General features: G+C 33.7%; 5 protein-coding genes across 7 annotated transcripts in view; 2 read left to right on the forward strand and 3 right to left on the reverse strand.

The window, feature by feature from the left end:
• LOC133781453 (putative UPF0481 protein At3g02645) overlaps positions 1–506 on the reverse strand; it is a 3,537-nt gene extending 3,031 nt beyond the window's left edge. The window contains exon 1 of one of the 3 annotated variants that reach the window (XM_062220438.1): positions 423–506. In XM_062220438.1, the coding sequence (XP_062076422.1) occupies positions 423–440 (18 nt within the window). In that variant the 5' untranslated portion in view covers positions 441–506. The remainder of the gene's footprint in view (positions 1–422) is intronic. The other 2 variants (XM_062220437.1, XM_062220436.1) reach the window with 2 other exon arrangements.
• Positions 507–21,470: 20,964 nt separating this feature from the next.
• On the forward strand, positions 21,471–24,448 carry LOC133781455 (uncharacterized). The gene is made up of 4 exons (XM_062220439.1): positions 21,471–21,518; positions 21,904–22,498; positions 22,799–23,379; positions 23,480–24,448. The coding sequence occupies exons 2-4, from the start codon at positions 21,925–21,927 to the stop codon at positions 24,200–24,202; spliced, it is 1,878 nt and encodes a 625-aa protein (XP_062076423.1). The 5' UTR covers positions 21,471–21,518; positions 21,904–21,924; the 3' UTR covers positions 24,203–24,448.
• A 9,305-nt stretch (positions 24,449–33,753) lies between these two features.
• On the forward strand, positions 33,754–34,614 carry LOC133783710 (protein SIEVE ELEMENT OCCLUSION B-like). The gene has a single exon (XM_062223358.1). The coding sequence runs from the start codon at positions 33,932–33,934 to the stop codon at positions 34,382–34,384; it is 453 nt and encodes a 150-aa protein (XP_062079342.1). The 5' UTR covers positions 33,754–33,931; the 3' UTR covers positions 34,385–34,614.
• A 2,545-nt stretch (positions 34,615–37,159) lies between these two features.
• On the reverse strand, positions 37,160–38,141 carry LOC133783666 (ferredoxin--NADP reductase, embryo isozyme, chloroplastic-like). Its single transcript, XM_062223314.1, has 2 exons — positions 37,908–38,141; positions 37,160–37,828 (listed from the first exon to the last, which is right to left on the reverse strand). Exons 1-2 carry the CDS (start codon positions 38,139–38,141, stop codon positions 37,160–37,162), a joined length of 903 nt encoding a protein of 300 aa, XP_062079298.1.
• A 4,816-nt stretch (positions 38,142–42,957) lies between these two features.
• Positions 42,958–44,264, reverse strand: LOC133783711 (large ribosomal subunit protein P2B-like). Its single transcript, XM_062223359.1, has 4 exons — positions 44,199–44,264; positions 44,008–44,096; positions 43,294–43,523; positions 42,958–43,196 (listed from the first exon to the last, which is right to left on the reverse strand). Exons 2-4 carry the CDS (start codon positions 44,093–44,095, stop codon positions 43,170–43,172), a joined length of 345 nt encoding a protein of 114 aa, XP_062079343.1. The 5' UTR covers position 44,096; positions 44,199–44,264; the 3' UTR covers positions 42,958–43,169.
• Between the last annotated feature and the right edge of the window lie 27,825 nt (positions 44,265–72,089).

Below are 72,089 nucleotides of genomic sequence, written 5' to 3' on the forward strand. Positions count from 1 at the left end.
CATCACTAAAAAGTTCGTGGTTAAAAGTATTAGTCACAAAAATTACAATTTGTTGTCACTAAATGTATTTTTAGTCACAACAAACTTTATCACTAAAAATAATAGATTACGACTAAAATTACATTAGTGACAACTTGTGATTAAGTATGATTTTTTAGTCAGAAGTAATTTTTTATTGTTACTAAAAATGACATTTAATCACACAAAATATATATTACGATAAAAAAGTTGTCACTAAAAGTTATATTTTTTTTAGTGCCTATTTATATTTACAAATCATTAATTAAATAGAAAGTAAAAAAGAAGTTCTCATTATTTTATTCTGCTTTTATACATACATATTAGTGAGCTGCTTGAAATAATATATATTATTCTAAAGCAGAAGGTTATATATATATATATATATATATTGATGTACGTACCTGGCAAAGAGTTTGCATAATCTAAAGTTGACAACCTCTGATCAGAAGTAACTCGACTCGACTCGAAGTAAGCCCAAAGACGGGAGAGATCGACTTCTGATGTTGGATTAATGAGACGATAGGATGACTGACTATAAATAGACTAACATAAGGTTGAAATAGTAATTAGACATATTTCTTTAACATCCAATCACAGTATCACACAACTAATATAAATCATTATTAGAATCAAATTTATTAGTAAAATAAAATTAAAATTTTCCCTTACATTTTTATATTAGAATTTTAGGGAATGTCCGTGAAATGATATTTGGGGATGTTTTATACTCCTCCAAAATATTAAAAAATTTAGAATTATTTACATTGCTTAGTTCAATTAATTTATTTATATGAGTATTTATTTTTTAAAATTTATATAAAAATATTTGTTTTAAACTCTGTTTTCGACTCCATAAATTATTTTAAATTTCTTAAAAATTTGAAACAGAGCCTGCACATATTATTACACTTTGTATAAACAGTACATAACAACCAACCAAGAATAATCAATTAATTATATAAAATTATTACTTTTATTAATTTCACAAAAACGGTTTATTATATTATACATGCTTTAGGACACCATGATCAGATATTTGGAGGAGTTATTAATTCTTATATTTAATGGGGTTTTGTCTCCTAGTGAATATGTGTTTTGCATGGGATAGGTAGGTGTCAATATGAATTTTAATAACTTCTCATAATAGTATCATAAATGTTGATGTTACTATAGTCTTCGTCTCTCCTGATTTTTGTCTTGTAGCGGGCCCTGCTAGTAAAATCAAATTATGTGTATATTTATATGTAGGTGTAGCTGTTTATATATAGATAAGAGATTTGTGATCCAAAATATAGCAGTACTTTATATGGCGAGTAACGTAAGTCGGCAACGGAGCAACCCAACGTCATTAATGTGTTTCATGCAAGATTTAAATAATTTATTATTAAAAAAAATTATAATCATTTGTAAAATAATGATAGAATTATATATATAAAGCATTTTAAATTTAAGTAGTAAAATAAAGCTCATTATTTTAGAGAGAAGAAATCATTTGATTGAATTAAACGAGTAGCATGCTAATCAACAAACCATAATGTATGATTTAAACAATTCTTTTGACATAAACATTTAGATCAATCTGCATACATGATTATATAGTGATTTAGATATATTATCTAGTGACTTAATTTGGATTCTTTACAGTAAACAATCACTAGTAAGAAATTCCAAACTTTGGTAAGAATGTTATCATATAACAATTCTGATATTGTTGTATCATGCCGTACTAGTACTAGCAGGAGACAACAGTTCTAATCAAACTTTCATCACATGTACAGCTCAGTATAACATCTTGTAATCAGGATGGTTAATTATATAAGTGTATGTTATAATATTAGGAAAGACTTAATTAATTTAGTATGATATGTTACTCCAGAGTTATTATATAATATTATAATTATACAATATATATATGCATAATACTCAAACATATTTGTGTATCTTTTTCAATATTGTCAATCCTTTGTGTTTTTTTCAATTATCATTATTGTAGACATTTTTAGAGATTTTGGATCATAACCCTAATTTGTTTTGCTCAAAAGATTTCAATACTCTTTAGGAGTATCTTAGTTGTATTGACATATTTTTGTTTTTTGGCGTTTCGTTACTACATTTTTTTGGGTCTTTTTAATTTTTTACGATGTTTGTAGCTAATGACTCGATTGCGAAGGGTCATTTCTGTGAAGCTTTACGTTATCAGATATGATATCTTTTGTGCCAAACTCATTTGGCATGTTAAGTTATATTTTCTGGTATTGTTAAGATTTGTCTAATCTCTCTTTTCCTAAGAGATAGAGAGCTTTGGATATTTTAATCTTTTATACTTGAGAATTAAAGATTTCTAATCAACTTCGGATTTAGTTTATTTCACTGTATTTTGGATTGTTTAGAGCATGTGCAACCAGACGGTATAACCCCATATATATGGGGTTGGTGGGCTAAAACTCCTCCAACCAGACGGGATCACTAACATCATTTAGTCGTGTGTGAACAGTGACACGGCATATATGCCGTGCACTGTTCACACGGCAATTTTTTTTTTCTTTTTCAAATATAAATATATTTATATCTTTTATATATATATATAAATATGAGTATTATTTGGGTCTATATTTTATGTTGGGTTTTTTAAATTATAAATACACATAATTTAATTTTTTAAATAAAATTTCAAATATTTCATAATTAATTTTTTATATAATTTATTTTAATTTGTGTGAAAATTCTTACTCTACACTATATGAAAATAAAATTAAAATTGAAATTGATTAAATATACAAAAGATAATTAAAATATTACAAACTTACATTCTAATATTAAAATCAAATAAAATAATATAATAATAAAAAGAATATTTTATTTTATTAAAAAATAATACAATAATAAATAATATATTTTTTAGTGTAACTTTTGGTGTTGTGGTTGGAATGTAAAAAAAATATGGTGCTAAGATTCTTTAGTTTTGGTGTTGGTGCAACACCATAATCGGGTAATGGGTTGGAGATACTCTTAGTAGAGTTTTGATATTTAGTACCTCGAGTTACTGAACATGACATGGAGTGACAGTAATATATATCATAATAATTATTAAATTAAAATATATAAAAATTAATATTAAATTACACAATGGATAGTATGAGTATTATTTATTACAACCTTACGTCACCCATACAATTACAACTTACGTCATGAACTATAATTTTCACCTACCATGCAATGTGTTGGTTGTATCTATTAAATTTTGAAAGGACATCTTTCTTCGTTTCCATTCATGCATAGGTGGGACTAGGTCTACGTTCCCCATCTTGTTTGAGTTAGAGCATCAATTAAATAACATCAGCCAAATTTTAATTAATATTTTTTTTACTCCAACAAATTAAGAAAAGGATAAAAAGTTTGGAAAATGCCAAATGCACCAATAGGGAAAACTCAGCTCAAGCTCAGAAAAGAGGCTGAGAAAGAACTATTCATTATATATTGAAAGGTCACAGTACAGGGCAATGGCAGATGGCACAAGGCCTACAAGATGGGACCACAATACAACAAATTCAAAAACAAAAAGGTTGTAACAGAATTGTCCTACACCTAGTAGTGCGTGCACCAGCACACTACCATAACAGAAGGAATTAATACTCTACTATAACAGAAAGAATTAGCAGCTTAATTACATTGTTTAATCAATTCTTAACACCACCCCTCAAGCGAAAGGGTGAAGAGATCACACCGAGCTTGTTAACTAAGAATTGAAAACGAGAGTGGGAAAGGCCTTTTGTAAGGTAGTCAGCTACTTGGTCATGAGAGGGTATGTATCTGAGATCAATCTGCTTCTGAATTACTTTATCTCGAATAAAATGAATATCCAGTTCTATATGGTTAGCCCTTGCATGATAGACTGGATTTGCAGCAAGTGAGCTTGCGCTCATGTTATCACACCACACTATGGGAGTATAAGGCAGAGGAAATTTAATTTCATTGAGCAGTGACTGAATCCAGGTGATTTCAGCAGTAACATGAGCAAGGGCTCTGTATTCCGACTCTATGCTTGACCTGGAGACAACAGGTTGCTTTTTGGAGGACCATGGGATGAGTGTTTCTCCAAGATACACACAGTATCCGCCTATGGACTTTCTATCATCAGGGCAGCAGGCCCAATCCGCGTCTGAGTAACCTACAATCCCAAGTCGATCACTTTGCTGAATGTGAATTCCATGGTGTATTGTGCCTTTCAAGTATCTCAACACTCTCTTGGCTGCACTCAAGTGAGTTGTAGTAGGAGCTTTGAGAAACTGGCTCAACTTGTTCACTGCAAAGGCTATATCTGGCCTTGTATGAGTAAGGTACTGCATAGCTCCTATGATGCTCCTATAATTTGTAGGATTTTCAAGTACAGTCCCATCATGGAGAGACAGAGGTTTTCCTCCAACCATGGGTGTTGAACAAGGTTTGATGTTCTTCAGGTCAAGCTTGTGGAGAAGATCTGTTATGTATTTTCCTTGAGACAAGTACATTCCAGTTGAGTCTCTATAAACTTCTATTCCCAAGAAGTAGTTCAGTGCCCCCAAATCTTTAAGAGAAAAAGCCTTATTCAGCCTTTGAATGAAGTTGTTAAGCTCTATAGAGTTATTTCCTGTGATGACAATGTCATCCACATAAATTAGAGCCATTATCACAAACTGTGGTGTCTTGAGAACGAAGAGAGAGGTGTCTGCCTTTGAGTTTTGGAAGTTCCATTTGACTAGAGTCTGTTTCAACTTGTCAAACCATGCACGTGGTGCCTGTTTCAGACCATAGAGGGATTTGTCAAGTTTACAAACAAAATCTGGTTTGTCTTTGTCCTCGAAGCCTTGTGGTTGTGACATGTATACTGCCTCCTCAAGTTTTCCATTTAGGAAAGCATTGTTTATGTCAAGTTGCCTTATTTCCCAGTTCCTTGAGACAACAATTGTTAGAACAATTCGAACAGTGCAAGCTTTAACCACAGGACTGAAGGTTTCTCCAAAATCAAGCCCTGGTCTTTGATGAAATCCTTTTGCCACAAGCCATGCTTTATATCTTTGAAAGCTTCCATCAGCATTATATTTGATTTTTAGCACCCACTTGTTTCCAACAACATTGTATTCTGGTGATGGTCGAACAAGTGTCTAGGTCTTATTTCTTACCAATGCTTGAAATTCATCTGTCATGGCATTATTCCAACCTGTATGTCGTAAGGCTTCCTCCATTATACTTGGTTCTTCTTCAAGTGCGTTCCACCTGGCTTTACTAAGGTAGACTTTTGGCTTAAAAACGCCTGCCTTCGATCTTGTCACCATAGGATGAGAGGGTCTTGGTTTAGATTGATCTGCTTCAATGTTGGACAAACCTGAAGGCAGTTCAGGGTTGTCTTGGGAATCCGGGACTCTGAAGTCTGAGACATCATTAGCATTGAAATCCAAATCAACAAACAAGTTTTGAGAAATATCTACCTGATCCTATGGTGATGAGCTCGGTGACACAGCTTGTGGTATTGCAAGAGTAGCTAAAGAATGGCTTGTACTTGGTGTGTTTTCTGAGGTAAGAGTATCAGTGGAGTTTGAAGGTTTTGTGGTATTGGAACTGTTTTGAAAGATTAGCAGAGGAAACCATGTGTTTGAGGTATCGAGAGGCACAGTTTGTTCTTTTTGATAAGTGTTGAGGAAGCCTGACTTGAAAGGAAATTCCTGTTCATTGAAAATTACATTCCTTGATATGTAAAGCCTTCCTGTAGAACTAAGGCACTTGTATCCCTTATGAGACTCATTGTATCCAAGGTTAACACACTTGGTTGAGTGAAATTGAAACTTATGGCTTTGATATGGTCTTAGACATGGATAACATGCTACACCAAAAAAATTTAAGAATTCATAATCTGGTGTCTTTCCAAACAGAGTTTCGAGAGGTGTTTTTCCACCTAGAACAGGTGTTGGAAGCCGATTAATGAGGTACACAGAAGTTTGGAAAGCATCCACCCAATACTTGAGTGGCATGGCAGCTTGAGCTAGAAGTGTGAGTCCCATTTCTACAATGTGTCTGTGCATTCTTTCTGCACGACCATTTTGTGCAGAGGTATGGGGACAAGGATGATTAAAATCTATGCCATTTTCATTAACTAACTGAGTAAAGGATTGATATTCACCTCCCCAGTCAGTTCTAAGGCTTTTAATTTTCCTTTGAAATTGATTTTCCACAAGTGTTTTGAACTGTATGAAGCCAGACAATGCATCTGCTTTAGTTTTTTGAGGATAAATCCATGTGTACCTGCTGTGGTCATCAATGAAATGAATGTAAAATCTGAAGTTTATATTTGACATAACAGGGGAAGGATCCCAAATGTCTGTATGGATCAAATCAAGAGGAGCTTTAGCTCTGCTGTCAGAAATTTTAAAGGGCAATGAGTGAGATTTTCCATATTGACAAGCTTCACAAAATTGTTGTTGTTCATTCACAGAAAGTTTTACATGAGCAATGTTTAACACTTGATTTAAAACCTTAGATGATGGGTGACCAAGCTTCCTATGCCATACATCTTTTAGGGAAATACAAGATTGAACATGAAAAGAGGTGCTAGACTCGACTACAGCAGTAAAAGGTAAACTAGACAAATAAAAGGGCTCATGACTTGACTGTGAGTGACTTGATGAAGCTGAAAACACACTGGGATTTTTGCTGGAAGCTGTGAGACTCTTGTTGCAAGTTGTAGTTGGACATTGAAGTTGGTACAAGCCATCCTTAAGCTTCCCCTGCAGTACTACCTGCTTTGTCGCCATGTCCTTCACAAAACAAAAATCAGAAAGAATTCCACAAAACTTTATTGTCAGATGTCAATTTGGATATGCTAATTAAATTCTTAGTGATTTGAGGAACATGTAGCGGGTCTTTTAAAATCAATGACTTCCCAGTTTCAGATTTCAAGCTTCCAGTTCCAACATTTGAAATAATCAACTGATGACCATTACCAACAATTAGTTTTTCATTACCTTCATAGCTATTTTTCTGAGCCATGTTGTCAGCATCTGCAGTGATGTGGTTGCTTGCTCCACTATCCGCATACCATCTGTCATGATCTACAACTTCTGGTGTAGCTACATAAGCTGCTGGATCCTTCTTCTCTTGACCTCCTCCATTGTTTGGTGGACTTCCCATGAAGCTTTCATCATACCTATTGTAGCAATAGGCAGCTGAATGGCCATATTTCCCACAGACTTGGCAAGTTGGCCTTGAGTTCCTACCACCACCCCTGCCTCGACCACGACTGTTGTTTCCTCCACGACTATTATGAGTGTAGCCTCTTCCTCCATGGCCTGAAGAGTAATTAGACCTGTTAGGATTGTAGCCTCTGCCTCCACTGTGAGCGTTGCTGATGTTAGGATTCTGCTTGTTAGCAAGGTTTGCAGAAGGTGGTGTGGAACTTGGAGGATTTAGAGCCTTTGATCCTGGGTGCAGATTGCTAAACCTCTCAAGTTTAGCATCAAAATTGAGAAGGCACTACTACAAAATACCCTTTATGGGACACTTTTTTAGGACTCGCACATAAATGCAAGTCCTTAAAAATATTTCTGGAGTTTTTAGGACACTGTAGAGTCCAAGAACTTTACTTAGCTAATTGTTTAGTAGTATTATAGTATGTTTAGTGTTATCTTTGTTACTATGGATTTTTGGTTCAGACCGGGAATTATTTGGACACTCATAGTAATACTTATAGATTTTCTAAGTTTAATCTATAGTTTAAGAATATTAAGTATAACCTAAGGTTTGATTAATGTGACTGATATTAAGGATTATATTTATTATATTATAAGGTTTAGACATCAACCAATAGGATTTTAAGCACATGTTATGAATGGTGATTAAGGATTAAGTATTTTTGAGGATTAAATATAATAAGGAGTAAAGTTTGAATGTTATAAGGTCAGCCAGCAGCTTTGAGTACGTTGAGGGCTTAGTCAAGGCTGTTTACTCCATTCAAACTTAGCTAAAAATGTGTAATTTCGTGTTTAAATATTCAGCGTGTGCCGATATATCGCAGCTATAGGGGCGATATATCGCAGCACGTAAATACGGAAAACATGAAACGATGCACGGTCGCCTCGGGCATACTGGCCCAGGTGATATATCGCCTACAGGGGGCGATATATCGCCTCCTCCAGTATGTTTTCAAATGTTTTTGAATTCATTTCCTTTCAGCCATTCAAACTCCTTCAACAGTCCAGCATCTTTTGAACGAGTCTTCAGCCTCTGCTGAACGATTATTCAAATGATTTTCACCTAAAAAGCCATTATCTTTATTCAAGTAAAATCAAGATATTTTTATTCCCAAACTCTATAAATAGGACCTAGTACCCATCCATTATTCACCATTTGCTCTAAGTTCAGAAGCTGCTAGTGTTAAGTGAGTGTGAGAGTGTAAACAACTGGTTTGGGGAAAAACTATAAGCTTAAACATCATAAGCTTATCAAACACTTTGGGAAGTGAGTTCTATAGTATTTCGGTGGAGGTTAGATTGATCTTGCAAATCTTTGAGGTAACCAAAACTCTAGTTCCTTTCTGTATTATGTTTCCTTTCTCTTGGTCTTCTACTCAATTTCCTAACCTCATTCTTATTTTGGTTAGGGAGTCCAAGTTCTTAAACACTTAAGTTGTGGTAAGCATATTCTCTTTTAATGGTTTAGTCTTCCTATTCTCTTTCATTTCATCTCCTTTCTTTAGACTCACTCTTGTTCATTATGGTTTTAGGAGTGTTCCAAAAAGTCCCAACTCAGTCCATTTTATCCCGGTAACTTTGGTAAGGAAAATAGGCTAGAATCTATATGTTTCTGTTTATGTTATCATATGTGTTATGTTATGATATGTTATGAATGTGTTATGAATTTGTTATGCATGTGTTTGTTGTAGGCTTGGGCTTATGCCCTATTTGACTAACAAGACCCCAAAAAGATTGTGGGCATATGCCTATTTAGCTGGTAGGACCCCACTAATCTCATGGGCATAAGCTTGTTTAGTCTATGGGACCCCAAGTAATAATGGCCATTATAATAAGTGTATTATGTGTTATGATATGTCTTTACGTTATTATGAAATTATGTTTATGTTTATGACTATGTGTTAGATTTTTCCTTGCTGGGCATTAGGCTCATTCCTTTCTGTTTATGTGCAGGAAATAAGCTTTAGAGGTGGAAAGATTCGTGACGCTTGGAGGATGTGTATCGATGGTGAATGGAGTCAAGGGGCCGAGCGTTATTCGATTCGAGGATGTAGTCTCATTTTATATTCTTTTTATGGTTTTACATGTATTTTCCGCATTATTATGTAATGTCTTTTATTTTTAATCATGTTTTGTTTTTAAAAGACAATGGGATCCCATAATCCTTCTTAGTATTCTGTTTATTTGTAAATAACTCTTATTTTGCAAGTTACTCAATAAATTATGGTATTTTCGTAAAAATGTAAGATTTATGTATAGTTTCGTTAATGGTCCAAATAGTCTAGAGTAGTGGGTCGTTACAGTTGGTATCAGAGAAAACGGTTCCTTCGCATGAAGTTCTCCTCGATACACATGCTCAAAGCTCCGAATCGGACCGCCAAGTAAGTGTTTAAGTTACAAGTTACAAGTTACTTTGTCTATGTGTATAGCTAACAACTTTAGTGTTTATGTTTCAGTTAAAAATGAATGGAGCTTTAACCTACCAAGATATCCGAGCCATTAAGGCCTTAAAAAGAATAAGGGAGCCAAGAAACACCGTAGGAGCCCTAGAAAGGATTACTCGAAGGTTGCTTTTGTTTCACCAAGCGATAGGTGGCCTTCAAGAGGCTAAACAAATAATGCTAAGATCAACCGAGCAATATGTATTAGTAATTAGGTTGTTTAAGGATTTTCATTCTGTAATAGCAGCCTTAGAAGAAATATGGGAAGAAATGCGTGAGGAGGATGAATTGCCTTTAGCAATGAGATATTATTTCCTATTAGTTAGGTTTACCGCGAAATCTGAGTTTCAATTCACCAATGAGCAAAAGAATAGGATTCTCACCAACCTACCTATAGGACGTTTCGATGCTCATGATAATGATGACTATGAGGCAATAGATGATGATATGCTAGATGACGGATTGGATGTAGAAGATCCCGATTTTTAGATTAGTAGTTTTTATTTGTTTTATTTACTTTTATGTTATGATTGTAATAAGTGAAATTGTTTTCCAAATGAATAAACATGCTATTTGAATATCATGTGTGAGTTTGATTCTATTTTCGCAATCATAATAAATACTAAATAAAATGAATAATGACTAAGTTCGGTGAGGGTGGATGCAAATCAATGAACCTGGTTTCCTTATTGAGAGTTAGGGGGCCTTAGTAGTGGGAACGATTTTACTGATCCCAGCCCTCCCTCAATATGGTTAACTTTGGAACAAAGATAAGTTTCGAGCCTGAGAATTAAGTCATATAGGATGATTAGAAACACACTTAGAAAATAAAGATGACTTGTTTTTCTAAGTATAGAAACCCGCTCTAATAATAAATAAAGACCTATATAATTTTTCATAAGAAGTCATAATAAATAGGTCCGAGTTATGTTTGCTTTAGAATAAGTTTTTGCCTTAGAGCCTATTAGGAAAAGTTCTAACATGTTTCTTTCAACTGTTAGAACTCTGCTACGATGTCTCTCCGAAGATCCGCACGCACCAACGGAAACGCCTCCAACGATGTTCCAGCGACCAATGCGGTCCCTACCGTTCGCCGAAGGAGAGTACGTGTTACTGCTCGCCGCAACACACCGGCACAGCCAGCTGACAACACTGTAGAGATTGCCAGACTGCGACAGCAAGTCGAAGAACTTCTGCAACAACAACGCCAACAGGCTCAATCTCAGCCTCAGCCTCCGCCACAGCCACAGCCACAGCCGCAGCCAATGGCCCCAGCACCCCAACAAGTTGGTCCGTATGGGGGATGGCCTATGACGAACTACGCTCCTTATCCTGTACAGCACATGGAGCCAGTGTACGAAAGGTTCCGCAAGCAGCACGCTCCGAACTTCGAAGGGACTACGGACCCCTTTGAAGCAGAAGAATGGCTAAGGAATGTGGAGCCGATCCTAGCCCACATGAACCTCAATAATGCTGACCGCATATCCTGCGTCTCATCTTTACTCAAGAAAGATGCCAGGATATGGTGGGATTTGGTCCAGCAATCCCACGATGCTGCCACTATGACGTGGACCCGATTTGTGGAGCTCTTCCACAAGAAGTACTACAATTCAGCGGTACTTGCTACGAGAGTTGAGGAGTTCACCAATCTGAAGCAAGGGAATTTAACAGTGGCGGAATATGCTCGTCAGTTTGACCGCTTAGCCAAGTTCGCGGCAGAGTTAGTTCCAACCGATTACCTGAGGGTGAACAAATTCATGAGAGGACTCCGACCAAAGATCGAGATGGGGGTGAAACTAGCAAACCCGGGAAACACTTCATATGCCGACGTTCTTGAGACGGCAATTGAAGTAGAAAGGTTGCAGGCCAACGTGAGCAAAGAAGAAACTAGCAAGCCTGAACCCAGACAGCAGAGCCAACCTCAGGCCAGTCGGAACAACAATCAGCCTAGCAATAGCGGCAACAATCAGTCCAACAACAACGGTAACGGACAGAAGAGAAGGCATCCTGACAACAAGCAAGCCGACAACAATAAAAGGGCACGACCAAATAATGGGGGAAATAGGTCGGGCTACGTGGAATACCCGCCATGTGCCAAATGTCAGAAGAAGCATCCCGGAGAATGTCGTGCCAACACCAAGGAGTGTTTCAATTGTGGTCAAGAGGGGCATCGCAAGAAAGATTGTCCTCAGCAAAAGCCGGAAGGAAAGAAGGATGAAAAGATGGTTCCTGCTCGGGTTTTTGCTTTAACCCAAGGAGAGGCGGATGCTAGCAACAAGGTGGTCACAGGTCAGGTTTCCATCCTCGATAATTTATGTCATGTATTATTTGATTCGGGTGCCACTCATTCGTATATTTCGTTAGGAATGATAGATAAACTAGACAAACCTTGCTGCTGAGTTAACTGGTATTCCTGATTTTCAATGGCCTGATAGTAAGGGCGACATTCCTGCTACTGCCCTCACATCATTTTATAGACTTCTCTTTCGGGTTGCTCTCACCAATTGGTTGCCTAATACTCACAAGTCTACTGTTGGTTCTTCACTGGCTCGTTTTATGTTTGCTGTTGGCACTGGAGTTTCTATTGACTTGTCTACACTTATATTTGATCGAATTTATAGTGAGGCTGTTGCTCGTGACACTAGGTCATTTTTACCATTTCCTTGTCTGCTTCATCGTCTGGCTCTGTCTATTTCTCCTGAGTTTACTACTCAAGAAGTCTTTTTATCTATTCCTAACATTGACAAAAATCTTCATAGTCTTAAAGTTCCTCAGGTTTTACCTTCACCTGACCCAGCCTCTGAAAATGTGTTGCCTGGTTTTCCAACCTCTGGATGGCGATTTATGCTGTTTGATTATCTGCATCAGTTTCGTGCAAGTTTTAATGATTTTGTGGCTACTTACAAAAAGGATAGGCAGCGCTCGTTGCAATTTGAGAGGAGAGTTTTGGCTCAGTTGGCTCAGATTCATGCTTCATCTTAGGGGAGTGTCTTGCTCCTGGCTCATCTGTGCAGGGGGAGTCTCTAGATAGGCCTTTGTCTCAGTGACAGTAACTGCAATTATGATCACTGAGGGGGAGATGTCTAATGTTTTTATGTTTAGTTTTTATGGTTAGACTTTTGGGTACTGTTGGTTTTAAGATTTTGAAAGTTATGGTTGTGTTTGAAATGTTGGTTGTGGAATCTTTGTTTTGGCTACTTTTCTTGTGTTTGATTTACTGACTCTGTTTCTGCACTGATCATAATTTTTGTCAAAGGGGGAGATTGTTAATGTTAGTATTTAGTTCTTGCTTTTTGTTGTAAAAAATTATGCATCTTGTTATGTCTAGGTTACTATCTGTCTTATCTCAATATTATGAAGGGTTAACATTGTTCTGACAGGTTAGTTGTTAGTTAAAATAACAATGATCTTTTACAGCTGGCAGTCCACACGTGACAGGCTGTTGTCACTTGGTCTGTCCTTTCTATTTATAAAACATTGTGCAAAACAGAATGAACTAACTCTGTGAGAAATACCGTAGATCTTGTTTCTTGGACTTATCCTTGTGATGCAGGGACTAACAAGAGGTTGAAGAAGAAGCTGGTGATCTATTTGGGGATTTTGAAGAGGAGAAGCAAAAGCTTGGTACAGACATCAACTGAAGGGATTTCAGTCAAGTCTTTGAAGGGAGTTTAAAGAATGTACTCTGTCAAAGTTTTGCTCTAGATTTTGTTTGATTACTGATTGTCGTATGTAGATTGATTGGATTGTGCATTCAATCTATATTTTGTACTTTTGTTTGTAGGGTTATTTTGTAAACTTTGTTTGAATAATTTCAGATCTATAATAAATCTTCTTGAAGCATTATAATTGATTCATGTTCGTTTAATGCTTATGTTCATTGTGTGTAAGGTTCTTTGATTCCAATAAGAAATTTGAAATAGTCATTACAGTAGCAAATCCACTTTCAAATTGGTATCAGAGCAATGTTAACCCTTCATAATATTGAGATAAGACAGATCGTAACCTAGACATAACAAGATGCATAATTTTTTACAACAAAAAGCAAGAACTAAAAACTAACATTAATAGGTTCCAAATCAAATACATAAATAGGGTTCAAATGATAGGACTATGACACTAAATAGAATTAGGCTAAATCACATTGGCTCCATCACTAATTCACATTCCACATTCGCATCACAGGGTTCCTGGAATGGGAGAGACACAGGGGATGAGCTTATAAAGCCTAGTAGGAAAACAACTAATACCATATGACCCAAGAAGTTTATTAAAACCCCTGCATGGCTAGTTTTGAAAACAAAACATACATCATCATGTATAAACCAAAAATAGAAAGAACTCAAATAATCATAAGAGCATAGCTACAAGTGTACATCACACCATCCACTAGATCCCTAGTTCCCGTTACCCACCATAGAAAAACTGACATCCTAAACTGGGTAGCCGGACCTGATAACCACTACAAGGGGGGAGGCTCAGAACACTTCCTGTATACAGATACTAGGTCTTTACACCTACAGATGAGTGGACACCTGATCTACCTATGATGACACAAAGACTAGATCGTGAAACAACAAAATGCACATATTATGATCATTAAGGTTCTCATCAGTATAACCACATGCAGGTAACTAGAATAACAAAAGAACATATTCCATTTATTTTAGAAAATTGGACAGCATAACGGCTGCATGTGAATAAAACCAAAAAATCATAACTTGTATATAGATAAGTATACAAAAATATATTTGGCACTCAATGCCCTCAGAACAGATAAGAAATCATGCAGATTAGGTTTTCAATTATTCAAATCTATTACATATAAAACAAGTCCAAGAACCAAGTTGAGTCCCTACCTTTTTAAAATTGTCATCCTCTGTCCAAAGAGATGCTCTTGAGTTTAACGATGATCCTAGTGTGATTAATCCAATTAAAATATCACATTTTTCTACGTGCATCAAATGAGAGAACGATTATCATCATTGCATTCCTCATTCAAAATCGTGTCCAACGACATATAATATGACTATATTTAAAATTTCAATTTTCATAACCTCACCCAAGCGGTGTAAAGTGGTAGTTGGTGGTGGCAGTGAGCGGTGTACCGGAAACGTCAATAAATATATGCATGACATATATCGAAACGATCCTCTCGATGAGTACATCACGAAAGTATAGCTTCTTCGCCCAAATGACCTCCAGTGTCGCCGAAAAATGCTTCCAAATAGGCGGAGATACTCAAAATCGTGCTTGAGAAAAACGGCGAGTTGACCGGAATGACTTTGTGGACGATGTTCCTCTCGCGACGCTGATTCCAACGGTGCCAACCACTCATCAAGTGGTGGTCGGAGTTGGCTGGAAAATACGTTCAAAGTTTCGACAGCAAAACTTCGGAGCTTCCCTCCAGGTGCGTCTTAACTCCGATGACCACCAAATTTTGGGGTTGTTGTCGTCGTTGGTCAGGGGATCTGCAGAGGTGTCGCGTGTCAGAAAATGGTGGCCAGCGGTGGTTGGTCTGGTGCTCTTGCCGTGGCTTGCCGAGAGAAGAAAAAGAAAGAAAAAAAAAGAAGGAAATGAGAAGAAAGAGAAGAGAACGCCGGGGAGAGAGAGAAGAGAAAAAAAAAAATAGGGTCTTTTGACCCTTGACTCGGCGGGTCCCACCTTATTTTTTAAAAAAAAATACTATTTTATTAATAAAAAAAATATCACTCTTTACAGATATAGTTCAAGTTTTATTTTTTTTGGGTACCTATATTCCTAGGTCTCGGTATGTATACTATTTTTGTTAATTTTTGTGGCCCAACTTTTGTTAGTTGTATGATATTACCCCTAACTTTTGACAGTATTATTTTGTCCCCTAAATGACAAAGTAGGTATTATTTTACCCCTAATTTTTTATACAATATTTTTTTTGGCCCCTAAATGGAAAAATTAGTGTTCCCGGACCCCCTAAGTTTAACACCATTTACAATTATTGGTTACTAAATAATATAATGGTCTTTTACATGATTTATTAAACAAGTATTTTTTTATACCTAAATAATATGTATATATTTTGTCAAAAAAAAAAAACAACTATGTATATATACAAAATTTATGATAAACTTATTACAAAAGAGAAAATATTTTTAATATATATTTTAAAAAAATTATATATGAAAAAAATAACATAAGTTAATATATAATAATATTTTAGGGCATGTTTGGAAGTAACTGTATAATTACTAGGCCGTGTAATTGCTAGGGTAGTAATTATATATCGTAGTAATTAATTATAGTGTTATTTAAAATACAAGGTGTATTTGAATATCAAGTGGTAATTACTTATGAATTCATAATCTCATGTTTAGCAAAATAGTTAGTAACTGTGTAGTAAAATAATATTATGTAATAAATACTATTTAAAATTGATAGTATTTAAGTAATTACACCAAATTCTCATAGCACCAAATTATCATGGGGGCTATGAGAATTGGAGAGTGTAATTAGGACCCCTCATTTACCTCCAATTACCTCATTTACCTTGTTGTTGCCAGGACATTACTTGGATTTTACTGATATACCTCAACAATTTAAGGAACAAGTCGTACAAAAGATGAAGGTAAAAAATTAGAACAAGTCTTATGGTCTAAATTTTTTATTATAATCATTTACAAACTAAACTAACGTGTTATTTTTTTAATGTAGCATTTTTATGATGTTGATAGTCATCCGCAATCCAAGAGAGTTATCAAAACTATCTACCCAAAGATGCGCAAAAGATATTCTGAGAGAAAGTACATCAGGCATACTCACTTCAAAAAATATTACTTTAAGCCGGAAGATTTGGAGAGTATTCTCATTGCCCCACTTGACCATTGCACCAAGGAGAGTTGGAAATATATTGTTAAGTTGTTTTTTAGCCGAAAATTTATTATGCGATCCAACCAAAAAAAGAAAAACAGAAAAAGAAATGAAGTATACATCGATGTAAGGCACAAAATTATTGGCAGCTAAGCGTCACTAATTTGTAAGTAAAAATATTAATTTAATTTAACAAAATTATACGTTCTAACATACTATCTCTACATTTGTATAGGCGAACCCTGACGAATATTTTATTGATACTTGGAAAGATAGCCAGTTGAGAAAATCGACAAAAGTTTTTGTCAACAACGCAACTCGAGAAACTTTTGTGTTATTATTTTCATTAAACTATGTTACTATTGTGTTTCTAGCACTTTTTATGAACATGAAAAAATGGCGGAAGAGCTTGAGAGGGCACGACATCAAAGCCAGTCTCAAGGACCAACAGAGGGATCTGAAACTGGATCTGCTGCTGATTCCTCATCGATTGATCAGTACGAGATTATGAGTAAAGTACTTGGGGAGAGGTCTGACTTTGAAAGAGGAGTGGGTTACAGCAAAGGGAAAGGGAAAAAATCAGCTTCCAACTCCACAAGTCAAAGTCAGTCACAAGCCCAACTTGCTCATACGCCTTAAGAAGACATGGCTACTATGGCGAGATGATGAAGTCAATGCGTGAAGAGATCCAGATGTTGAGATCTCAACAAGGTCCATCTGGTAATCCTCAGCATACTTGTTCTGAAACTGAGTTGCGGTTTGACAACCTTCTGCAATGGTATTTACCATCACAAACTGAAGGTGGTATATCTTCTCAAAATCCACCTCCTTGGTTGATGCCACAACAATAACAACATTTTCATCCACTTCAATAAAATTTTCCTAACATGTATGAAGGTACATCACAACAATTTCAGTACATGTATGGACGCTCCTATTTATTGCCCTGACGTCCCTGTAGGATCTCAGACGTCACATCCTAGTCATCGTGACTTTGAGGATTCATCGCAGCAGCAACAACCGCAGCAGAGATATGATCAATTATTTGAGAGTTCGTCCCAGTAGCAGAGGTATGGTCAGTTTGAGACTTTATTGCATCAGTCTCCCTCGGCACGATCACATACTCGACAATTTGGATCATCTTTGCAGCAGTCTCCACAAGCTTATTATCCTTCACCACCAGCACCACAGTTTGCTTCACCACCATTGTCGCGCCCTAACATTGGTGATCAAAATATTGACCTGAATGTTATTGAATATTTTGGCCCGATCCAAACAATAATAATTAATTTATGTTTTTTTAATTAAATTAAGATAATTGATATTTTATTATGTTTATTTTATGATTATTTTGTATGTAATTAAATTAAGACAATTGATATTTTTATTTTGTTAATTTTATGATTAGTTTATATGTAATTTTGTTTGATGAATATTAATTGTGTTATTAATAATTTATTTTAATTTATGTTAGATTTTATTATCTTTAAATAAGTATTATATGTATATTTATTATTAAATAAAATCAAACGAATTATTATATTTTAATATTATTAATTTATTATGCCCGAATTAAAAGGGGCGAGACCTGTTGGTATTAAATGAGTCAAGCGAGGTTGACATTCTTTTACTCCGGCGGAGTCCCGCCCCTATTAATTAGTCGGTATTAATAGAATATTGTGGGGTGTCAGTCCGTCGGTAATAACCCTAATCACCGACCGATTATTACAGGCGGACTATTACCGATGGACCCTCGCCGGTAATATAAATTATCGATCGAATCCGCTATTATTATCAGTGGAAGCCTCTGCCGGTAATACATAGTTCTTTTGTAGTGGTACCTACTTGTCTCCATTTAGATGAGGATTCCCCATCCTATTAGAGGCGGAGCTATCGCAGAGCCCCGTTCCTATGGAAAAAAAATTGCATCCCTAATCTAGAGATTAGAAATCACAATGAAAAAAAATTGAGATAAGAAGAAAAGGAAGAGAAAGAAAAAGAAATATATTCGACTAAATAACATAATGAGTTGTCAATGTTAAAAAGCAGATTTGGTATTTGTTAGCGAATTTTCAAATTTTATAGTAAATTTTAATCATTTATTTATCAAATGAATATTTCCGTCTAATCACACAACTCATTAATAAAAAATGTACTTTTGGCCAGTGTAATAAATCAAACCGGACATATAGCATTATTACACAACAAAAGATTGACTCATGCATCTGTGTATCTTTTTGTCTTTTCTCTATATTTATTTGCATAATTATTAAGTTTTCATCGTTTTTAGAGTACTCACACTACTTTAAATATTTTAATTTAAAGTTTGAATATTTGTATTAGATGAAGCAAACTATCATTTTCTTTAAAATTTTGAAGAAAGATAGACATAAACACTTGTATCGGACTTCTTTAAGATCTCTAATATGCAAACTTTCTCTTTTTTTTTTTCTTTCTCGTTTATAATTATTAAGGCTATATTAAATTATAATCAAGCTATCAAATTTAATTTCCCAATTACTAAATCCTTACTTAGTTACGGGGTGCATAAAAAACATAAGAAATATTAAAATATGTGGTCAAACAGATCATGAGGGTTGATTATTTTTTCATAGTGTTTTGTCTCGATATGAATGTGTTCTGCATGGATGAGGTGACCATTCGTTAGTTGGGCATTATTAACTAGTAACATGTTAAAAGTAACATTTAAAATGTATATAATTATTCGTTAAAAACACTTTTATTGATTTCCTCTTAAATTAAAATCAGAAGTTAAAAACACTTTTATTGATTTTCAAAAATTTGTGGAAAGAAAATTTGATACTAAAATTAAAACACTTCAGTCAGATTAGAAGTCTTGCTCCTTTCTTCAACTCTTTGGGAATTTATTTTCAACACCTATGTCCTCACACTCACCCTTAAAATGGCAAATAAAAGAAAGAACCGTCATAGTGTTGAAATGAGACTGACACTTCTCACTCAAGTTTCTATTCATTTGCATTGGTGGGAAGCTTTTAACACAACCACCTTTCTCATCAATCATCTATCTACGCCAACACTTAATCACAAATCACCCTTAGAAACACTTTTCTCTGTCAAACCATCATTATATACGTATAATATATAGTCATAAAATGTAATAAAAAATTACTTTTCAGTCAAAGATAATATATTTTTTGTATAACTAAAAGCTAGTCACATAAAATTTAAGTTCATATTAATATCAACAAGTGTCCGTAACTCATTTTAGTGAGGGAGGTTGATTCTTAGTGTGTGGCTCGCGTGGAATAGAAAAGACCTCAACTAAATTCATGAGTCCCCAACATTTTTGAATTCAACGATCGATAGATACGGCTTAAGACCTAACAGTAACATTTTTTCTTTAAATTAGTTAAAAGTAACATTTGAATGATATAATTATATTTTAGAGTAAATGGTGGGAAAATATCCAATATCTGCGACTTTTGTGTGTGATATATTCTGTATTTGTGCGTCTTAGAATGAGAGTAGAAACATCATTTTCTAGACTTTATGGAAAGTTAAAAATGTGTATCGATGCCAAAATATATCACAAATTTCGGATCTTAATTTTTGAAAATCAATTAATCATACTTATTATAGTAATATCAGTTACTCAATATAATTTTTTGAAAATTCAATAAGAATTAATCACACAATATTATAATAATTTTAGCTTTGACCAAAGTGATAATTTATTAAAAATCAATAATAATTAATTACGCAATATTATGATAATCTCATACTATAATGTGTTTTGCATGGGATAGCTTTGTCAACATGATTGGATAATAAAGAAAGATGTCTTTTCAATTTTTAAATAAATTCTCATTATAGTATCATAAATATAGACGTTGATTTAGTTGGCACTAAATTTATAGTCTTCGTCTCTCCTAATTTCTTTCAATGTTAAATAAGTCTATGACCTATCTATTTATTGCATTAAAATAAAATTATGTGTGTATATATTTCTTCAATATAAAAAGTGTGTAAATAATGAAATTTTTTTCTTTTAATGGTTTGCTTGGTTAATATTAACGGAATATTTTAAATTCAATATAAAAAGTGTGTAAATAAATATGTATTAATTATATTAATTTAAATTCAAATGTTATAAAATATTATTATTATAATACTATACAATATAAGAGAAAATATTTAATAATTATATTAATATAAATTGAAATGTTATAAAATATTATTATTATAATAATATTTAATACAAAACTAAATATTTAATACTTATATTAATATAAATTTAAATATTATAAAATATCATTATAATAATATATAGTACATAATATTAATTTAAAAAAAATTATCATTTTAAATCATATTATATATATTTTTAAAATAACTATAAACAATGTTTTTCTTTAATTTTTATTAATTCAAAATTTCAGGATTTTTTTAGACAAATAGATTTCTACTTCGGTTTCTACTGAACTTACTTGGAACGATTTCAGTTGTCGGCCATAACCAAAGTCTTTCCATCTTAATATAAACCGAAGTAGATGGCGTTTTCATAGTGAAGGTTCTTGGTACGCCATTCTGGTCTAGTTTCATGTATCTTAAAAACAAGAAGTGATGGAATGGAGTAAACTGGTCATGACGCACTTTTTATTATACGATAATAATGATCCACTGTGTAATAATGTGATTGGGTTGAGTAGGATGTAATACCAATTTAAAATAAATATTTGTCAGTGTAATAAATGTATGAGTTGATTTTTCTAATCAATGTGGTAGCTAGCAGTGATCGGTAGCCAGCTAACTTGAAAATGAGTGCTCAAATAAGGTCCCTCAAAAAAAAAAAAAAAAAAGAGTACACTTTGGTCACCACAAAAAAGAACTTGTATTAAAAAATAATATTTAGTAATTGATATATATATATATATATCTCACTTTGCAGATGTGTACTCACTCTCCATCGATCTTCTCTTCGATAACTTTGGAGTGTTTTCATATAAAGGTTAGGGAGTTGGCTTATCAGCTTACTTTATCATTTATTCATTATTCAATAATATTATTTCATGAGCAGATGACTTTTGATTTGTTTTGACTATCCTATATTATGTAGTTTGTAATGACTGTTTTACACTATATATTTTCAATTGCACACATTGATATCTAAGTTGTTTTTAGCTTACCTAAACCAATTTGTTGTCTTTGTTCATGAGAGAAGGCCAAAGAGGAAATTGTAAATGAATTGGCTGGTCATGAACAGAATTGTTTTATCAACCATTTTAATTGTCGTCCCGTTGGATTTATACATATATATATATATTTATATAGATAACCGTTATACTTGCTTTTTTGTTGAAGATTAATTATGGGTAATTCTTTGGCTAATGAAGATTTAAATAAAAGAACACTACATGGCGTCCATTTCTACAGAAGTTAATAAATGTAGTCTTGATCATGAGCTGTGCATCTTTAAGCTTCACGATGCGGTAAAGTCCGGACATAAAGGCAACATAGTCGAGCTCTTAAAAGAAAATGAATGTTTAAATGCGGTTGAGAGCAACAAAAATGGTGATACGCCCCTGCATGTTGCTGCAAGGTTAGGGCATTTAGAGGTGGTTAAATTCCTTCTTAATGAGGTGGTTGATTTTGAAGCAGGAAACAGTTCCGATCTACTAGCAAAGACAAATAAGAAGGAAAGTACGGCGTTGCATGAAGCTGTGACGATGAATAAGTTGGAAATTGTTAAGCTTTTAATTGACAAAGATTCAAATTTAGTTTATTCGAATAATAAAGATGGAGAATCGCCATTGTTCTTGGCTATCGATAGAGAACTTGATGATATTGCTATTTTCATTTTAAGTAAAGTTCATTATGTCCATGGACAAGGATTATCTCAGAATAGAAGTTGGTCAGGAAGGAATGGTTTGAATGTTATGCATGCAGTTGTAATCCGTAACAATGGTCGAATAACACAGAAAATCAAAGGTACATCTTGTTTGTTTTTCAGTTGTTTAAGTTTATATATATATAGTTGTTCTGTTGTATGATATCTAATTGTTATTTAGTTTTTGTTAAATATATTTTGATTTTTTTTTAAAAAAACTTGTTATTATGCAATTAGTTGACTTCTACGAAAATCTTTTTTTTGAATACATCAGGTATTATTTTTGAAAAAAAAAATCAATGACAGTAAAAAAGTTAAAAACATAAAAAAAATATATATATATATATTTTTGAATACATCAGGTATTATGTTTTAAACATATATAAATATTTTATTTTCAGGAAAGCCAGATATAGATATAGATACGGATGTGATGGAGGCGGTTTTTCAAAAATATGGTGATGATATTTTACAAGAAAAAGATAAGCATGGATGGACTCCTCTTCACTATGCGGTACACTTGAACGAGATAAGTTTGGTGTATAGATTTATGTCGCCAGGCGGCTCACCCCTTTGTTGTATCCAAGACAATGAAGGCATGTCCCCTCTTCACATTTCGGCCAGGAACGGTTCTTTTCGAGCAGCATGTGCATTAACCACAAATCGTTTAGGAATACATAGTCGCAAGATGTTCCAATTATTGGACAACAACGACCGAACTGTTCTACATGTTACGGCGGAGAGTAAAAACACTTTATTTTTTGCATCGAATATATTATTTTGGGATGAATGTCAGGATGTTATAAATTGGAAAGACAAAGATGGAAATACTTGCTTACATCTTGCCATCTTAAGTCGAAATTATGCGATGGTAACAATACTTTTATACTTTGATAAGGTTTACGGTGGAGTACTAGACAAATACGCTGTTAATAATAAGGGGATGACGGCCAATGATATTTTGTATGATAACTACGACCCCGTAAGATTTATATCTTCTACTTATTATCCAACGATTACATATCCTTCCTTTTCAAAGTATAAGAGACTAAGTATAGTTTAATATATATACATTCTTGCAGATCTTGGGTCAGTCTATATTATTGTTAATGAAAGTGTTCAGTTTCTGTTCACGGAGCTTGGAAAGTGTACATCCAAAAGAATCATCCAACGAGACACTTACACGCGAGCTTAAACAAGACAATGGTGAGAACAAATTACTCCCCAGCAAGGACATAGCACAAGAATCATCCAACGAGACACTTACACGCGAGCTTAAACAAGACAATGGTGAGAACAAATTACTCCCCAAGGACATAGCACAAGAATCATCCACACAGATACTTGCGTTTGAGCTTAAACTAGGCAATGACATAGCGAACGTCAACTTACTTGTGGCGACAATCGTGGCAAGCATCACATTCGCTGCCGGTGTCCAAATTCCAGGTGGATACAACGATGCTGGCATGGCCATCTTAAAAGACAATGCGTCGTTCAAACTGTTCATGGTCTTTAACTCACTGGCTTTCGGTTTCTCAGCTGCCTCAATCTTCTTCAACTTTAAATTGGCGCTATATCAAAAGCGGTTCTGTCGACCAACCTTCTCGGTCATGGCCATTAATCTAAATGTCGCGTCTATTGCTTCAACGGTATTGGCTTATGCGATGTCTACAAAATCCACATTGTTGGATACCAAGACTTCTCCCTGGGTAATTGCGTCCTCTGCCTTCGTGATACCTGTGGCCTACTTTATTATACATTTGTATTTTTACTTTTTACGTCTTCTAATAACGGGAAGGAAGTAAGAGGTAGACTAGGGCGTCCGTGTATTACCATTATCCCTATTACCACATATTAAGTACTACTACTATCAAGATTAAAAGCTTTGATCTTCTTATTCAAAACAGTTACTTTGATTTATATTTATGCATATAAGGTAAATGTTGATTTATACCTATTTCCAATAAAGTTGGCAGTGCTGACAATGTTTTGTTCTAGAGCATTACCAATGAAATTTGTTCTTGGCATCAAATGGGCTTGGTCTTCTTTCTTCTCCATATATGACAAATAAAATTAAAAAAAAAAATGTTTGATTGACCAATTAGCCATTGTGCTTGTCACAGTAAGCAAACCAATAAAATATAATAAATTTCTTTTCATAGAAAGCTTTTTAATTTGTGTATTTGGTATATCACCTTCTAGAAAAATACATACAGAAGGTGTAAAACACCTCTAAAATTCATTCATTAGAAATAAAAACATTGGATTGATGATATATGAATTATGGGTTTCGAACATTGATGATGAAGACCTTTCGAAAAGGTAAATGCATGGGACCTAATTACTTAAAACTATCATACTTGAATTACACCTCATGTCATGTGGTGTTGTGATAAGAATGCTTTTGTTGGCATCCTTCTTTGTTTAGGTTAAGGGTTCGAATCCCATCACAAACCTTCTTAAGCCTAGCTCCAGCAATGTTGTTGATGCTCTAGACTAGCCGTGGAGATCTATTTTTAGGGATGAGAACGCACGTTTTTTGATTACCCAATCAAATGAATATAAGATACGATCTATTTTTTTTAATTATCATTATTGTAGATTTTTTTTAGAGATTTTGAATCATAACCCTAATTTGTTTGGATTAGAAAATTTCAATACTCTTTAGGAGTATCTTAAATGTATTGACATTTTTTTTTTTTTTGGGGGTTTCCTTGGTACTTAATTTTTATCTGGGTCTTTTTAATTTTGTATGATATTTGTAGCTAAAGACTCGAGTGAGAAGGATCATTTCTATGAGACTTTTTACGTTAATCGATATGATATCTCTTGTGCCAAACTCATTTGGCTTGTTAAGTTATATTTTTTGGTATTGTTAAGATTGTCTAATGTCTCTTTCCCTAAAAGATACAGGGCTTTGGATATTTTTAATGTTTTAAACTTGAGAATTAAAGATTTCTAATCGACTTCGGATTTAGTTTATTTCACTGTATTTTGGAATTTTTTAGTAGAATTTTGATATTTAGTACTTTAAGTTACTCAATGAAGTAACACATTAATAATAATATTTCATAATAATTATTAAATTAAAATATGTAAAAACTAATATTAAATTACATCATCGGTGATATTTCAATTGCAACCTTACGTCACCCATACAACTTACAACTTACGTCATGGACTATAATTTTGACCTACCTATTAAATTTTGTCCTTTCAAAGCATTCTTATCTAGAAAAAGAAGGTATGTGTTGGTTGTATCTATTAAATTTTGAAAGGACAAACCCCATGCATAGTTGGGACTAGGTCTACGTTCCCATCTTGTTTGAATTAAAGCATCAAGTACATACCATCAGCCAAATTTTAATTAATATATTTTTTACTCCAACAAATTAAGAGTTAAGGATAAAAGAATAATTACAAAACTTTATTGTTATTATTAATTAAGAATGGTAAAATAAAAATGCGCATGAGAAACAGTTTTATAATTATCATCTCCATATTTATAGGTTTATTATATATTAACTATACTCTCTTAATTAGCACTTAATAATAATAGTTTTTAATTTTAACTTTTAACTCAATATAAGAACAAAATATAAATATTTAAAAATGTATCATTAGAATTAAAATTTCAATTTTATACTTCTAAAAATTAAAGTACCAAAAAAGTTCACTAAAAAATATAAGCTAAATAATATAAAAATAATATGCTTAAAAAATACATCTTTTTTTTGGTAAATCAGTAAGATTATATTGCACCACAAACAAATACAAAACAGAGAACAATCTAACAACAATTAATTACAATCTCTCAGAAGAGATTCCACCCAATTCTGATCTACCCTATTGAACTTACTGAAATTTATATTAAAAAGCCTCTCACACACACTATGAATAATATTCCTAACAATTACATCAATTGGAATACTAATCTGGTTCCACAAAACAGAATTTCTACTGTGCCAAATATGGTAAACCAAAGCTGAAATTATGCTGATAAAAATCTTCCTTCTGCCTTGAGAAATTTTTTTTTTCCCAATCCACTTCAGCAGGTACTTGAGATTATTCCCCTGATAAGCTATATTACACCACTGCAGAATCTCAACCAGAATTTTAGAACTAACACAACAAGAGAAAAACAGGTGCGAGTGGCACTCTACAGCATTCCCACATAGCAAACAAGCAAGACTGTGAAGAGGATTATATCTCTGAATTCTATCAAGAGTCGGTAATCTGTCAAGGAGAGCTAGCCAAATAATAACTCTATGTTTGGGATAAGAAAATCTGTCCCAAATCATAGCAAACTGCCACCTGCCAGCAACTATATTCAATTTAGACACTAGAGACGCTATAGTAAAATTGAACCTGTGAAACTCTTGGTGAGAAAACACAGATTTGAGTTTATCTTTCACTTGTACTATCCGTTTCCAATACCAGCTAGCATCTATCGGCGCTACATGATTCCACCAATCTCCTTGTTTAATGTAGATTGTGTTCACCCATTTAACCCATAAGTTGTCCTTCTTAGAGGAAATATCTCAAACATGTTTACCCATGGCACAAAAATTCCATAAGGCAATATCTCTAAACCCCAATCCTCCCTCTGATTTAGACCGGCAGATAACAGACCAAGAAACATGGCCCGGATTACAACTCCAATCAACCCCTTTCCACAAATAAGCTCTACAAACTTGTATAATTCTTTGCAAAACTGAACGAGGAAGAATCACTAATTGAGACCAGTAGGAGTTTATAGAAAGAAGAACTGAATTTATTAACACAATTCTACCAGCATAAGACAAATTCCTACTGCTCCAAATTCTAATCCTACTAACCATCTTATCCACCAAACTCACACAGTCAGCTTTAGAGATCCTTTTAGCACAAATCTTCATGCCTAGATACTGAAAAGGCAAGCTACATTTCTGAAAACCAGATAAAGCCACAAGTCTATCTATAGTATTCGAATTCATACCTGCCCCATAGACCGCGGATTTACTGATATTCGCTTTAAGACCAGAGGAATTAGAAAACAATTTAAAACCTTTCAACAATAAATGAGCAGAAATGTAATCTCCTTTACAGAATAAAAGAAGATCATCCGCAAAACAAAGATGAGTGGGCTTTAAACTTTGGCATCTAGGATGAAATTTAAACTCAGCCTCCTTAGCCACCTTGCTTAAGATTCTAGTCAAATACTCCATACCAATCACAAAAAGAAGAGGCGAGATTGGATCACCTTGACGTAAACCTCTTTTAGCTTGAAGAAAACCATGATGAGCACCATTAATGGAGAAAGAAAACCGAGTAGTAGTAACACACTCCATAATAAGATTGGTAAATTTTTTTGGAAACTTTAAGGCTTCAAGCATTTCTTTTAGAAAATCCCAATCAAGAGTATCATACGCTTTTTGAAGATCTATCTTGAACAAACAAGCTGACTTAGCACTCTTCCTGTCATAACCCCTAACCATGTCTTGACAAATCATAATATTATGAGCAATACGCCTTCCTTTAATAAACCCACTTTGATTTTCAGATATGATATCAGGGAGCACTTCTCTTAATCTCTTACAAATCATTTTAGAAGCAATTTTATAGACCACATTGCAGCAAGCAATTGGTCTATAATCACTCACTGAATTCGGACAGACCAATTTTGGAACCAAAGTAACAGTGGAGACATTAATCTGTTTCAGCAGACGACCAGAATTCAAAAAAGAGAGAATAGCTTTAGTCAGCTCAGCCCCTGTCACATCCCAAGTATCCTTAAAAAAACCACTGCTAAACCCATCTGGTCCTGGAGCTTTATCATCCGAAATAGAATTCAGAGCCTCTTTAACTTCTTCTACAGTATAATCACGCACCAACCAGTGAGCCTGAGACTGAGATATCAAAGTTCCTTCCTGCACCAATCTCTTGTGAACTATGGTTCTATTAGGAGTAGAGGTTCCCAAAAGAGATTTATAAAAATCTAGAAAAGCAGATATAACCCCCTCCTGAGTATCAATCCATCTACCATCCTGGTCTTGAATAGAATATATTGTATTGTGCTGCCTTCTCTTCTTCAGACTAGCATGAAACAATTTAGTATTCTCATCTCCACTTTTGAGCCAAGCAATCTTAGCTTTTTGACTAAGAAAACTCATGTAATTCTTGTGTGCTTCTCTATACACCTGCCGAGCCTTTTTTTCTTCCTCAATAAGCTGGAAATTGCCAGGATTACTTTGCAATTTCTGTTGAATCTGAATTAAATTATTATAGCTATCATGATCTTGAATCTCTACATTACCTCTGCCATGTCTATTCAATTCTTTTAATCCCATTTTGAGATGCTTCAGCTGAGAGACTAAACAGTACATAGGAGAACCTTCTATTTTGACCAACCAAGATTTCTTCACAATATCAGTAAAACCAATCAGATTTTTCCAAAAGTTAAAATATCTGAAAGGCTTTTTGATATTCTGCATAAGAGGATATATGGAGAGAAGACCAGGAGAATGATCAAACTCATCTTCAGGGAGAAAAGTCACCTCAGCTGTACTATATTTATCCCTCCACTGTCTGTTAGCTAAAAATCTATCTAAAAATCTATCTATTGTCTACTTGCTCAGTTGTCGGTAAGAGGAAGTCCTCCACTATGGGAATCATCTCGTCAACTTCATCATCATCAACTACCTCATCAACAACATCTAGTTCCGTTTCCCCATGATAAATCCACCTCTCATAACCTTGATAAAATCCCCAATCGAATACATGTGCTTCGACAACAGATAAAATTTCAAGCCTGTTATTTATGCATCTGACACACGGACACCTAATTCTTCCATCAGAATCCTTATATTCCGAGGCCATCCTCAAAAAAGATTGTAGACCATTCCAATATTCTTGACAAGCACGATTTCTCAATGTTGTCCAAGTCTTGTCAATCGCCATCTAGAGTGTTACAAGAGTCTGTGAGTTTTAGTAATGTGAATAGGAATGGATAACAAAAAAATTTGTTATCATTTTTTAAATCTTATGCAATATTATAATATCTTATGTTATTTTATGATGTTTTATTATATAATTTTATTCACATTAAAAAAAATTCATTTCATTATTTTATTGTTAATACTTTAAACTTATCATTTCTGTGCCGATATCCCTGTAATCGATGGTTGTAGTCAACAACCATCAATCACAAGCATACCGGGACAGAAAAAATAAATTATTATAAGATATGTAGTAATTTTTAATTAATCATTATTAATTGTAAAAAAAATTATTAAATAAAATTTTTAATTTCTATATTAAAATAATTTAATAATAGTGAATATTATTAATTAGATAACATTAACTATTAAATTATATAATTAATAATATTAACTATTTAATTAATCATTATTAATTTTTAAGATTTGTATTAAATTAAATTAAATTATTCAATTAGATAATGTTATTTAATAAAGAATTAAATTAAATTATTTAATTAAATAATGTTGAATCAAACTTTTATTAATTAAAAAATTAAAAAATAAATTATTATAAGATATGTAGTAATTTTTAATTAATCATTATTAATTGTAAAAAAAATTATTAAATAAATTTTTTAATTTCTATATTAAAATAATTTAATAATAGTGAATATTATTAATTAGATAACATTAACTATTAAATTATATAATTAATAATATTAACTATTTAATTAATCATTATTAATTTTTAAGATTTGTATTAAATTAAATTAAATTATTCAATTAGATAATGTTATTTAATAAAGAATTAAATTAAATTATTTAATTAAATAATGTTGAATCAAACTTTTATTAATTAAAAAATTAAAAAATAAATTATTATAAGATATGTAGTAATTTTTAATTAATCATTATTAATTGTAAAAAAAATTATTAAATAAATTTTTTAATTTCTATATTAAAATAATTTAATAATAGTGAATATTATTAATTAGATAACATTAACTATTAAATTATATAATTAATAATATTAACTATTTAATTAATCATTATTAATTTTTAAGATTTGTATTAAATTAAATTAAATTATTCAATTAGATAATGTTATTTAATAAATAATTAAATTAAATTATTTAATTAAATAATGTTGAATCAAACTTTTATTAATTAAAAAATTAAAAAATAAATTATTATAAGATATGTAGTAATTTTTAATTAATCATTATTAATTGTAAAAAAATTTATTAAATAAATTTTTTAATTTCTATATTAAAATAATTTAATAATAGTGAATATTATTAATTAGATAACATTAACTATTAAATTATATAATTAATAATATTAACTATTTAATTATTCATTATTAATTTTTAAGATTTGTATTAAATTAAATTAAATTATTCAATTAGATAATGTTATTTAATAAATAATTAAATTAAATTATTTAATTAAATAATGTTGAATCAAACTTTTATTAATTAAAAAATTAAAAAATAAATTATTATAAGATATGTAGTAATTTTTAATTAATCATTATTAATTGTAAAAAAATTTATTAAATAAATTTTTTAATTTCTATATTAAAATAATTTAATAATAGTGAATATTATTAATTAGATAACATTAACTATTAAATTATATAATTAATAATATTAACTATTTAATTAATCATTATTAATTTTTAAGATTTGTATTAAATTAAATTAAATTAAATTATTCAATTAGATAATGTTATTTAATAAATAATTAAATTAAATTATTTAATTAAATAATGTTGAATCAAACTTTTATTAATTAATTAATTAAAAAATAAATTATTATAAGATATGTAGTAATTTTTAATTAATCATTATTAATTGTAAAAAAATTTATTAAATAAATTTTTTAATTTCTATATTAAAATAATTTAATAATAGTGAATATTATTAATTAGATAACATTAACTATTAAATTATATAATTAATAATATTAACTATTTAATTAATCATTATTAATTTTTAAGATTTGTATTAAATTAAATTAAATTAAATTATTCAATTAGATAATGTTATTCAATAAAAAATTAAATTAAATTATTTAATTAAATAATGTTGAATCAAAATTTTATTATTTAATTAATTAAACTAAGAAAAAAACTACTAGAAAGACAGCAATTAAACTAAAAAACATAAAAGATTCTTATTTTTTTAATCCCTATATATGAAAAAGTTCAAAGAAATCACCCAATATATATATATTATATATATGAATCAATATATATATATATATGAAAGTTACCTGGATCTTCAAGATCTTTGCCCCTAAATACTTTAAATACCAATGAAAGCCAGATGCAAGTTCAACTCCAGTAGTCCCTTTGACTCTGAAAAAAACGTGAGATAAAGCCTTAAATCAGGGTGCATACTCACTGTATAGCAGATAGTCTATTGTGACAAAATGTTACATAAAAAATTTAAATTGAATTTTTGATACTCACTGTATAGCAGATAATCTATTGAAAATTTGATTACTTCTCCTAGAGACGAAGCATTCGAGAGAAATCTATAAAACCCATTTCAGAATCAGATTAATTACATAAACTACTGCTGACATACTCTTTATGACATTTCCTCAATTAACAAGCAGTGTCGCGTTCACATACAAATGTTGCCTACAAAGACATCAAAAAGCAGAGAGATTTCTAAGAAGGTAGAACTGGTTTGTACTAACTTGTTCTTGCAGTCACCCCTCGACAAAATAAACCGTTCTCCAAGTTTCTAGAAGACTTCCAGCACCTAACACTTCAAAGATCGATTCAAAAACTGTGAGAGAAGGCTAAAAACATGAACTGGGAATTGTCATCATGCATGCTCTAGTTATATTTTTACTTATAAGTTTTTTTTTTTTTTTTTCATTTGTAAAATCTGTTATATAATTTATATCTTTTTGCAGGGAAAGGTGATTTTGTGACTTGCTCCGCACACAAAAACTCTGAGCGAGAATCGCCCTTGAGCCAGCTCTTAAGAGGGTATGCAAATTAAACTATATAAATACTTTATTAACATAATATACCATTTAATTTTCTTTATTTGTCCAAAATGCTAAAATAAGATTAATCTGTACTCTAGAGTCTAAAGTGTGTTATTTACGCACATATATGTATATAAATAATAATAATAATAATAATAATAAGGTTTTGAATTATTGGGTACTGTGGGTTCAGGTGAAATGGGTACGAATGCTATACACGGACTTCTCAGAATTTGCCCGAGACCAAGAACGATTAATCAAAATCAACGACAGGAAAGACAAGAACTGTGAAGAAAGATATCATGCATGATGACAATAACATCAGGTAAACTACGTAGACAAAAATTAGAAAACCAAATCAATCCATAAAACAAACAGAATGATAACAGCAATTAAAGATTGTACCTTGGATACAATCTTGAAGACAAAACTTGCGAGAGAAAACCAGCGAGAGATCTGTGAGGGAGTTTTCGGACGGACGAAGAAGAAGAAGAAGAAGAAGAAGAAGAAGAAGGCTGAAAAAAGGCTCTATATACCATTATTACCGGCGGGTTTCCGCCGGTATTAAAACATCACCGGCGGGTCTCCGCCGGTAATACCACAATGCCGGCGGATCCCGCCGCATTTAATCCGCCGGTAATGCACTATTACCGGCGGGCCCGCCGCTATTAACCGCCGGTAATGTAATATTACCGGCGGGACCCGCCGGTAATATTACCAGTGGAACCCGCCGGTAATAATTTTGAAACCGTTCCCGGGCATTGTATTAGCGGCGGAGAATCCGCCTCTAATAACAGGAAAGTCCGCCGCTAATAAAAAAATTAATTTTTTATTTTGATTTTTCCATTATTAGCGGCGGAGCCAGTACTCCGCCGCTAATATATTGAACATTACCGGCGGACTTAGTCCGCCGGTAATATTTCCGCCTCTAAAAATTCTTTTTGTTGTAGTGTAAAGAAACACAACCGATACACAATAGTGTGGATTCCCATTGTAGAGTCATGGAATGAGACACAAAAGAAAAATTTTGAGTGTCAAAGGTCAAAGATGCCATGGTACATCTTGAATTTCTTTAAACCGATTGCAGGGCTAAAATACATCAGGGAACATTGGGAATTTACTGGCGAGGGGTTGGTTGTGGCGTTAAACGATGGGAAGTTGATAAACCGCAAAAAACTCGATTTGATCCGCGGTGATCCAAAATTCTTTGAAATTGATGTTCCCATAATAAGAGAATTTAGATGGATTGATAGATTGTTCAGAAATTTGGACGGTTCTATTTGCACCTGGGTAATATATAACTCTTCTTACACTGCATGATCAAATTTACTTATAATGTTTCAAAAAAAAAAAATTGGTGATAAGATATTAGATTGTTAATGATATTTACTGACTTCACTGGTACAGCTCAAGGGGAACAAGTATATTTTCTTCTACGGAGGAAAAGAGGAATGGACCAAACAGTTCAAAGAGAAATCAGAGGCCATCATTAAAGATCACAAGATTAATATCGAGTTGTTTTGTGTGGAGAAGAAGACAATCGAAAGCAAGGACAAAGGTCTCTCCATGCTTAAGAAATTCTGGTCTAATGTAGAGAGCTTGCTCGGCTCAAGAACTTCCGTGGAAGTTGATCAAAAGGCTCCCGAAAAAGATGACTACTTTGGGGCTAAAGATATCGCAAAATTGTTGTCGTTCAACTACAAAGATGGCTGGGTGTTGTTTAGCAAAGGACCCTCGTTGGTGACCATTGGCTATATTCCGACGATGTGTAAAGTGTTGGAAGAGTTTGGAAAGTGGAAGGAGAATATTCAGAAGAATGGGTTCGAGAAGAGTTTGAAGGACTATTATGAGACACTTTCGGGGACTACTGAACCCACTTGCTGCCACTTTTATATCCCCACTCACGAGGGAAAGAACCTTGAAATCCAATGCCCAGACCCAGGCTGCTCTCGCACCTTGGAGATGTTCACCAGTTACAAGTGCTGCCATGTGGATCCTCCTTTGAATGCATTTCACTAATATGTTATGTATGTTTGTACTAATATATCTAATGTACGTACTTCTGAGTCGTAATAAGATTAAATAAAGGGCTAACTTATGTATAAAGATTGCTTACGTATATGGTAAGTAATCTGCTAGCTCATGTCCTCAGAATTAGTACGTATTTCGGTCGTGGAAGCGTGTGTGTTTTGTGTATGTCCAATAATGGCATTTTTTTTACGTTAGTAATAATTTGATGCCTCATCTACTCGTAAATCTTTGTGTTATGAATGATGTATTTTTGGTACAATCAGATTTGCCGTGAATACTGTGTTAAAGTTTAGCAAATGTTACTAAAAGTACGTGTTTGGAAAGCCACCTCTTCGTATGAAATTTGATGTAATTCAGAGTAATTCCTCAATATACGGTAATTATGTAATTTGAGATAATTGAGGGGTCTCAATTGCACTCTCCTATTTTTATAGCCCCATAAGAATTGAGTGTAATTAAACTGTGTAATTGCTAATTATAACTATCAATTTTAAATAATATTTATTACATAATATTAATTTTATGTGTAATTTCTAAATGTTTTGCGAAACATGCCAATAGAATTTCATAAGTAATTACCACTTAACATCCGAATACACATTGTATTTTAAAATAGAATGTATTTACTCGAATATGTAAATACTACCCTAGTAATTACACGGCCTAGTAATTACACAGTTGTTTCCAAATATGCCATAATTAAAAACACCATACCAAAAGCAAGGATGATTTCATTTTTCTGGAAAAATAACTAGGATGATTTTAAACGAAAAAGGAATGATATAATAAATATTCATACAAACATATATCTTACCAATTAAATAAATGCATGAATTTTATTTTTGTAAAATTATGTTTCGAGTCATTCATAATATTGAATCTCTAAAACAAAAGTCACTAGTCTCATTATGTCAAGAGACCTTAACAAATGAATCAAAATATCTAATGAACAAAAAAAAAGAGTTCATATTTACTTAGGATTTAGATTAATCTACAAATGATAATCTATTATGATATGAATTAAATCTTTACAACATGATAATTAAATTGCATCGGTCTTGCCATATATAAACACTCTATTATATACAACACATTTACCAAGATGTCTATCCATATCAGTCATCTGAATCTAGATTATGCGCATCTCATATGCTTAGTAAACTGTACTAACAACAATTTATTAAAGATTTCTTACTTTAATACGTTGTTGATAAATTTATTCATTATATATGATTTTAATTCTCTCGTACTTATACATGATCCTATTCTCATCAATGAATATGAGATTTTATGGTATTTATACAAACTATTCAAACAATAATTATAACATTCAAATATAATAAAATTGTACTTTTATTTAAATAATTAAAATGTCTTTTCACATGCTTTTAGGGAATAAATCCTAATACTTGAAAACCTTAAAAACATGCACTACAAGAAATTTGGCATTTACCTACCAATTTTTTACCTACATATATTTATTGGTAGCTAAAGAATTCTTTTACCTACGATTATATTTTCGTAGCGACTATTGGTAGGGAATTCCTTAAGAAAACGGGTGGAGCTATAAAATTTATTATTATCTACCATTAGTATTGGTAGGTATTAGATTTGCCTACGATTATTTTTGGAGGGAAATTTGTTAATGATTCCTGCTTATTTTTCCCTCACTTTTTTACATAATTATAAAAAAGAAGGTGATATGGCTGAAAAAAAAGGTGATGTGGCTGCTGACATTTGATGAATATGGTGACATGTCAAGTGACGGATACATGTGGGCATATTACTACGTGACACGTAAGTTAAGATTAACAACTTTAAAAGATTGAAACAAAACTTCAAACAGTTTGAGAACTAACAGATGGGAAAAACAAGAACAAAAATAGAAAGATTAAGGAACAAACACACCAGTTTATCCTGGTTCGGTCCCAATGAATTGACCTACTTCCAGCTACTCCCCTGAGTTGTTATTATCATTAATCAAATGATTATAGTATATGAACAAGTGTAGTGCACCTCCTAGAATATTACAGAAGAAAAAACACCCCAAAACTCTGCTTGAGTTTAGTCCAAGAACACTGATCTTGGTTTCAGATTTTCCAATCTCTCTCTCACTTTACAATTCTCTCAACACTCACTTTTTTTCTCTCATTCAATTTGAATTGTTTTTTCTCTTTACACGCTGTAATTTTACAAGTGAACACAAGACCTTTATAGGTATATAATTGAAAAGAAAAGACTAAACTTGCCTTGGTGCACTAAGTGTCATAATAGAGATTTTAACTGTTTTAACAACTCTAACTGTCAATTTGTTGAGAGCTGATTTCTAAGGATTATATTTCACAATCCTCTCTAAGGTGCTCTTGTACTATACCCATTTGGTGAGACCCAAACTTTTCTTTGGTGTATCCATCTTTATAGATGATGACTATATGTATTTTTTATTCAAGATTGTAACCTTGATATTGTTGCAAGCCTCTAGTAATATTAGAGAAGAATATCGTAATCTCATTCTTGGATTTTGGTGACTGTGGATGATTTAAGCGGATTACGATTCCTGTAGTTTTTCCTACATTGGATTTCCACGTAAAAATCTTGGTGTCTCACTTTTACCATTGTTTATGATTTATGTTGCTTGTTGTGCATTGATATACGTATTCATATTGATAATTGTGGTGTTTGAGTATATTATAGTTATTTAGAGTATGCTACAAATTTTCAGAAAATTCTGAATAATTTTCATATGCATAAATTATGCAAATGTCAATAATAATATACATGTGCGCGCCACTGGTTCTTCCTTACTAGTTCATCTTTTATTCCGGTCCACTTATCCTGATCTTCTGGAGAATCGACAAAACCTCTGAAGACGGAATCAACCTCATCCACCATGCCCTGAGGCCCAACCAGATATATATAAGCTCCATCATGGACAACCTTTTGAAACACATATGTAAAATCAGCTTTTCCATCCAAAAGGTCGTTGAAGTATTTGTAGGCGAAATTGCGTGGGTAATCCTCCTTGTATTGCTTGAATTCGTCGTAATATTGTCGACAATTGGGATCGTTCTTGGCCCCATAGAACAGCAACACATTGCCAGAAAATTTGAACGAAGAAATATCTTCTTTAAAAAAACGACGAAGATGGGCTCTGAAGGGAGCAATGGCAGCCCCAGATTTAGCCACAAATATGTGAGTGGCAGTAGGACTATAATCTCCCAAAAGTGTGGCCTCGAAGGTGGGACCAACAAGTTGAAGATGGTCTCCAGGACTTGCTTCCAGGCATAAATACTTCAAGGTCTTGTCAATTATGTCAAGAGGCACGACTATGGTAGCTGTTTTGCCATTAAAGTCATCTCCATACCTAGAGGAAGCAACAAAGATATTCCTAAGCTCTTTGACACACCCTGGTACAGAGGGATCATCGGGATTCTGCATGCACAAATAATAATAGTTATGTCACATAGTTAATATTGTTTGAATTACTTAGTATATATAATAAGATACGTACGGGGCGCATAACACCGAAGGCTTGTCCCTCCCAGTAAGACAGCTTGCCACAATGAGCAAATACGATTTCGTAAATCGTATCATCACATTGAAGACATGAATAAATCTTCCTAATAGAAAGTATGGTGGCAGTATAAGGTTTCTCACACGTGTATAAATTTGTGGGACAGATGGCATCTTCCAGCTCTATAGGACCAACTGGAACCCTTCGAACATCAGAAACGATATGAGTCATAGCGGAGCTAGCTAGATGGAAAGAAAGCAACAACAAAAGATATGTATATATATTTAGCTAGTGAGCTGAGATGAGAAATGTTTGGTCCTCCAAAAAGGGATTTATATATATATAGTTTATCCCACTTGCATGCATGCATGTAACACGTTTATGCTTTTTTTCTTTGATTTGTTCACACCATACATATATACACTCGTTTTCAAACTATTAGATGGCTACCGTAGCCAGATCTTAGAGGACATGATATCGAACTAAGGACATCTTATTAAGCTCGCCCAATCATGTTATAACGAATTGATCGATCAAGAGATTAATACAACCCTGTTTTCTAAGTGTAAAAGGAAGACTAATACAACGTTTACTCTCTCCTTAAACCCATCCATACTAGAATATATATTATTCGAGAGCAAGTGTTGATCAAGTCTCGTATTAAATCCGACACCACATAAAATGCACCACTAGACATAATTGCTAAGAGGCATTAGTGATGTCGAACACCACAAGGAGGTGACATACTTTTATTGTCGAAATTCAATATCGGGTCTCACATAATGTAATTTAATAATTATTATGGAGTATCGATAATCAATTTAAAAGTAACACCTCTTGTATTTTGGACACCTTAATATATCAAATAACAACATTTATTTGACTAAGGTTATTTACTAGACCTTATATATTTATGAGAGGTTGAAATCTGGCTTAAATTATTCAAATTTTGAAATAAAGACATCTTTGTTCACACAATCACATTTCACATTATCACACCTCAGTGACTCATCGCCAAATGAGAATTAAAACAAATAATTCTAAATCCCAACTTTGTGTCTTATTCAATGCTTGTTAATAATTAATATAGCACTGCTACGTCCCCAAAAAGTGTTAAGTTACACATAAAAATACAAAAAAAAAAAAAAAAAGTTAAATAATTCAAATGCATCGAAATTAAAAATTACCATTCAAGATCAGTTTTCTTCCAAAATTTTATTTCTTAGTCATGACAAGTAAAATTATTAAAAATAAACAAAAATATGTAGAAGAAAACCATTTAATCGCAAAAAATAAAAGAACAAGATTGATCTAATGTAACAGATCACCAAAGGGGTTGAGGGGTTCGGGAATAAAAAATAAACAGGTTCAAATATGTTATTCTAACTCATATAACATCTATTTAGATAAACATGTTACATATTTAAACTATATAATATTCAAAATGAAGTAACTATGAAAATAAAACATTAACAAGATTTCCAAAAATAGCTTCTAGAGTCATGTTGAGTAGGGTTGGGGTTGGGGCTGGGTCGGTGTTGTGGTCAGGGGTTCAAGACCGGTGTCGAGGTCGGGGTTGGGGCAAAGATTCAAGGCTGGCGGGTGGAGGGTCGAGTATCGAGGTCAGGACCGTGGTCTAGGTTTTGTCAAGGGGTCGAGGATCAAGATTTATTTTAGGACTGGGGCTAGGGTTGAGGTCAGAATCGGAGTAGTATCACATATGATATCAATTATAAATAGTGTGCCATGTTTATGTATCAAGGTTCAATTTAATTTTAAATTTTGGTTTACAATCCAAAAAGAAGCGTGAATCAATTTTTTGCTCCCTTTATTTTGATTTTATACCTGTGGCTGCAAGACTAATTCCAACTTTATTTGAGCTGCACTGCATAATGACCAAGACTAGTAACTACCTTCTATTTATGAGGCTTTGGTTTACAAAAGCTAATTACAAATCAAAATAAAGAAATCACATCAGCACAACTCTCATCAATGATGAAACCGAAGCATCGCACCCAACCGTTAATGCCAAATGGGAAATGAACACATATGTAGTTTGAAAATAAATTAATATATATATAATGACTATATATATGTATGTATATTGCCAAATGAGATTAGAGCTTCTATCCTTAATAGCCATTATTTAAAAAATATATGCGCCCCATTCTGAAAAAATTTGAGAACCATTCTCCATTATAATGTTTCTTCTTGACCCCATTATTGATTGTATTTTTTTTATTGTAGAGAATTTCTTGAGTGTACAGAAAAATCTTATGCTTGGGTATAAATAGCTTATTTCTTGTTTAAATTATCTATGTAAAAAATAATGAATGTCTTTCGCTGAATTTTTTTTTGTTATTTTAACTATATGAAGTTTTTAATCTATATATTTAGGTATATGGATTCAAATTTCCTGTGCCTCGTATCGTACGCTATTATTAAAAGGTTGGAAATAATTTTTGTTAATCATTATTATCGTCCTATAATAATAATATTTTTTTAATAATACGATGGTCATACACTCATTTTAAACCATTTGGACCTATATCATATGTTACTTTATATATGAAGAAATATATATGTATATATATAATCAGTCATTAAAAATGATTAATGGAAGCTCTCTCTTCATTATTATTCAACAACGTAACGTACACAAAAGCTTATTAATTGTAACACAACGTACTAATAAGACACATAATAAGACATTTATTTATTCCCATGACCATATTAATAAGAGTGATATATATATTTTTATTTTGACAACTTTCCCGAAATCGTCTTCAACTTTACGAACCATGTCCTCAGACCCAACCAGGTATATGTAAGCTCCAGAGTCAACCAACAGTTCAAATACCTTCTCACGAAGATCCAAAATGTATGATTTAAACAATTCTTTTGACAGAGTTAGATGGATCAATCTGCATATATATGATTATCAAATGACTTAATTTGGATTCTAAACAATATTTTATTAAAGAGTTCAACCCATATTTGGGTCAGTCTTATATAATCAAATCACATTAAGTACTGGACGGGCTCAATAAAACTTGAGACTTAAGCAACAAAAAATAAAAAATTGAATTTTTAACCTATGATTTATCAAAATTCATCTCTTTTCATTTTTTTCTTACATTTTTATTTTTGATAATAAAAATAAATATAAAAAAGTCTCAAAACAACATCAAAAGAAACTAAAATAGCAATTGTAAAAAGATTTTTAACAATCAACATACATATAAATTAACAATTTAAAATACTTTGTTTGTATAAAATGAATAAAATATTACTAAGGAATAACATGAACTATGATTATACTTTACATAATATTATATATGTATCTATATCTATATATATATATTATAATTTAAATCTATTAATATAACGATATTGATCATGATAAAGTCGAAGTGAACATGTGCTTTGCATGGATGGCGGATTGGTGGGTCATATATATATATGTATAATTATTTATTGATAAGAAAAAGCCTTCGATAAATGCATGGCCCTAAACTCAGATGTTGAAATAATAAATAAAAGGTTATTTAGGATTTTTGGCTCCTGAACTTATGTTCCTGATTTTTTTGTACTATTAAAAATTATCCCTAAACTATTCATAATCTTGTAGAGTGGTACTTCTGTTAATTTTATCCTATGTAGCTAACGGAATGATGACATAGCTCTTTGTGTAAGTAAAATGAAATATAGGCATATGAACAATCTTATACATGTAGGCGGAATTAATATATAGAATGAACATATACAAATAAATGATCGAATATTGTATACCTCCAACCATTGCAATTGATAATCTCGATCTAGATTTACAAAAAAAAAAAATTAGAATGAGTACTCGAGCTTCCAAGCTCTCACTAACTCTTTTAGATGGAGTTATTGATAGTCAGAATGAGTAGTGAGCTTGGGGACCGGTACTCTATATTTATAGAGTGAGACTTACCATCAGAGTCTCTGCCACAGATTGAGATATTTTCTCAATCAGTTGGAATATGAAAAATCGGGAAAAAACAAAATCAGGTAATAAATAATGTTGACCATTAATTATAATATTTTATCAATAAATTAAATATTGACTTTAATATATTAAATCAATTATTTGTAACAAAGTGATTTTATATACTAAATAAATAAATATTATAACATTCTCCCACTTGGTCAGCATTTAAATTAATGTATTACTAGGTTCTATTTTTATGACGAGTATTATGTTCCATGTATTACAATATATTTATTACATAACAATGTACTTTATGTGGATATGTACTTAAACGAATAAACATATATTTATTCAGGTCCTATAAAGATAAAATTTTCTCAAATAAAATTAAGATGCGCATAAATATGAGAAAACATCGAAATAAGAGTTGCCAGATTTGAAAAAGAATAAATCTATTTGAAAAAGAACTCGTTCTTTCCGGATTGTGAAATTATCACAATTTGATATAGCTTTTTATTTGAGAAGAACACTATCTATTTGATATAGCTTTTTATTTGAGAAGAACAAAAGGAAAACTGTTCCATGCCATTTTTATTTATAATGATATTACTTAACAAACAAACATGAAACACAATTCAAGAAACGCATTGACATAAGGCAGCCACTTTAGGATGTGGGGTATCTTATTGGTGTGATTCAATATTAGAATATTGGTGTGATTCATTATTAGAAAAGTATGGCTATAAGGCACCTTAATATGACATATCACCATTAATGAGATTTAATATCGGATTATATATATTTTTAATTAGAGTAAGGTAAAATTAAAATATGTTGGATTGGATATTTGACCAATAGCTATATAGGATATTAGACACCATAGGATGCTTTTAAGCATCTGTCACTTAAGAAACTCATACTCCCGGCTTATATAATACATATATTCATATATAATAGACTAGTTTTTAGGTTTTTTTTTTTTTTTTGCTGGAAATTTTCAACTTATTTTTCCCCATCATAAGAAAAGAGGAGCAGAATAAAACATGGAGGCCAAAGCAAGATTATAATAAGGTAAAAGAAAATATAAAATGGCACAATTGCAATGCACTAATATTAAGCTTAAATTGAGGAAAAATATGCAGTAATTTGGACAGGAAACATCCAACTAAAAGCTCAAAAGATAAATTATCTCTGAAGTGTCTCAAACTTTGCTTCCTCCTCTAAACATCTAAATAAGAATAAAATAAACTAAAAAAGCAAAATTCCATTACCAAAAACTCAAAATCTTCATATCAAAGCTTTTAGTCGAAGAGACTGAAAACCATATCCTGAAACAAAGAATACATCACAGCACACCATCAGAGAAAATTCAATGGATTATTGAACAACCGAAACCAATCGAACAAGTTAATCAATAGAACTTACATCGTCTGATTCTTCCTTCTCTTCAACTTTCTCTTCCTTCTTTGACTCGGCGGCAGCAGCAGCTGGGGCAGCAGCGGCTCCTCCTGCGGGTGCGGAGAAAGCAACTGCACCACCACCAGATGGGACTGATGAGAGCTTCTCCCTTCCAGATGCAATTAGCTCTGCGAAATCTTTGCCCTTGACCTCAGACAAGAGGAAGTTGATCTTCTCGTCCTCTGCCTCAATTCCAACTGCAACAAACAACAAAAACAGATTCAATTCACTTTCTTATCAACACTGAAACAAAAACAAAAACAAAACCCAAACCAAACTTCACCAAAATATTTAACACTAGCCAGTAATCTTAGTCCCCAATGGTTCATATTTCTTCAATGTTAAATATTAGATCTAGAAAATACCTCCCACTAAAACACTAAACCATTCAAGAAAAACAAACAACAAAAAACCCTAATCTTCCATTAACCTTGTATATAAAGTCATCCAAATTAAGCTCTTTTCATTGTATATACAGATAAAATAACATAAACTAATATAAATTAACTAAAAAAATATCTAATGTTTTATAGCTATGGTTGTTTCTCAGTCATCTAATAATGTTCGCTTTAATCTCTTTCATCATCATAAGAACTACTATGAGCTACTACTAATCCTCAGATCTGTGATTATGAACAGAACCCAATACCAATAAGGCCAAAGAATCGTAGTTGATCATACCTGAACCGAGAATCTTCTTCAAATCAGCGGCGGAAGGAGAAGCGTTTCCTCCCAAGACGGCCAACAAGTAAGCGGCGATTATCTTCATTCTGTCAATTCAAAACAAAAATTGAGAAAAAAAAACCCTAGAATTAAAAAACAAAATTACACTCGTTAGAAGAGAAAGTTAGAAAATTTATAGAGAGAGAAACCTGACGAGGGAGGTGAGAGACTGTGAGGCGGCGAGGGAGAGAGAGGACTGAGATGAAGAGAATCGCAAATAAGGAAATTACCATATAAAAATAGGGTAATTACCCAATTCTAAAAGTAACAACCATAGTTACTCGTAAAAATAATGAGTAAAAGGTGTGTAAATAAATTTTGTACAAAATTGCTAATTAATAAATAAAATTTTCCAGTTATATTTTATTATTTTAAAAAATCAAAACATTTGTGATGAGCATGTAATTAAAATGATTTTCTTTTTAAGAATAAAATAAATAATCATAATATTTCAATTTTATTTTTTAGCTCAAATCAAAATAAAATATAAACATTAATAATTCAAAAAAATAATATATCAAATTCAATAGTAAAGTCAAATTTTAGTTTTATACTTGTAAAAATTGAATTACGTAAAAATATTTTATAAAAAATAAGGATAAACTAACTAGTATATAGTGGTGTGTGTGGTACATCCCCTAAAAAAGGATGTATCAATACATCACACTCTCAAAAAATCACATATGGAGTGTTTTAGTTCTAATTTTTTTATGGCAGTATTCTTTGTAATTATAGTGACACTACAAAAAAAAGGTTCTATACCGAGAACACTATACCGACAACATGTCCTCGGTATAGACATTTCATATGCGCGGGACATTTTCGCGGTTTTGAATAGGTTTAGTTGCTAAACCGAGAAACTATACCGAGAACATGTTCTCGGTAGAGGGTTTATAAATATACCCCACAGCCGCGAAGCCCCTTCTCCTTCCTCTCTGGTTTCTCTCAGTTTTCTCCGAGCCGTCCGCCTCCCTCCGCCATTTTCCTCCGTTTTCCTCCCAAAAAGCTCGGTTTTAAGCCTCAAAATTGCCAAGGGTGAAGGGATTTCTGTGTATTTGTTGAAGGTATGGTTTATTTATTCATTTTTTTATATATATATATATATTTATGAAATTGTATAATGATATTTTGTAGTTTTTGTTTGAAGGTTGGGTATTCGGTTTTTGTTGGACTAAAGAGATTGCTAGCAAGATATTGAAGGCATTGGTAAGTTTTTTTTAATTTTTCTGTATTTTTTTAATTTTTTTTTCAATTTTTGAATAATTTATGTTTTTTTTATATAAATAATATAATATTAATTTTAATAAAAATCTGAAATTATTATATTAGATAGAATGTATTTATTTTTAGGTTTTCAAAATAAGTATTAGTAAAAATGATATTAGGAATTAGAAAATTGTTATATGAGTAATTAGTATTTTTTTTAAAATAAATTCTATGTTGTTTTGGTGAATTTTATGTGTATTAAACATATTAGTAAATATATTAAATATTTGAGTGTTAATTTGAAAATTTTGGTGGTAATGTTAGTATGTTGTTGTTGTCAATTTTAATTTTTTTTGGTTATGTTAGTAGTAAAAATTCAAATTTTATGAATATTGATGATTAATTTGTTGTTGTTAATTTTTAGTAGAATTTTAATATTTTGGTTAGAAAATTGAATAATTAATAAAATTTAGACTAATAATTATGAATTATATAGTCGTTTAAAATGTATTTGTAATGCTCTCTGCATGATCTGGGTCTGGATATTTTTTATGTCTTATTTGCAGGATTTTAAATTTTGGGATAGATGAAAATATAGTCGTTATGCTGCCGAATTTTTTATAGAATTGTAAAATTTAGAGATATTGTGAATATTAGTAGAAGTACTCAATAAAATTTCTAATTTAATAAATAGTGAATTGATAAGTAAAATAATATATTTTAAAATTAACATTAAAAAAATTAACATTAACATTATGCAACTAAATTTTAATAAAAATAAACATTAATTAAATAATTTAAGTAATAATTAAATCCTAAAGTAAATAAATAAATTTTAAACAAATCTTAGAAATTTTGTTTAAATTAATAAAACTATTCAATAAAGCATAAGTAAAATATGTAATTTAATAAATACTAAATTAATATGTAAAAAAATAATATTTGTTAGTTCTGATTAAATAAAATTAACAAATATATTATTAGAAAACCATTATTAAAATTAAAAAAATTTAATTTAATATTTGTTAGTTTTAATCATTATTAAAATTAAAATTAAAAAAATATGTTTTTAATAATATTTGTTAGTTGTTTTTAATTTTTCTGTATTTTTTTTAATTTTTTTTCAATTTTTGAGTAATTTATGTTTTTTTATATAAATAATATATTTTAAAATTAAGATTAAAAAAATTAACATTAACATTATGCAACTAAATTTTAATAAAAATAAACATTAATTAAATAATTTAAGTAATAATTAAATCCTAAAGTAAATAAATAAATTTTAAACAAATCTTAGAAAATTTGTTTTAATTAATAAAACAATTCAATAAAGCATAAGTAAAATATGTAATTTAATAAATACCAAATTAATATGTCAAATTTAAATAATTTTAATAATATTTACACTGAAATATATTATAGTTAGATATCATAAAACAACATAATTAACTTCAAAGAGCATAAGACATTAAAAAAAACATATTTAATTTTATTTGTTTTTTTCTTTGGTAATAAGAAATTATTACCAAAGATATAATAGTGTTATTATCACCTAGTGATAATATTATATTTTTTTAGTGTTCATCACAAGAAGCCTTAGACCCGTTTAGAGAGGGTGAGTCATTGAAGACTCTTACATTTGCCTCTCTCTGAATTAGGACACACACGTGGATTAATTTGACCGTCAGATATCCCAGCTGATTGTGAACGAGGTAATACTTTACACATTGATATACTCCTTAAAATTTAACAATTAATCCATATTAATTTTAAAATATTGAATTTGCATACAATAGCGCCTCCAAATAAACGTGGACGCCATAAAGGATTGAACACGCGGGAGAAGAGGGAACAGTTGGGGCGTCCTCTCCCTCTCGAGTGGGATGTGCGGGGGAGAACATATAAAGAGATCGAAGAGTACAGCTCAAATTTCTCAAGAGAGCTCGGATTACTTGTTCGACAGTACACAGATCCGGATTGTCCTCAATGGTCAAAAGTACCAAATGCCTCGAAAGAAAGAATACTTGCACATTTGGAAGTAAGTAGTTTATGTATTTTCCGACGCCCAGAAATTACGGTATTAATTTCTTGCTAAAATTAACTATCTTAATTAAATATATTACTAACGATAACTTTTTGCAGAAACGTTCTGTGATCAACAAGGAAAATAGAAGGAAACTGAAAGAGCTTAGCTATGGAGGTTCTCAGTCAATCCCAGCCCTACGCTATAAAAATGTTAGTTAATTAATTATTTTTTAGTTTATTTTTCTTATTTACGTTTAATTATTAATTTTATAAAAATATATGAACGTGACAGTGCAATTTAGAGACTGGGCAACTTGAGTCCATCCCGGATAGCTGGATGGATACTCACCATAAATCAGGCACAGGGTGGGTGACAGAGACAGCAAAAAATACTTGGGTACGTTAAGTGTTTTTAAACATTTTTCAAATTTTTAATTGTTTCAAAATTTTAATTACATTATACATTGTATCACAGGAGGAATTGCGTGCATACCGCGACACACAGCAGACACAGGCAACTGATACTGAGAGTTCCACACCAGTTTCGAGTGCGCCTGAAGATGAAGACATATCTTTGGTACAAACTGTCTTCGGAAAACGACGGGGCCACCAGAAAGAATATGGACGTATCCTTAACATAAGGGGCCGAACTCCATTTGATTTTCGTCCTTCACAAACTAGAGATGAAGAGTTGTTTGAGATGAGAGAGCGTCTTCGACAGTTAGAGGAGCATGTCCGGACTCATTGTATCACCCCGGGATCTCAATGTGCCCCACCACCACCCGATGATCCCGATGTTGGAGCACCGACTCAGTAGGACTTATGTATGAATTTTATTACAATTGATTATTACATTATCATGTTTAAGACAATTCTTTATTTTGATTCAGCGAACATACTCTTATGTTTTTATTTATATGTTTAATATAAGTGTTTTAATTTTATTCTATTTTTTTATATTTAATTCAAAATAAATAATATAAATAAATAAGGGAATAACAAATATAAAAAAAAAAATTGGGGAAAAGTCTATACCGAGGACATTGTCCTCGGTATATACCACTAAGATGTCGGTATATACCAATACGATGACAAATTGGGGATGGTTGTACCGAGGACTTTTGTCACTTTCTACCGAGGACAATGTCCTCGGTAAAACCTATACCGAGAACATTTTTAATGTCGTCGGTAGAAGTTTTGTTTTACCGACGCGGATGTACCGATAACTTTCTACCGACGACATTGTCTCGGTAGAGGTTATACCGAGGACATTTGGGCTTATACCGAGGACATTTGTTCTCGGTATAGGCCCTGTTTTTTGTAGTGTGAACTTCCTGTAAGGTTTCGAGAAATTTCGACTAGTTTATAATGTTAAAAACAGAGTTCAAAATAGTTACTTTTATTTATGTATATAAGGTAAATGTTCATTTATGCCTATTTCCAATGAAATTTGTTCTTCGCATCAAATGGGCTTGGTCTTCTTTCTTCTCCATATATGACAAATAAAAAAAAAATTATAATAAATATCTTTTCATAGAAAGCTTTTTAATTTGTGTATTTGGTATATCACCTTCTAGAAAAATACATACAGAAGGTGTAAAATACCTCTAAAATTCATTCATTAGAAATAAAAACATTGGATTGATGATAATATGAATTATGGGTTTCGAACATTGATGATGAAGACCTTTCGAAAAGGTAAATGCATGGGACCTAATTACTTAAAACTATCATACTTGAATTACACCTCATGTCATGTGGTGTTGTGATAAGAATGCTTTTGTTGGCATCCTTCTTTGTCTAGGTTAAGGGTTCGAATCCCATCACAAACCTTCTTAAGCCTAGCTCCAGCAATGTTGTTGACACTACAAGAATAAAGCCTATTAGCGGCGGACGAAGTCCGCCTGTAATGTTCAGTATATTAGCAGCAGAAGTCTGCCGCTAATAATAAGTGAGTATTTAAAAAAATATTAAAAAATATATTAGCAGCGAACTGCACTATTATTAGCGGCGGAGGCTCCGCCGCTAATATTCCAAAATAAATGCTTGTGAATAGTTTTGAAAATTTATTAGCGGCAGATAATCACCTATATTAGAGGCGGACTATCCGCCGCTAATAGTATCACCGGTGGGTAATCACCTTTTATTAGAGGCGGGCCCCGCCGCTAATAATATTAATGGCGGCGGGAGAAACCAATAGCGGCGGGTCCCGCCGCTAATCCTTATGAATACAAATCAAATTGGCACCACCTCTTCGCGTCTCTTCTCCTTTCTTCTTCTCCGATTTCTCCGTCTTCTCCGACTGCCATACTTACACAGAGAAGCAGCAAGTGTAAGTATCCAATTTTTATTGTAGTTATTTAATTTTATTTTTTTTCTTTAATTGTCTGTGTTATATGTAACCAATTTTTTTTCTTTTGGTCTAGAACCCCGTCAAACCAGTCTCTCTCTCTTTGGTCGTTTCCATCATTTGGCCACACACGGCTATGCCAGCCACAAACAGGTACCACCTCTTCGCAAGTGTAAGTATCCAATTTTTATTGTAGTTATTTAATTTTTTTTTCTTTAATTTTCTGTGTTATATGTAACCAATTTTTTTTCTTTTGGTCTAGAACTCCGTCGAACCACTCTCTTTCTCTTTGGTAGTTTCTATCATTTCGCTACACACGGCTGTGCCAGCCACAAACAGGTACTGCTATATTTGTTTAAATTTGGTTCTAGTCACTACAACATTTTGCATTATATATCACATTTGAAAATGACTTTTTTAAAAAAGTGTTATTGTTTTAAACAACTAAGGCGGCATATTGGGCCGCGTATTCTTGGGATCCAATTACATATTCAACATTGGGCTGTTATATATAATATTTACTATTGGCCTCTTTTACTGTAGAAACTAGAAAAGTAACGTGATCTCCGATTTCATCTTCTCCGTCCTTACTAGCGGTCACTCTTCTGCTCTTCCGATCATAATATACCTCTTCCTCCAATGCCGATTTATCCAATTTCATCTCCCTTTGGTGTCTCCTGTAGACCTCCGGCCTCCTCAGTCCGCCAGCCGGATCGGCTGTTCTTGTCGTCGGACCATTATTGCGGCAGACTTCAATAGGGAATTAGTTTATGTTGTTATTTCATATATGCTTGCCAATTTTTTATGGTCATATGTCGATAGTTATGAGCTGCTACTGCTATCTTTTTATTTATTTATATATGTTGTTAACTTTTTATATCATATATGCTTCCCATTATTTTTATATCATATATGCCGCTCATTTTTCCATTTCAGTATTTTATTGTTTATATATGGCAATGACTTTTTTAATTATGAATAAACAAAAAGTGTATTTTTAATTAATTTAATTAATTAAATAATAAAAGTTTGATATAATATAATCTAATTAAATAATTTAATTTAATTTGTTTATTGAATAACATTATCTAATATTAATTACATGAATATAAAAATTGATAATTATATTTAATAAAATTTTAAAAAATTATGAATAAATAATAATTTATTTTTAATTATTTTTTATTAATTTAATTAATTAAATTTTGATATAATATTATCTAATTAAATAATTTAATTTAATTTATTTATTGAATAACATTATCTAATATTAATTACATGAATATAAAAATTGATAATTATATTTAATAAAATTTTAAAAAATTATGAATAAATAATAATTTATTTTTAATAATTTTTTATTAATTTAATTAATTGAATAATAAAAGTTTGATATAATATTATCTAACTAAATAATTTAATTTAATTTGTTTATTGAATAACATTATCTAATATTAAATGGTTATAAATTACATGAATATAGAAATTGATAATTATATTTAATAAAAGTTTAAAAAAATTAAGAATAAATAATAATTTATTTTCTGATTAATTTTTAATAATTTAATTAATTAAATAATAAAAATTTGATATAATATTATCTAATTAAATAATTTAATTTAATTTAATTTGTTTATTGAATAACATTATTGACGCCGTTTTTCGTAAAACAGTGAAAGAAGAGCACGTAAACAATTAATGATAATGGCTAAATGAAATAAAACAAACCAAACACGCTATTTTTACGTGGTTCAGCAGTTAAATCTGCCTAGTCCACGAGTCTCTGTTATTAATCTCAAGATTATCTCTGAAAATTCTTAAGCATGAATTCTTCAGAGTTTTCTCTCAAAGATCAGAAATTCGGTCCCTTACAATGGTGCATGGCTTCTCTATTTATAGAGAAGGATGCAGAATACTATCCCACATAATTTGGGTAGTTACTCTTTTGTGAATAAAATAAATGGCTTTAAATGCCTATAATCAGATAAAAAAGGAAACGTTCTTGAAGACCAGGAAATGCATAACTGACTAAATAATATCCCACGATTCTTGGGGATTTACATTAATAAATGAGGATTACATCTCATGTTTATAACACTTGTAGATATTCAAGGTGGTTATAGCGTATCTCCAAGGCTTTAGCATCTCAGGTTTCACGTCATTGTGCGAGCCAATGACATCTCCCGAGATCACGTGTATTTCGAGATCGAACGTACATCGAGCTCGAGACCCCTGGTCCGAAGTCGTCCCCAAAGAGGAGTGTGTTCTTGGAGCTACCTTTCGAGATCGAGATCGTTTCGAGGTCACCACATTCGAGATCATATATCGTACTTTGCAGGCTCGATTTACAATCCTAGAGCATACCCTAACCCTCACGAGACCATTTATTTCGAACTCAGCTTTCGAGGTCATATTTACTATGGCTCGAAATCTGGGTATAACATCTTGCCCCCTCAAAAGTATTTGTTCGAATCCTAAGAGAAGGAAACTTTTGAACTACTTTCTTTGAGAACTGTACCGTCACACTCTTGAAAATGGACACGCGTCAACCAGGTATTGCTCTCTTCAGGTACTTGAGTACCTTGGAAACAGGCCCACGATCGTCCGTCTGACAACTTTTCGGCGCTTTCATGTCATTAATCCCCATCCGTTAGATCTAGTGAGGATTCCGTTCAACGCTCCTGATTAATTCCATTTTCCCACCTATATATACAAGACCCCCCTCTTCGTCTTCCCACCTGATTAATTCCATTTTCCCACCTAAGAAGCTTATGTCCCGCGCATGTTTTCTCGACCCAAGAAACAAAGAAATCCTGGTCTGTTCGAGTCAGTGAGTTCTTTCTTGCAACCTCTTCTCCAATCGACGATTTCGCTGCAATCACCATCACTGTGTAAGTATGCCATTTTTGTTTTTTTTTTATACTGTTTTTGCTGTGTATACTAGTTTACGATCTTAGCATGATAGGATAGGGGGTTTTGAACCGATAGGCTTTTATGCTTTCTAGATTTTCATTCTGGATGTTCATCTCTGGTTTATACCCAGTTTTGACGTTTGAGTGTGGTTTCCATTTTCTGGGTTTTGAAAATTTTAGGCCATGTTTCTTGTACACTAAGTTTTCGGGTAAAAACCCTTGTCCTTGACAAATGCACGAAACCCAAAAATGCCCTTCCTGGCTAACCGCCACCTTTCTTTCCCTTGCATTTCGGGATTTTCAAAAGATCATCCACGCTCTTTTTCTTTCCTGTGGAACACATGCTCTGACTCTTTAGTAAGGGTCTCAATATTTAGTTCCTTGTTCCTAAATCCCCGAGCTCATACCATTGAGCTCGTGATTCTTGCATGCATGGCCCTCACCATTTTTTCTTTCTCGCTAGATGTCACAGAATTTGGAAAGACGGTGGGGGTCATTGCGAGCCATCCCTTACGAGCCTAAATCTCCGAGCCCAGAATCGCTGTTCGCCCGGAATCAGCATCAGATAAAAGAATACGAGCTTGCGCGCGAGCAAGAGGACATTTGAGCCCACTATTGCCGTTAGATAGACGAAGTCATTGAAAAGAAGAGAAGAGTTCTTCGGGAAGCCATCTATCCAGAGCCCAACCTAGGACCTAGGCCAATTCCCCTCGACCCTGCGTTAAAAGTCACGGTTGCATATCATCCGGGGGAACTCCAATTTTCTTTAATGGCGGAGCCTTCGTCTTCGCAGCCTAGGAGGGAGATGTTCGAAGCCGAGTTCTACCAGAGCTCGGTTACCACCACCGACCAAATAACTGACATCCTGGCCCTCCATGGCCTTAGTTCGTTGGACACCCTGAAGTGTCGAGCTCCGGCTAGTCATGAACGGAGCTGTTTCGCCCCTGGGGGCCGCGATGCCAGCGTGAAATATGCGGCCTGGAGCCAGGAACATATAAGGGCAGGAGCTCTGCTGCCCTTGAAGTCCTTTTTCAGAGACTTCATTGATTTCGTTGGGTTGGCCCCATTCCAACTCAACACCAATTCGTACAGGGTGCTGTCTGCCCTGAGGTCCTTGTTCCACGAGCTGGACTGGACAGGACCTTCACCCCAAGAGATTTTATATCTCTTTTGTTTGAAGAGTAACCCCTCCCGAGCTCGGGGAGGGGATGGTTTTTATTATCTTTCAAGCTACCCCAAAGAGACGAAGATTTTTGAAGACCTTCCATACCACCCTCTTGACTCCAAAAAGACTTTTTTCTGGACAGACGGTCTGTCCTCGTCTCGACATCGTTCGTTCAGGCGGATTCGTAAGTACTCTTGTTACTTTTATTTTTTGAGCTCGAAATTTTAGCCCTTAAGACCATACTTAGCTGAAATGTGTTTCACCTTTCAGCTAATTTTCAGCGTCCCTCCCCCTCCAAGGCAATGAGGGAGCACAGAGAGGCCTTGCTCCGACTTCCTTATGGCAGGAGGTCTCTCTCATATCTTCTTCAAGAGGGCAAGCTCCGAGCCTGTGGGTTGTTGGGAGAAGGCCAGTTAACCTCTGACTGGTCTAACAAAAAATACGAACGCTGGGAGGAGGTGCCACAGCCCACAAGCACCCTTCTTCGAAGGAGAGAAAAGAGGGCATCTCTCCCAGTTCGCTTGAGGAGTCCGCGATCTGGGAATGAAGCCAACGACGAGGCCTCGAGCTCGGACTCAGATGAAGGTAAAACCCTTCCTACCTCGAGAATGTGGTCCCCCACTTTGCTAAAACACAGGCCCAATAGGTTAGTCTCATGCCCGCAGGATAGATACCACTTCTACATATGGAGTTGGGTAGACGACTGTGTCCATAGGTTTGATAGTGGGCTTGGGAAATACGACACTATGTACACCACGGACGAGGTGTGGAATGAGATAGCTGTGCAGTATGGGACCAATGATTATAGGGACCTCTCGAGGTTATCACCAACTTATGGGGAAGGCACTCCCCCCGCCTCTTCTGAAGACGGGGGAATTTCATGGTCCCCAAGCTCGAGCTCGGGGGAAAGTTCCAGTTAGGTTTTTTCTACCATCACTCTATACGTCTGTGATACTGAAGTAACTTGTACACCTCTTTTACTGACTCACTGTGTTGACTTGTGCAGGCGAGATGGACTCCGACCTCGACACCCTTATCGACAATGCGGGTGCCAAGAGGAGCAAACGCCCCAGGGCAGGGTCACTGAAAACTAGCCAGCCGGGGAAAGGCTCCAAGAGATCTAAGAAAACACCTCCTCCTCCCCCGCCGGCTTCGAGCTCTGCTGCTGCGTCGACTGGCCAGATCAGCACCCCCACGACGATGCCATCCTCGCAGGTCATCGTCTCTGCGGTGGCACCGGCCTCGCTGGCTGGTACCCCTGTCGTGGTTGAGTCCCAACCTCTTGTGGTGGGTCAAACGTCTTCTGCTCAGCTCGCCAAGAGACCTTCTGTTTCTCGAGCGCAGAAGCTAACCATCTCCACCCATATGGACTCATATGTGGTGGATAACGCTGCCGGACCTCATGGATCTACGCTGATTTCAGATGTCATGTCCCGGATCGGCCAGAGCTACGGCAGTTTCGAAGCTCCCCAGTGGCAGTGCCTAACTGGCACCCGAGACCTCACTGTTCTCTATGAGAAGAGTATCGAGCACACCGCTGCAGTAAGTATTTTTCCATATTTCTTTCGCTTATATCCATGCTGTCTTGAGGCTAATGGTGGTTTCTTCCTTTTTTCAGGCTCTTGCCTTCACGGCCCAGCTCAACTACGAGCTTAATAACGAGATCCACTCGAGCAGGACTCATGCCCAAGAGGCGAAGGACCTCCACCTTAGAGCGAACGATGATCTGAAGGCGGCGAATGCTAAGCTCGAGGCAATGGTTAAGGAGCGTGAGGATATGGCCAAGGAGCTCGGGAGGCTGAAAACTGAACTCGAGGAGCAAAAGAAAGATAACACCCAGCTTCGGGAGACCAATAAGAAGCTCGAGCAGGACAAGAACGCCACCTTCGACCTCATAGAGGATGTCAAAGCTCGCCTTACTGCCGAGTACAAAGAAAAGAAGGAAAAGGCGGTCGACTCAGCCATGTACCGGATGTGGGCTTATAACGAAGAGCTGGACACCAGCTTCTTGGGTCCCCACGAGGCGCCGCTTCTCGAGCGATGGAACGCTCGACTCAAGAAGGAAGAGGCCGAACGACTCGAGAAGGAAAAGGCTGAGCAACTCGAGAGAGAAAATGCTGCTCCGGGCACCGTTTCAGTGGAAGCTCAGGAGGATAGCCATGCTATTCGTCCTGGAGGGTCCGGTGATACTGATGCTGAGAAGGCCAAGGGGACTCCTCTTCCTTAAATCCGATCTCGGAGAAGTCATTTATTGGGGTTGCATCCCCCTATTTTGTAATTATTTTTAATTTATGCCCATGAGGCTGATACAATTTCTTTAACTATTCTTTTTACATGCTTTACATTTCTTGGCTCGAAATATTTTGCACATTTCTATGTTGTTGAACCGGTTATGTTTATTTATTCATACAAACATAGTTTGGATTTAGGCTCGAAATTCGATGCATTCATGCATAGTTTATTCGAATTATCCGCTTCTGACCTCGTTATTTATCAAGGTCGGATATTACTTTAACCATGAACTGAAAAGTACTTATATGGTATGTAATATGAATGATTTGGTTATCTTTTTAGTCACTTTTCCTCATCCTCAGTATTTTGGCTCCGAGGTTATGAGTTCGAAACTATTTTTCTTTAAGATATTCTAGCCTCGATCTCGACATATCTCGCAATAGGTTTAAGCTCCCATTTATCATCGATCGATAATTTGGCTGGTTTGTTCCAAACCTGTTGTGTTTGCACATCTGGTTTAACTCCAAATATTTTAGGTTCTTGATGGTCGGTTATGTCCGAACTTTCTAAACTCGCGTATTTGGTCATATCCAAATACTTTATGTTTTTGATAATTCGGTTAAGTCCGAACTATCTAAGATCGCGTACTTGGTTACATCCAAATACCTTGTTTTTGATAATTCGGTTAAGTCCGAACTATCTAAGATCGCGTACTTGGTTACATCCAAATACCTTGTTTTTGATAATTCGGTTAAGTCCGAACTATCTAAGATCGCGTACTTGGTTACATCCAAATACTTTATATATATTTTTTTGATAATTCGGTTAAGTCCGAACTATCTAAGATCGCGTACTTGGTTACATCCAAATACTTTATATATATTTTTTATTTTTTATGCTGGTGGTATGTATACCAATGATGCCCCCTTAATATCCTATGAGTGTGACCATAGGTTATTAAATTAAGAGAGATTGCAAAAATAAATTATATGTGAAACAAAGTAGACCCTTTATTTGATGAAATTCAAAAACAAACTAAATACAGATAGAAAATCATGGTTACAGGCAACACTTTTCCTACACTATTGATAATATGGTCTAAGGTGTTCACCATTCCATGCTCGTGGTATCAAGCTCCCATCTAATCTCGCAAGTTTGTATACACCAGGTCGGATGACTGATTCTATCTGGTATGGTCCTTCCCAGTTTGGTCCGAGCACTCCAGCTGCTGGATCTCGGGTTGCTAAGAATACGCGTCTCAATATCAGATCTACCACTCCGAATTTTCGATCTCGAACCCTCTTATTGAAATATCTTGTGGTTCGTTGTTGGTAAGCAGCATTTCTCAGCTGAGCCTCTTCCCTTTTTTCTTCGATCAAGTCTAGGGTTTCTTCGAGCTGAGTATGATTGGAACCCTGGTTGTAAATTTGAGTCCGAATCGTTGGGATTTCGACCTCGATGGGCAACATTGCCTCGCAGCCGTACGCTAGAGAAAACGGGGTATGTCCCGTTGATGTCCGAGCTGTAGTTCTATATCCCCAAAGGACTTGAGGTAATTCGACACATAAACCGCATTAAGAACAAAAACCTAGTTGCTACACAAACCAATTTGATACTTTCGTTCTAAATTAAAATCTATGTCTATTGTCTAAAGCTATTCCAATTCTCACTTTTCAGATGTTGAATTAAAACCAATAATTATGCAACAGATGGCCAATCAATTACAAGCATTAAACATAAGAACAATAGATAACCATAAATTCAAAGATTCATAGAAATTGCATTAAAGACGAATAGAATATCCAGTGACTACATTAAAATACTCTAAATAAGAATTTAGTTCATAATATTAAACTTCATCATCCAATCTAAAATTAAAAAACATAAAAATAAACACAAACGAAATAAACGTGGATTCTTCTCTGTTTCTTTCCCTTTGCCGTCAGAATGCTTCCCTTCTGTCCTTTTTGATCTTCCTTTTATTCTTTTTACAAAAATCCCAAAAACCTACGAATTTCCATGAAAATTTCCAAAAATGCCCTCGTGCCGATATATCGCCCAAGACAGGCGATATATCGCCTGGCGAATGTTCTCGATAAAAACGCAAGTTTCTGATGTCGTTTCTGCAAAGCCAAAATTTGGAATTCCTCCTTATGCCGATATATCGCCCAAGACAGGCGATATATCGCTTGTACCATATTTCCACATATTGGCCAATTTTCGGCTACTAAAACCAACATTTATCCAAATTCTCGAACAAATCAGAATTATAACGACAAACTGCACAAGTTCACCAAACAGATTAAATAGAAACTTTATCTTGAGAAAAACAACCAAATCAATCTGAAAATGTTATCAATAAGCGTATATTTTGTACGCTTATCAGGAGACTGCTTCTTTGAAAGATGAATTCCATGGCGGGACGGTAGACGCCCTTTCTTGGAATTTGTCATTGAGAAACGTTCAAGCACTTTATCAATGTAAGATGCTTGAGATAGAGCTAAAAGTTTGTTCTTTCTATCCCTGATGATCTGGATACCTAGAACATAACTTGCTTCACCCAAATCCTTCATCTGGAATTGAGTGCTCAGCCAATTCTTCACATCTGATAATTTCTTAACATTGTTTCCAATGAGTAAGATATCATCTACATAAAGAACCAGGAATACCACTATTTGATTTGCCTTCAGTTGGTAAACACAGGGCTCATCAATATTTTGTTCAAAGCCATAGGTTTTGATTATTTCATCAAACCAAAGATTCCAGGAACGAGAAGCTTGCTTAAGTCCATAGATGGACCTATTTAACTTACAAACTTTTCCTTCTTGTCCAGATACTTTAAATCCTTCCGGCTGATCCATATAAATGACCTCATCAAGCTTTCCATTAAGAAAAACTGTTTTGACGTCCATTTGCCAAATCTCATAGTCGAGAGCGGCTGCTATGGATAGGAGGATGCGAATGGATTTGAGCATGGCTACCGGACTATAAGTTTCCTCATAGTCCACGCCTTCTCTTTGGGTATAACCCTTTGCCACTAATCGAGCTTTATAAGTCTCGATATTTCCATCAACACCTCGTTTCTTCTTGTAGATCCACTTGCACCCAATGGCCCTAAAGTCACTAGGTGCTTCCACAAGATCCCAGACGGAATTTGAGTACATGGACTCCATTTCCTGTTTCATGGCTTCGAGCCATAGTTCCTTTTCAGGGCTAGCCATTGCTTGTTTGAAAGACAATGGATCATCATCACTAGTGTCACCAACAACCATATTGGTTTCACCATCCAAACCATAGCGAATTGGGTTTCTAGAAACCCTCCCACTACGACGAGGCTCCGTGACTGTTTGCTCAGGAACAGTGGTACTTTCTTCATTTAAATCGACTTGCGTCGGTTGTACATGAAGAGTGGGAATTTCATCATCAACTCGCGTTGATGATGATGGAACATTGGTTGGAGTCAATTCTTTGACCATCTCCTCTAATACTACTTTGCTGCGAGGTTTAAAGTTCTGGACATAATCATTTTCCAGAAAAGTAGCATTTGTAGAAGTAAACACTTTCTTTTCTGAATGACTGTAGAAAAGTCCACCCCGAGTACCTTTAGGATAGCCAACAAACATGCAAACTTCAGTTCGCGGTTCTAGCTTTCCCTCCTTTTTCCTCAGGACGTGAGCGGGACACCCCCAGATTCTATAATGGCGTAAACTAGGTTCACGACCATTCCAGCGTTCTAAAGGTGTTTTGGGGATTGATTTTGACGGCACGACATTGAGAATGTCATTTGCGGTTTCAATTGCATATCCCCAGAACAAAGTTGGTAGAGTTGAGTAACTAAGCATGCATCTAACCATTTCCAATAAAGTTCTGTTTCGGCGTTCCGCTACACCATTTTGTTGCGGAGTACCTGGGGCAGTAAGTTGTGATAAAATCCCAAGTTCAGTTAAATGATCTTGGAAATGCATATCCAAATATTCTCCACCCCTATCAGATCGCAAGATCTTTAACCTTTTACCTAATTGGTTCTGAGCCATTGCTAGGAATTCCTGAAACTTTGAAAATGTTTCTGATTTCCTATGCATTAGGTAAAGACATGAGTATCTAGAGTAATCATCAATGAAAGTGACGAAATACTCAAAACCACCCCTGGCTTGTATATTCAAAGGTCCACAAACATCTGAATGCACAAGACCAAGTGGTTCTTTGGCCCTATCACCCTTTGCAGAGAATGGACGCTTGGTCAGTTTGCCTTCTAGACAAGATTCACAGACAGGTAATTCACCTAAGGTGAGTTCCCTCAAAGGTCCGTCCTTTGTAAGTCTTTGAATCCTATCATAGCCAATGTGACCTAGTCTCAAGTGCCATAAATACGTCATATTATTGTTATCGGTCTTTTGACGTTTATTGGTCCTAGGTTTAGCTACTTTGAATAAATCATTATTAAGAGCGAGGGGTTCGTTAGGTCGCAGAATATAAAGCCCGTTTTCCAAACTTGCAATACACAATTGTGATCCATTGAAAGAAATAGATATATTAAAACTTGTGAAAGTCATAACAAATCGTTCTAATTGCAACATGGAAACTGAAATTAAATTTCTACTAAAATCCGGAATAAAAAATACATCTTTTAAAATTAAAAATTTATTTCCGAACTTCAGACGAGCTCTTCCTCTAGCTTGGACCGCAACGAACGCTCCGTTCCCAACTCTAAGCTTTAAGCCACCTTCGTTCACTTCCTCCCACGATTCAAGAAGCTGTAAAGAGTTACAAACATGGTTAGTAGTTCCAGAATCATTAATCCAAATAGATTTATCATTCTCTAAAACACATGTTTCCAAGATAAATGAACTATAATCATTACCATTGTTTTTCGCTGCTAGAAACTTAGGGCAATCTCGTTTCCAATGCCCCTTCTCTTTGCAGTGAAAGCACTTATCTTTACCTTTCTTGTTTTTCTCCTTAGGCGTCTGTGCACTTGGTTGTGCACTCGTCTTTGCAGCCTTTGCAGGCTTGGGGTTGTTTATTTGTCCACATTTCCTCTTGTTTCCAGCTTTCGAAGACGAAGCTGGGTTAGCTTCAGCCTTAGCTAGATGAGCAGCAACATTAGTAGTTTTATTTTCACCTCCTTTACTAGGTCCACCTATGACAGGTTCAATAATCTGAAGCTCGTTCATGAGCTGCGTCAGACCATAGTTGAGTTGAGCACGAACGTGCAGACACGGTGCCATCCGAGAATTTCCGGTGCCATCACGAACGTGCAGAGACGGTGCTATCCAAGCATTTACGGTACCATCACGAGCATTGACGGTGCCTTCACTAACGTGCAGACACGGTGCTCGTTCTGGGGATTCCTCAATCATGACGAATTCAGAGTTGTCACCAATCAACTCTATGTTGATATTCTGCTTCCAATTAAGGAAGTTTTCTCCAGTGAGTTTCTCCATCGAAAGTTGAGAAAGGATGGGAGTAGACACAGCCATAACTCAAAACTACAAAGTACCAATAAAATAGAAATCAATCACATTTGCTCAATAAAACTTCTATTCACATAAATTTCAAGAAATAGCACAACATATACCAAAAATATGTAAGATATGAGAAAAAATACCAAAAACAATCATATCTCTATTTCTTTAGGTTTTTAACTAATCTATGAGAGTCAAAAATACCACTAGTTAAATAGAGTTGTAAACTCATTTAATAATGGACACCATTATTAACAACCTACTATTCGATCAAAATAAGAAAAAAAAATCTCTTATTTTATGAGCTAGACCCACGGTTTCAATAATCATAGATTTAGTCCTAGTAGTCACCGTAGGGGTGAGTCTAGTAGAATTTGACCTATAATTATCTATCTTTTGAAATCTAACCTTGTCAAAATAACTAATGAACACCTTCCGTAGGGGGACGAATCAAAGCGCCTCGAGGCCCCATTAAGCTATTGACTATGTTAAACCAACGGTGGAGATCGAATAAAATTCTTAAAATAAGCTCATTATAAAATTAAAAATAGTATTTTTATTATTTATTTTTAGAAAATTAATGACTATGGTTTTCCCAAAAAAAAATAAACAGATTAAAATTTTTAAAACCAAAGTCCTATAATTTCTTATTAATTTCGAAAGTGTCACATTGAAACAAATTCAATTAATTTAGAATTAATTTGTTGCTAATCAATATTTAGGTTTAACTAATATAATGAACCTATACAATTAAGTCCAATTCAGGTAAATGGGCCTTAACAATTGGGCTTGTATGGAGGAGGGCTGGGTCCAGTATGTCGTTCCCACTACAAAGGCCCCCTATCTTCCATACAAGGTCCAAAAGACAGGAATTTAAACCTTCATTTTATTAATTGTTATTAATTGACTAGGCCCACTATAGTCATGCAAAGCAAATGGGCCTTTACAAGTGGAATCACCCACAAGAAAGGAATTTAAACTTTACATTTTCTAATGGGCCCAAATAAAACTTATCATTTTATGAATATTTTATTTGGCAAAATACCATATATCTAACAAACATATGGGCCACTATATGCATCTAAGCCCAATTGCAAAAATACCACATATAGTGCAAACAGACATGTTATAATTGGATGGGCCTAATCATGTTACTATATGAGCAATTCTATGAATTTATGCAAAAATACCACAATTTATTTCATTTGCAAAAAATACCACAATTAATTATCTAGAATTTATCAAAAAAAATTCAAATTAATTAAATTTTTACAAAAAATAAGTCAATTTAAATGAAATTTATCAACAATTAACAATAGTTAATTTAAATTTCATTTATCAACAATCAACTTGGTTTTAGGTTAATTTGAAAAAAAATATTAATTTAATTTAAATAGGATTTATCAACAATTAACCAAAGTTAATTTAAATCCCATTTATTAAAAAAATATTTTATTAATTGGCTGAAAAAAAAATGATATTTTTCAAAATTTAACCAATTTTAAATTTTAAAATCAATATCTTAACTATTTTCCAAAAATATCTTGTGTTGTTACAACTATTATCTAATATTTTAACCATTTAAAAATAATAAAATACAAATAGTTATAACAACCCTAAAATATCTCAAATAGTTAAACAAATTCAAATATCCATAAAAATATCTAACTAACAAAGTTCAAATTTCAAATAATTTAAATATTAAAAACTATAGAATAAAAAGATATTTATATTTTCAAATAAAGATTTAATAAAAATTTCAAGAATTTAAATGAAAATATCTTAAATATCTGATATCATAATTCTAATATTTTAATATATTAAAAGATTTAAAATTAAGTTGTTAGTCTAATTTTAAATTTGAATTTGAATCTTTGTAGAAAATATCTAATTATTCAAATCTTAACTAACCAAAATATCTTATTTTAAAAAAATTTAAACGATAAAACAAAAAAAATATTTTAGGTTTTGATTATAAATAATTTATTTCAACAAATTTTAATTTTATTTATTTTTCAAAAAATTATGGATGAACAGTACCCGTATCGGGTACTGTTCACCGTGGTGTGCACTGGCTGCTGGTGGCGCGCGCGCGGAGCAGGGGTGCGCTCATGAGGCGCGCGCGCGTGCGTGTGCTGCTGCGCACGGTGTGCGCGCGCGCATGGCAGCCAGAACAAAAAATTTTGAAAATAATTTTTGTGCAATTTTTTCAACCAAAATCATTTTCTAATTAATTTTTACCATGTTTTACACAAAATAAAGCATATTTAAAAATTAATAGCATAGAAAATACAACAAAATAACGTAAAAATTGCTAAAATTCACATAAAATCAATATGTTCATAAAAACATGAAAAACCATCCAATTATTCAAACATATCAAATAATCCAATTTTAAACATGTTCATGCATGAAAATAAAGATTACCAAAGGCTCTGAGGCCAGCTGTTGGAAAAGCTTATACAGGATCTTTATTTATTTTCATATATATATCTAATATTAAACAAATTAATACAAGATAGCCTAAACACATGTTTCTAAAACTGAATTCAAAGAGAAACAAATAATATAATACTTACAGTATACGCAGCGGAATTAAGAGTCCTTCCTTCAGTTTCTCTAACTCTTGTATCCTTTCTGTCGCATAGTATTATCAAGAAACTGAACCGATCTTCTATTTTCTTCACGATCTTCCAATGTATCCTTAGAACCACCTAGACTAGCGTGGGCAATTCTCAACACATGAGATAGATATAGAGAGAAAAAGAGAAAATACAAAGAGGCTTAGAAAAAGACTTGTTTTTAGAGAGAATATAAAACTATCAGAAAATCTGACTTATCAAAAACCCTATTTTGACTTCTCTATAAGCACTCCTTTTATAGACTCAATTAGGCCATTTAATTTAATTAAAAAATCAATAAAATAACAGCCATTTTGAAGCCCTAGGTCGAAATTATCATGGGCTATAGGCCCGTGAAATTTCCCATTTGATTATAAGCCCATTGGACTTAAAATCAAGGCCTGTATTATTTTCTATTGATTTAATTAATTAAATAATTATTTAAATCCTTTATCAAATTAATTATTTATAATTTGAACCTTGATTTAAACTTATTTATTAATTTAGATACCAATTTATCTTAATTAATAAATCTGCCATAATTTCTCTTTTCTTCTCAAAATTACACAACTCTGTGAAACTATCCAAAATTGACCTGGTCAACTTTGATAATTCTAATTGATGATTAAATCAATTAATTGAGACTATCTAGATGATTTTATCCAAGGTACAATGGGGACCATGGGCCTATGAAATCAAGCTCCAATAAGTTTTCATAAATCTAACAAATAAATTTACTAACTTATTAATTCCTCGTGACTCCACTATAGACTCGGAATTGCACTCTTGAATTCATAGAACACTCTATAACAAATATAGATACGCTATTAGTTATCCATTGTTACAACCATAATTGTCACTCAATCCTCTATAGACGGTCTACAATGAGATAGGACTAAAATACCGTTTTACCCCTCATTGTATTTTATCCTTAAAACACTTAGTTCCTTGTAAATGATATTTCAGTAAACTAATTTAATTACTGAAATGAGATCTCTATCATTTAACACCTTGAACCAAACTAAAAGGAAACCATCGTTTCACTTCTTCATCAGAAGCTATAGATGTTCATATCTATGATTAACACTCCCACTCAATTATACTACCGAGTTCCCAAGATGTAAGTATGGGCTAGTCCGTAGGGTAAGCTGGTAACGAACAAGTCAAAGAACTCAAATAATACAATCAGTTAGAATACTAACCACTCAGAATTGAGATTGAATTGACCTATGGTCAACTATATGATATGACTAGAATAGATAATAACGGTATGTTTACTTATCTTATCAACTGTCAATATCGGTCCTGTCCGATGTAACAAATACATCCGATCTTATCTACTTTGCTAATGTTCTGGAAAGAACATAACACTGTAATGTGTAAGTAGATCATATCGTAGATTGGCAAGTCAGTGTAAATTCGGTGCACTGACTAATCTTAGGACTAACTTATTTTTGAACATATAATCATATATTATATTCCACTGTGATTATGTCACTATAAATAAGATTAGCTATATGCTCGGGATTTAATAGAAGTTTATATTAAACAAATAATCATGAAAATAAAACATGTGAGCAAAGTGATTGACCAAGTCAAAAAATGATTTCTATTCTTTTATTGATAATAAAATGAGATTACAAAGAATTTGGGTTTTAATTAGGGCATAAAACCCCAACAAACTCCCACTTGCACTAATTGAAACTAATGCCTTAATTCTACTAATCCCATCTCCTTGATATGCTTATCAAATGTAGCTTCTGGTAGTGTCTTTGTAAACGGATCCGCAAGATTGTCTTCAGTTGCAATCTTCATAACCTTCACATCTCCCCTGGCCACATATTCTCGAATAATGTGATACTTCCTTTCTATATGCTTACTCATCTTGTGACTACGAGGTTCTTTCGAGTTGGCTATCGCTCCTGTATTGTCACAAAAAAACACAAGCGGTTTATCCATTTCTGGAATAACACCAAGATCCGAATAGAACTTCTTTAGCCAGACTATTTCCTTAGCTGCTTCTGACGCGACTATGTACTCAGCCTCCATGGTGGAATCTGAGATTGCAGACTGCTTTACGCTTCTCCAAATCACAGCTCCACCCCCAAGAGTAAACACCATTCCAGAAGTAGACTTTCTGTCATCGACATCAGTCTGAAAATCTGAATCGGTGTAGCCTACAGGGTTCAGAACACCACCCTTGTAGACTAACATATAATCCCTAGTCCGTCTCAAATACTTCAGGATATGCTTAACTGCTATCCAATGTTCTGGTCCTGGGTTTGACTGATACCTGCTCACTACTCCCACTGCATAGCAGATATCTGGTCTAATACACAACATGGCATACATCAGACTTCCAACTGCAGATGCGTAAGGAACTTTTCTCATTGCATCTTCCTCTTCAGAAGTCTGGGGAGATGTTGCGAATTTTTACTACTGCGCAAGTATACGCAATCGAATAAACAAGTAATAGTAGTGGAAATATATTATCGTTCCGTCAGGGAATTGATCTAATAATTACCAATAGCAAACTTTTATTTCTATTTGACTAATGAAATTTTTAATGACAATTACCAATGAACAATAAACTAAGAAAACACAATTTAATTAACGAAATTTAATATAAGCGAAAGATTAGAGTATTCTAATTTCATCAACCTTCAATTCTATTCAATCAATAATACAACTAATATGTTTCTTTGATCTATGGTTATAGCAAGTTTACTAATGACAATTCTATTCTCTCTCAAGATATAAAATATTCAGTTTACCTGTGAATTCTCTACATGTCTATGATAAATTCGACACATAAGCCGCATTAAGAACAAAATCCTAGTTGCTACACAAACCAATTTGATACTTTCGTTCTAAATTAAAATCTATGTCTATTGTCTAAAGCTATTCCAATTCTCACTTTTCAGATGTTGAATTAAAACCAATAATTATGCAACAGATGGCCAATCAATTACAAGCATTAAACATAAGAACAATAGATAACCATAAATTCAAAGATTCATAGAAATTGCATTAAAGACGAATAGAATATCCAGTGACTACATTAAAATACTCTAAATAAGAATTTAGTTCATAATATTAAACTTCATCATCCAATCTAAAATTCAAAAACATAAAAATAAACACAAACGAAATAAACATGGATTCTTCTCTGTTTCTTTCCCTTTGCCGTCAGAATGCTTCCCTTCTGTCCTTTTTGATCTTCCTTTTATTCTTTTTACAAAAATCCCAAAAACCTACGAATTTCCATGAAAATTTCCAAAAATGCCCTCGTCCCGATATATCGCCCAAGACAGGCGATATATCGCCTGGCGAATGTTCTCGATAAAAACGCAAGTTTCTGATGTCGTTTCTGCAAAGCCAAAATTTGGAATTCCTCCTTATGCCGATATATCGCCCAAGACAGGCGATATATCGCCTGTACCATATTTCCACATATTGGCCAATTTTCGGCTACTAAAACCAACATTTATCCAAATTCTCGAACAAATCAGAATTATAACGACAATCTGCACAAGTTCACCAAACAGATTAAATAGAAACTTTATCTTGAGAAAAACAACCAAATCAATCTGAAAATGTTATCAATAAGCGTATATTTTGTACGCTTATCACACCCCCAAACTTGACTGATTGGTTGTCCTCAAGCAAACAAAAGAAAGAACAAAGAAACAATCCAAAACTAAAAAAAACTATTGGATGACTTAACTTCACAGAAAAATTTAAACTTAGACAAGGGGCATAATTTTTCTCAAAAATTCCAATTCCTCTTCAATCGCTCAACTAATGCTTCAGATCATGTGACTAGAATTTCAACATATCAATAATTTCTCCAAATACTGTCATTCATACAAATACATATTTCATTTAACAAATACCATACAAAACATAATTTTACAAGTATCAACATTCATTCATACCAAAAACCCATCAAAATTCACCATAAGCTTGCTCAATTAACTTGTCTCCACTAATATAAAATCTGTATCAAGTAGATCAAAAGGACTTTTATAGGCTCATAACATTAGGCTTAGGTAAAGGTAGATAAATAGTCATTTAGGCTCGAAATTACCATAAGCATATAAACCTCAAAACTAGCCAACTTTCTCTTCACCACACCAAAAATCACCCTTTTATACAATTAGAGAGAGAGAGAGATTACAACACTTTCATCATTTTCTTATTTTCTTTTTGTATCATTTTTTCTATACTTATCACTTTTTTTTTTCTTTTCAAGTCACACTCCCCCAAACTTAATATTTTCTATATATATACAATCAAGGAGTGTGACAAAGTGATTTGTTTATTTTTTTTTCTTTCTCATAATCTCAAAAACTTCTCTCTCTCTCTTCTTTTTTTGTACAACTATACTACATTCAAATCATACCAATACCTCACTATTTTCCATTCTACTTTCCCACAATTTATATGCTTATGATAACAAAGGAAGAGGTAAAATAATGAGGTTAGGAAAATTTAGGCTCAATAGTATAATCAAGAACAAAAACCAAAGCTTTAGGCTCAAAAAGGGTAACTAAGGATAAATTTTTATGGGTTAGCTAGAAAGGCTCAAACGTTTACAAAGAAAATTGCCTAAATCATCCCTACTCAATACTTCATTTAGCATTTCGTCTCAACAAATCAACTGAGCAAGTTCTAGCTTATTTCAACATCCACCATACATACCAATTCCCACAATACTTATAAACTTATATAATGTAGAGCATAAAGTAAATAAAACACATATAATACACAAATGACAATACTCAGATCAATTACCAACAGGTTAAGCACACAGTCTACATATCCAAAGCATCAGTCTAACAACATCAAGGAATTAGCATATATCATCATTGAAGCCCACCTGTCTTAGTCAATAATAGTTTTGTACAGTCATCCAACATTAAAATTAAAAATAAAAAAAAAATCAAAAGAAAAGTAAATAGTCCCCCAAACTTGAAATAAACAGTGCCCTCACTGTTTCACAAAATCCAAAGGACCTGAACTAAAATAAAATAACTAGAAAAAACTTGACAACCGAACAGTTACTCTTCATCATCTGAATCTGGAGGCGGCTGATATGGCTGGCGCAATTCTGGAGGGCATTGGGGAAAATCATTGAAGCCCGTATAGCGCGCAAATGCCCCACAAAAATCGGCCATGTAATTCGTCATGTGGAATTGACGATCTCGAATGTCCGCCTGACCATGCAACAACAGCTGTTGTTGTCTCTTCAACTCATCAATGTCTTGTTGCATGGTGCTATACTGTCGAGAACTAGAGCCTTCAGTAGCCCTAGAAGTAGATGGTTTCCGCACCCTTTCTCTTCGGCCTTGTGGTCTCAGGCTGCTCATCGGTCGGTGGCAAGGACAGCAGACTCGGATCAACAGGCTCGTATCCCAAACCAGTGGGTCGAGGAACACCCCCATAATTCTCATCCTGATATAACACCGATTGATGACTAATGATTGGAGACTGTTCACATACTTCATTAATGTTCATTGGGACGCCTTGATCCTTACAGAGACTGGTAATTAATGAAGCATGCCCATGACCACAAGATGTGGCCCCTCGCGCTATGTAACTGATACTCTCAGCAATGAGCCGCCCAACATTAATCGACTTTCCCGAACAGATACAATAGAGCAAGTAAAGACGTTCAGTAGTCACTTCCATTTGTTGAGTGGAAGGCATGAGAGTACTGATGACGAACCTATTCCACAACCTCCCATAAGGACTCAAACATGTAGCCCGGATTGATCTTGGAGTAACCATGTCACTCCCCATCTTGTAAGTGGAACCAGGCTTCGTCATTTCCCTTAGGAGCAAATCATAGTCCTTTTCTGCGGCCCCTGCGCGATAATCATCATCCCAAGGATCATTTAGGCCGTAGAACTGGTTTATTACTTGTGGAGAGTATCATACCTTCTTACCCCGAACTAACACTGTGTGATCATCCCGCTCGACAAAAGCGTTGGCATAAAACTCCCTTACCAAACTAATATTAGCCAAAAGCTTTGGCTCACACAACTGCTTCCAATTCCGATTGATAATCATCTGTGGGAGTATGCCATCCAATTCACTGGGCCTAAAGTGAGACTCTACTATCACTGTTTTATTCTTTACTATCCATTCCTCGAATTTATTTTGCGCAGTGGGATTAACAAAGGTATGGGCAATATTGACATTGGCTCTTTGGACGGTAGACATGGTTTTTGCTTTCTTGGGAGCCATAGAGTAATTGAATCACAAAAACACAAGGAATAGGCTTTGAACACACTAATAATCCCAAAGCAAGTCAGAAACACACAAGAATATCCAAAATAGTTCAAAACCGTTCACTGAGGAATTTTATCAAACACCTAGTGTGCGATCAAGAAAAAGTGGCCAATCAAAACTCAATGAACCCCACAATCTGTCCCAACAGTGTACAATATTCTCCCAAGATGATGAAAACAGTAAGCACACACCAATCTAACAATAATTCCCAAAAATTCGTCCAATGCCCCACAATAACATCAAGTTCTTCAAATTTTCCAATAATACATCAAACACAGAAAAACCTCAAGAGAGTACCTTTAAATCTTTGAAGAGGATGAAGAAAATGTTCTTAAGCACAGCAAGATTCGGCCCCTTCCTTTGATACGTGATGATGATGATGGAATGCTTGAGAGAGGTTTGTTTGAGATGAAAAATTTGAGAAGAAGGGAATATTTGAAAGGGGGTTTCGGTTCTGTTAAAAGGGTCGAATTTGGGGTTTATGTTGGATATAAACTGAGAGAAACAGGTCACGTGCTCCCCACGTGACTTATTTAATTTTCAAAAAACTCGACCGGCGATATATCGCCTATAAGTGGCGATATATCGCCACAAGCTATATGCCGACACCCTCTCTGACTTGCGTGCCGATACTTCGCCTCCACTACCCCCGATATAACGCAGCCCAATATCCTTTAGCCGATATATCGCCATTGGTAGGCGATATATCGCCACATGCACTATACCAAAACGGCGTCTCTGACTTCCACGACGATATTTCGCCACTTGCACCACCGATATGTCGCCTCCCATTTTGATCTAGCCGATATATCGCCATTGGTAGGCGATATATCTCCTGGGACTGAAAAAATTTCCAACTTTAAAACCCAAATCCCCTCCAAATCGGTTGTCCAGGCGATATATCGCCTGGTGTAGGCGATATATTGCCTAAACAGTGTTCAAATTATCAAATTTTTTTTTTTCAACTCTTTTTGTTTTTTTTGTTTTGTTTTTTTTTTTTCACGTTTTTCACGGTTCTACTACAATAAAAGAAATTAAAAATAATAATTTCAAACGAAAACGAAAATAAATTACAAAATAATGAGGTGCCTCTCAAAAGCGCTGTCGTTAACGTCATTTAGCCGGACGCTGCTTTCCTTTCCTTCAAGAATCCACCAGAGTAATATTGACCTTTGTCTCAATTGCGCCTCCATAGTAATGCTTCACCCGCTGTCCATTAACTTTAAATGGCGAAGAATCACCTTGTTGAATCTCCAAAGCCCCATATGGAAAAACTTTTGTAACATTGAATGGCCCCGACCATCGAGACTTTAATTTTCCCGGAAATAACTTGAGACGGGAATTGAATAGCAGCACCTTATCCCCAACTTGAAAAGTCCGATTGACAATATTATTGTCATGCCATTTCTTTGTCTTCTCTTTGTAGATTCTGGCATTCTCGTAGGAATCATGACGCAATTCATCTAACTCATTCAGTTGAGCTAGCCTTAATGCTTTTGAAGCGGCCGGATTGAAATTCAACTTCTTTAACGCCCACTGTGCCCTATGCTCCAATTCAAATGGCAAGTGACAAGCTTTACCATATACAAGACGGTAGGGAGACGTACCAATTGGCGTTTTAAAAGCTGTCCGATAAGCCCACAACGCATCATCAAGCTTATTCGACCAATCTTTTCTATTAACTTGCACCGTCTTCTCTAAAATCAGCTTAATCTCCCGATTTGACACTTCCGCTTGCCCATTTGACTGCGGATGATATCCCAATGC

This window comes from Humulus lupulus, chromosome 6 (genome assembly GCF_963169125.1).
Source record: "Humulus lupulus chromosome 6, drHumLupu1.1, whole genome shotgun sequence".
NCBI classification, from domain to species: domain Eukaryota; kingdom Viridiplantae; phylum Streptophyta; class Magnoliopsida; order Rosales; family Cannabaceae; genus Humulus; species Humulus lupulus.

Coding starts and splice junctions, on each gene's coding strand:
- LOC133781455 (XM_062220439.1), top strand. CDS start 21,925: ATGGCGTCCATTTCTACAGAAGTTAATAAATGTAGTCTTGATCATGAG. Junction 22,499..22,798: donor AATAACACAGAAAATCAAAG/GTACATCTTGTT, acceptor TTTTATTTTCAG/GAAAGCCAGATATAGATATA. Junction 23,380..23,479: donor TGTATGATAACTACGACCCC/GTAAGATTTATA, acceptor ACATTCTTGCAG/ATCTTGGGTCAGTCTATATT.
- LOC133783710 (XM_062223358.1), top strand. CDS start 33,932: ATGCTTAAGAAATTCTGGTCTAATGTAGAGAGCTTGCTCGGCTCAAGA.
- LOC133783666 (XM_062223314.1), bottom strand. CDS start 38,141: ATGACTCATATCGTTTCTGATGTTCGAAGGGTTCCAGTTGGTCCTATA. Junction 37,829..37,907: donor CCTTCGGTGTTATGCGCCCC/GTACGTATCTTA, acceptor TTGTGCATGCAG/AATCCCGATGATCCCTCTGT.
- LOC133783711 (XM_062223359.1), bottom strand. CDS start 44,095: ATGAAGATAATCGCCGCTTACTTGTTGGCCGTCTTGGGAGGAAACGCT. Junction 43,524..44,007: donor GAAGAAGATTCTCGGTTCAG/GTATGATCAACT, acceptor TGTTTGTTGCAG/TTGGAATTGAGGCAGAGGAC. Junction 43,197..43,293: donor AGAAGGAAGAATCAGACGAT/GTAAGTTCTATT, acceptor TCTTTGTTTCAG/GATATGGTTTTCAGTCTCTT.